Below are 57,881 nucleotides of genomic sequence, written 5' to 3' on the forward strand. Positions count from 1 at the left end.
TTCATAAGGGAATGCAGAGTCATAAGAAAAAGCTTCGAAGTTGTTCCTAAGGGGATGCAGAGCTCAAATGAAATCACCTAGTAAAGGAGAAAAAGACTTCGAAGTTGTTTCTAAGGGAATGCAGAGCAGCAGAGTCATAGGAAAAAACTTCGAAGTCGTTCCTGAAAGAGAAATGCGCCCTTGGGCCATTTGTATATTGTTTTGGTGATTAAATGCACAACACATTATGTTTAGAGTAACATGACAAATGAGCAAAGGTACATGAAGCAAATTGAGCTTGGAAGAGGACATAGTACAAATCTATATGGATCAAGTAAAATGATAAGCTTTGGACACTTAGTCAATTGTTTTGTGTGCTAATCATATTTGTCTGCCAGGGACTTTATGAAACCAAGTCAAAAGGAGCAAAAGAGAACAAGAAAGAAAAAGGAAAAAGTGTGCTGGACTGCATAGCACCGGACAGTCTAGTGCACGGTCCGGCCAACTGCCTGCTCTCAAAAATTCTAGCTGCCACATCGGCCGAGGGCCAACAGTCAACTGGAGCATCGGATAGTCTGGTGCCCCCACCGGACGGTCCGGTGCCCCCCATAACAGGAAACCAGCCAATCACACGATTCTCTGTCCGCACACTGTTCACTGTCTGGTGCTCCCACGGACAGAAGGCAACTAAAGCCTACCAAATGGAGCTCCAACAGCTCCTAGGTTACTTGGGGCTATAAAAGGGACCCCAGGCGTATGGAGCACTACACCAAGCACCGATTGAACATCCTACAACGCAGAGACTTCTCAATCACGCCATTGTTTCATTGAGATAGAGATTTGAGCGCTTCTTTGAGTTGTGACTCCGTTGTGTTGTTTTCGTGTGCTCTTTTCTTGACTTGTGTGTGTGTTGTTGCTGCAACTTCTGTTCTTGTGTGTGTTTCTACTCTCACATACTCTTGTGTTCATTCAAGATTAATTGTGTAAGGCGTGAGAGACTCCAAAGTATGGAGATTCCTCACAACGGGATATTATTGAGATAAAGAGAGAACCGTGGTATTCAAGTTGATCTTTGGATCACTTGAAAGGGATTGAGTGCAACCCTCGTCCATTGGGGCGCCACAACGTGGAGTAGGCAAGTATATTATACTTGACCCAACCACGGGATAAAAATCAACGTGTCACTTGTCTCTATTTTATTGTGATTCCTCTATATCACTTCACTTATATAATTGCTATAAGTTCAATACTCACCTTGTGAAAGCAATTAAGTGAAGAAGTCTTTTCCTCGCACTCCCTTTATTCGGACTTGGCTCTTGATATATCTAGTCCAATATTAGACCAAGTTTGTTTTGTTGAGCTATTTTTTACAGGATCACTTATTCACCCTCCCCCCTCTAGGTGCTCTCAATTCCTAAGGGATGCAGAGCTCAAGTGAATACACTGAAGTAAAGGTAAAAAAGACTCCAAAGTTGTTCCTAAGGGGATGCAGAGCTCAAGTGAATACACCGAAGTAAAGGTGTAAAAGACTCTGAAGTTGTTCCTAAGGGAATACAGAGTCCGTGATTTTATGCACCAAAGTAAAGGTGTAAAAGACTTTGAAGTTGTTCCTAAGGGAATGTAGAATCAAAAATTTTATAGGCCTTTGTCACGTGTGAAAAGAAGGGAAGGTGTTTTTCGCCTTCAGCTCAAAAACACGTGAGATTTAGATTCTACACATCGCAAATGAAAAAATAGCAAACCAAGTGAAGTGCTTTATATTACATCCCAAATGTCATAATAAAAAAGTTTGAAGCATTCACTTCCCTGGCATTACTTCATCATAAATATCGTTACACATTTTTACAACAATGTCATGTGCAATTTTCTCTGTCGTTTCAATAGCAACTACTTTGGGGCAGCTTCAGGCTGCTTAGCTTCGATCATGGCCTAAGAAAGCGAAGCTTCCCAATAAAAAGTCAAACAAAGAAAACAAGAACCACCAATACACACATGAAAGTGGATCAAAGGGCAACGAAACAAATTTACACACCTCCGTGCTCCTTTGGTTGTAGAGCTTTTCTGATGGTCATGGCCTTCTCAACTGTCTTTTGTGCTCGCAACAGTTGATCTTCTAACATTTTCTACAGACAATTTTAAGTTGGGGGGTCCAAACAGGCCTTCATGTGGTCTCAACCAAATCTCAGAAGTGTCGAAGCTGCGCTTCGAGCACCTATCTAAGCACAATAATCTTCCCGAGTTGAGAGGACACCTTTAAAGTCCCCCACTTCTCCATAGATCTATCTCATTATACCAACTATGTCACCATCGATAGAGTTTTTCTCCCGGGACCTTGCTCCAACTGAAGAGAAGGTCCTCTCCAATTCTTCACAATACCTTGTAGCCACGCAAAAGCAATCATCATTCAAGCTCCGAAAGTTTCCAACAAGCTTATCTAAGTGATCTTTCTCAGCTATAGCATCTTCCTTTTAAAATTTTCAAGTTCAAAGTTGACCGTCACTTTAGTAGCTACCCTTCTTAGTTTGTCGGTTTCAGCTTCATGGCTCTCCTTTACCTATTTCATCTCAGCTTCAAGTGCAGCAAGGCACTTGTCTTGTTGTGAGTTCAGTGCTTCAAGCTCTGAGATCTTATCACTCATTGTTCCTTTAGGCTTTATATCTTCTTTCTTTTCCTCAGTCAACTTCTGGACTTCGCTTCGACTCTCAGTAAAGTCTTTCTCTATAATGTTGAGTGTTTTTTTCTTTTTTGTCACAATCAAACCAAAGCCTAGATACATCAGACCGAAGCTTCATAATTTCCTTTTGGGCAGCTTCCCCCTCGATATTCTTCTGGTTCTTTACTGCCTTGCTCAAGATTAGCCCCTGCGAAGTAAAAATAGAGTTGAGTCATAGAACAATCTAACAATCTGAAGCAGTAAGAATATCACAAGTTATACATTCAGATGTGTAAGGGCAAGGCAATATGAAAATCTACGAAGGGCATTGATGACAGTATGGCTTCGAGCTTTCGAAATCCTATGTGGTTCGCCATGTGGCGGCACACATCGATCTCTTGGCTATCTAGACAATAGTACAAGTAATCGTCTACCCCCTTTGAAGATTGTTGATCCCGAAGGATACCCTAGTTGCTCAACAAAATCAAGAGCTTCGACCATCTGTTTGACGCCGATGGCTTTCCTGGCTGAGTGATAAACTCTGTAACGCCAACCACCAAACTCTTGGTCAAAAGGACATTCTCCCATAGACATGTCACCCTCTATAGATTCCTCTTCGATTTCTGCTGCCCCTTTGCCCTTTTCATCTACAAGTGCAGGCCCTGCAGATTCAACCTTTGTCTTAGCCACCTCGGCTAGCGATTGTATCACTATTGGGGGCGCCATGGGGACCTTCATAGTGTCGTTTGCCACCACAGCTACGGGAGACAACACATTATCCTTCTCTGTCGTGGCTGTTGTGGCAGTAGCCTCGGCCTTGTCCTCGTTGTCGTCATCTTCATCATCAACAAAGAACACACTCATCACTGGAGTTAAGCGTTCATCCTCCTTTACACTGCTCAGAAAAAACTCCGAAGTGAGAGATTCCTTCGTATCATAGGCAATGCTTGCCAGGGGAGTTTCCTCAAGAATGGGTAGCTCAACAACTTCGTCATCCCCGGAGTTAGTGTGCAAAAGATAAGGAAGACTAAACAAATGAAGTTTACTAATCAAAAAACAGATTAAAGAAATATGTATCATACCCTTGGCTCCTCTGATGAGGACAACCTCCACTATTACACATTGGCAAAGACGTGATTACCCAATTGTAGTCAAATGGCGACCGTTGGAGCCTCAGAATTATCCATCTCTCTTAACTTGGGAGGAGGAAGCCACCTTAAAAGGGAGACCACCCTTTCACCATCGGATTAGTCTTTTGGGGTGATTGGGCCTTTCCCTAAGTTGGGTGTGCTTAATGAACTGTTGGGCTTCAGGCAATCCTAATTTGTTGGGCCTCGACCAATCCCACTCGGGCTGGATGTATCATCCGGTATCAGAGCTAGGGCCCATTTTAAGAAGGTGGGAATGATGAGGACATTCTCCACTATTTATCATTGGCAAAGACGCAATTGCCCGATTGGCCCAATTGTAGTCGGACGACGACCATGTGGGCCTCGGAATTATCCCACCTCTCTTAACTTGGAGGAGGAAGCCACCTTAAAAGGGAGAGCCACATTTCCCATCAGACTAGTCTTTTCGGGCGATTGGGCCTTTCTGAGTTGGGTGTGCTTAATAAATTGTTGCGCTTCGGGCAACCCTAATTTGTTAGCCCTCGGCCAACCCAACCTAGGCTAAGTGTACCATCTAGTATTAGAGCTTGGGCTCATTTTAAGAAGGTGGGAATGATGAGGACATCCTCCACTATTACTCGTTGGCAAAGAACGCAATTGCCTAATTGGCCCAATTGTAGTCGGACGACAACTGTGTGAGCCTAAGAATTATTCCACATCGCTTAACTTGGGAGGAGGAAGCCACCTTAAGAGGGAGATCCACCCTTCCCCATCGGACTAGTCTTTTTGGGCGATTGGGCCTTTCCCTGAGTTGGGTGTGCTTAATGAACTGTTGGGCTCCAGGCAACCCTAATTTGTTGGACCTCGGCTAACCCCACCTAGCTGGGTGTATCATCTAGTATTAGAGCTAGGGCCCATTTTAAGAAGGTGGAAATGATGAGGACATCCTCCTCTATTACCCGTTAGCAAAGTCACAATTGCCCAATTGTAGTCGGACAACGATCGTGTGAGCCTCAGAATTATCCCACCTGACTTAACTAGGAAGGAGGAAGCCACCCTTCTCCCATCGGACTAGTCTTTTGGGACGATTAGGCCTTTCTCTGTGTTGGGTGTGCTTAATGAACTGGTGGGCTCCTGGCAATCCTAATTTGTTGGGCCTCGGCCAACCCCACCTAGGCTAGGTGTATCATCTTCCGAAGCTAGAGTAGTCCTTGCCTCGAGTTTATTTTTCGAAACACAAACTTTGCGATAGGTTACTTTGGCATGCTTTTGCTTCCTCTTCTTCTTCATCTACTGAATCACACGGGGGTAGTCAATATAAAATAATCAAATAGGGTCAAATACACGATGTAACCTATGTTTTCCCACGTTGTAAAGATTTAGTGCTTTGGCCTCTTTTTTGTTATAATACCGAGAACTTTGTTGCACTTATCTTCAATAGCATCTAGCTATTCATCGTAAGGTTCTCGAAACTAAGATTGAAGCTTATACTTGTAATGAAGCCTAATTAAACTAGGCTCTGCTTTCGAAGCGTCCTTAGTCATCTCAGGCATATCACACTCGGCCCTTAGCGGTCATGTGTTGAACGCTAAATGTTCTTGGACAAGGTCCCCCATCTCAATATGGGCGCACACGACATTAAAAGCAATAATAGAATATTGAGCTTTAAAATTTATGTAACAAGTTGGCCTTTTATACCCAAAGCTAGGGTGGATTGGATTCTAGATTATTTCTTTAACATCTTCTCTCTCTTTCAAATCATTCTTCATATAAAACCATTCTTTCACACATGCATTCGGCCACTTTCTACGATATGCATGGGCTGGAAAAATTGCCTCTTTTTGATAAGCGAAATTATAGCACTCGAACTTGTTGTGAAGGCCTCCAGTTGCCTTCGTCTTATAATGCAACTCATGAATTTGAGAAAATGCCTTTGCGTTGCGCTCAACACCCTTGTTTCGTACATCCCAAATAAAAATCCCTAACCTCACTATGGCATTCGGGGTAAGTTGATGAAGGTATATGTTAAATCTTTTCAGAACGAACACTATCATCTTGTGCAAGGGAAATCTAAGCCCGGCTCGCAAAAAGTTTGAAAAACAACAACTTCGTCTTGGTTAGGCTTCAGCACTAAATCTTCGCCCCCAGCCAAACCCAATCAACATTGTCAATGTAATGAAACTTAGTAAGTACCTCAATATGTCACCCTTTGATTGTGGATTTGCCAAAGTCCACGCGACCTGTCTTCGATGATGGTGTTGTCTTCTTCAATATCAATGTCCTCGATGTCATCATCTGAATCTTCAGTTGGGACCATAGCAGCATCTTCAGCTTGCGGTTCCGAGGGGCAGGCGGGGGCAGGCAGCGGGGGCTGTCACGAGGGGGCATGATGTCGCCTGAGGTGCCCACACTACGTTCTTAACACACTACGTTCTTAATAGAGTAGTATATATAGATGTGTTGGTCTATGAAGAGTGCAACATGTTTAGACGCCTCTAGTTTTTTTAACAAAGAGATAAAAAATAAATTATTATCTTTAATATTAACAGGGAGAAGATGAAAAAATATATTTATTATTAAACTATATGTATAGAAATTGCACGACATGACATGCATACAGAGAGACATATTTGGACCCAAAGCTGTGGCCCCAACCGCAACCCAAATCTGTTTGTAACAAGTTCTTATATGGGCCAACTAGCCCTCACAAGTCATAACCCAACCACACAGCCCTTCATGTAGTTAGTAATACGCTTGTGAAGATAACGAATGGGCCTGGCCCGGCTTTAAAAGTAAAGGAGCAAAAGAATAAGCTTGTTGCTGATGTCATCTGCATGGTGCTTCCTTAAATAAATGGATTTATGTCAGTGATGTGTGCTCACACTAGGAAGGATCCATCCCTGGTCGTGTTTATCAGCAATTTCTCTGTTACTTCGGTCTGCTAGCTGTTATTACAAGCATTATTAGCTTGTCTAGTTGAGCAAGGACCGGTATGTTTTATTAGTCAGAAAATATCTAAGCTGCATTATTTGATGATATTATACAAAAAAAATTCAGATAAGTTGTTCTTGTGATTGTAACAACTTTGACAATTTCAGACGCATTGCAATTACTTTCACAACTATTACCTAGAGAATTAATTATCATCATATCCTCTACTCCATTAAGGGCATGTACAAGACCAATTAATAACTTGTGTCTTAAGTCGTGTCTATGGGGGCTAATTGTATATAGCTCGTACTAACACTACAATTTTGATTCTGGGAAAGGGAGGAGTCTGCACCGGCGCGAGTAAATAGTGTACCACTTCTAGGTACTCAATCATTTTTTATATGGACACCACCTATATGACAAATGGATCGACACCACTTGTATGAACTCATCATGGGTGAGGGTGCTTTCTTTAACACGTACTCCCTCCGGTATTAAAATACAAGTCGTTTAGAAAGCGACACGATCTTCAAAATATAGTTTTATATGTTTGACTTAAACCTTGTCCAAAACGACTTCTTTTTTAGACGAGAGGGAGCATGGATTTTTTACTAACAAAATGATATCCACCAAAAACCGAATAATGTGGTTTATATCAAGGAAACATGTGTGGATAAGTAATAGGAGACTCTAACTCACGATCAATAGGATTATGGCCAGCATTTTTGGCCGAAAACAACTAAAGGGTGAGTTTTCGGTAATATCGGAGGCTAACACCAATGAATTTTTTATCGATAAATGGTCTCTACCAAAAACCAAATAATATGGTTTATGTCAAGTAAACATGTGTGGGGTAAGTAATAGGAGACACTAACTCAAGATCAATAGGCATATGACCAGCATTTATGGCCGAAAATGGCCAAAGAGTGAGTTTTCATTTAAATTGGAGTTTAACACATGGATTTTTGACCGCCAAAATCGCCTCCACCAAAAACCTAATAATTTAGTTTATGTCAAGCAAACATGTGTGAGGTAAGTAATAGGAGACTGTAACTCATGATCAATAGACATATGGCCAACATTTTTGGCTGAAAACGACAAAGGGTGAGTTTTCGTTAATATTGAAGGCTAACACCTACGAATTTTGACCGATAAATTGTCTCCTCTAAAAATCAAATAATCTAGTTTATGTTAAGAAAACATGTGTGGGTTAAGTAATAGGAGACTATCACTCACGATCAATGGGCATATGGCAAGCATTTTTGTCCAAAACAGCCAAAGAGTGAGTTTTCGTTAATATTGAAGGCTAACACCTATGAATTTTTACTGATAAATGGTCTCCACTAAAAACCAAATAATGTAGTTTATGTCAAGAAAACATGTGTGGGGTAAGTAATAGGAGAATATAACTCACAATCAATGGACATATGACCAACATTTATGGTCGAAAACGGCCAAAGCGTGAGTTTCGTTATTATCGAAGGTCAACATCTATGAATTTTTTACTCACAAAATGGTCTCCACAAAAAATCTAATAATGTGGTTTATGTCAAGTAAACATGTGTGGGGTAAGTAATAGGAGACTCTAACACATGAACAATAGGCATATGGCCACCATTTTTGGTCGAAAACGACCAAAGGGTGAGTTTCCGTTTATATCGAAGACTAACACCTACAGATTTTTCACCAATAAATGGTCTCCACAAAAAACAAATAATCTGGTTTATGTCAAGAAAACATGTGTGGTCAAGTAATAGGTGACTATCACTCATGATTAATGGCATATGGCCAGCATTTTTGACCAAAAACGACCAAAGCGTGAGTTTTCGTTAATATCGAAGGCTAACACTTATGTATTTTTGAACGTTAAATGGCCTCCACTAAAAACCAAATAATGTGGTTTATGCCAAGTAAACATGTGTGGGGTAAGTAATAGGAGACTCACTCACGATCAATGGCTATATGGGCAACATTTTTGGCCGAAAACTACCAAAGCGTGAGTTTTCGTTAATATCAATGGGTAATACATATGATTTTTATCGATAAATGATCTTCACCAAAAACCAAATAATGTGGTTTATGTCAATGAATCATGTGTGGGGTAAGTATTAGGAGCCTCTCACTCATGATCAATGGGCATATGTCTAGCATTTTTGGCCAAAAACTGCCAAAGCATGATTTTTTGTTAATATCGAAGGTTAACACCTATAGATTTTGGACAGGCAAACCTTCTCTACCAAAACAAAAATAATGTGGTTTATGTCGAGAGAAACTTGCGTGGGTAAGTAATTTGGCACTCTAACTCCCGATCAATAAGCATATGACTAGCATTTTTTGCCGAAAACGACCTAAGGGTGAGGTTTTGTTAATATTGAAAGCTAACATCTACATATTTTTATCGATAAATAGTCTCCACCAAAAACCAAGTAATGTGGTTTATGTCAAGTAAACATCTATGTGGTAAGTAATAGGAGACTCTCACTCACGATCAATGGGCATATGGCTAGCATTTTAGCCGAAAACGTACAAAGCGTGAGTTTTCGTTAATATCGAAGGTTAACACATGAATTTTTGATCGATAAATGGTCTCCACCAAAAACCAAATAATGTGGTTTATGTCAAGTAATCATGTGTGGGGGTAAGTATTAGTAGCATCTCACTCACGATCAATGGGCATATGGCCAGCATTTTTAGCCGAAAACGGTCAAAGCTTAAGTTTCCTCTAATATAGAAGGACAACACCTATGGGTTTTGACAAACAAACCGTGTCCACCAAAAACCCAAATAATGTGATTTATTGCCAGAAAACATGTGGGGGCAATTAATAGGAGCCTCTCACTCACGATCAATGGACATATGGTCAGTATTTTTTGGTCAAAAACAACCAAAACTTGAGTTTTTGTTAATATTGACAATCAACACTTATCGATGTTTTTACCGATAAATGGTCTCCATAAAAAACCAAATAATGTGGTTTATGTCAAGGAAACATTTGTGGATTAATTAGTAGGAGACTCTAACTCACAATTAATGAGCATATGGCCAACATGTTTGGTCGAAAACAGCCAAAGCGTGAGTTTTGTTAATATGGATGGCTAACACTTATGGATTTTGACCGATAAATGGTCGTCACCAAAAACCAAATAATGTGGTTTATGTCTAGAAAACATGTGTGGGGTAACTAATATGATCCCCTCACTCAAGATCAATAGGCATATGGCTAGCATTTTTTGCCGAAACGACCAAAGCGTGAGTTTTTGATAATATCGAAGGCTAATACCTATGGATTTGGTACGAACAAACGGTATCTACCAAAAACCAAATTATGTGATTTATGGCAAGAAAGCATGTGTGTGGTAGTTAATAGGAGCCTCTCACTCATGATCAGTGGGCATATGGCTAGCATTTTTGGCCGAAAACAGCCAACACATGAGTTCTCGTTAATATGAAAGACTAACACCTATAGATTTTTTATAGACAAAAAGTTCTCCACCAAAAACCAAATAATATGGTTTATGTCAAGGAAACATGTCTGGGTTAAGTAATGGTATACTCTTACTCACGACAATAGGCATATGTCAAAGAAACATGTGTGGGTGTTAAGCATACGGATTCTTTCACTCAAGATTAGTGGGCATATGACAAGCATTTTTGGTCAAAACGGCCAAAGCGTGATTTTTGTTAATATTGAAGGCTACAACTATGGGTTTTTGGTAGACAAATGGTCTCCACCAAATACTAAATAATGCTATTTATGTTAAGGAAACATGTGTGGGTTAATTAATAGGAGGCTATCACTCACGATAAATGGGCATATGACCAGCATTTGTAGTCGAAAACAGCCAAAACATGGGTTTTCGTTAATACGGATTGCTAAAACGTATGGATTTTTTACCAACAAAATAGTCTCCACATAAAACCTAATAATGTGGTTTATGTCAAGCAAACATGTGTGGGGTAATTAATAGGAAACTCTAATTCACGATCAATAGAAATATGGCCGGTATTTTTGGACGAAAATGACCAAAGAGTGAGTTTTCGTTAATATCGAAGGCACGTACTCGTTTTTTGACTGATAAATGGTCTCCACCAAAAAACAAATAATATGGTTTATGTCAAGGAAACATGTGTGAATTATGTAATATGAGACTATCACACACGATCAATGGGCATATAGCCAACATTTTTGGCCAAAACGGCTAAAGCGCGAGTTTTTGTTAATATCGAAGGCTAACACCTATGGATTTTGACCGATAAATAGTCTCCACCAAAAACCAAATAATATGGTTTATGTCAAGGAAACATGTGTCGGATAAGTAATAGGAGCATCTCACTCATGATCAATGGGTATATGGCTAGCATGTTTGGCTGAAACAGCCAAAGCGTGGGTTTTTTTGTTAATATTGAAGGCCACCACTTATGGATATTACACAGACAAATTGTCTCCACCAAAAACCAAATAATGTGGTATATTTCAAGGAAACATGTGTGGGGTAAGTAATATGAGACTCTAACTCATGATCAATAGACATATGGCCAGCATCTTTGGCCAAAAACGACCAAAGGGTGAGTTTTCGTTTTTCGTTAATATCGAAGGCTAACACCTACATATTTTTTATCGATAAATGGACTCCCTAAAAAACAAAATAATCTGGTTTATATCAAGAAAACATGTGTGAGTTAAGTAATAAGAGACTATTATTCATGATCAATGGGTATATGGCCAGCATTTTTGGCCAAAAAGAGCAAAAGTGTGAGTTTTCGTTAATATTGCACCTATAGATTTTTGACCAGTAAACGGTCTCCACCAAAACCAAATAATGTCATTTATGTTAAGTAAACATGTGTGAAGTGAATAATATGATACTCTCACTCACGATCAATGGGCATATGGCTAGTATTTTTGGCCAAAAACTGCCAAAGCATGAGTTTTCGTTAATATCGAAGGCTAACACATGATTTTTTTGTCCGATAAATGGTCTCCACCAAAAATCAAATAATGTGGTTTATTTCAAGGAATCATGTGTGGGGTAAGTATTAGGAGCCTCTCACTCACGATCAATCGGCATATGGCTAGCATTTTTGGCTGAAAACAGCCAAAGCGCGATTTTTTGTTAATATCGAAGGCTAACACCTATGGGTTTTTAACATACAAATTGTCTACACAAAACTCAAATAATGTGATTTATGTCAATGAAACATGTGTGGGCTAAGTAATATGAGACTCTGACTCTTGATCAATGGCATATGGCCAGCATTTTTAGCTGAAGCGGCCAAAGCGTGAGTTTTCTTTAATATTGAAGGCTAACAAAAATATCGATTAATGTGATTTATGTCAAGAAAACATGTGGGTGTAATTAATAGGAGTCTCTTTCTCATGATCAATGGGCATAAGGCCAGTATTTTTTTGCCAAAAACACCCAAAACGTGACTTTATGTTAATACTGACCGTTAACACCTATCAATTTTGATTGATAAATGGTCTCCACCAAAAACCAAATAATGTGGTTTATGTCAAGAAAACATTTGTGGCATAAGTAATATTAGACTCTAACTCACAATAAACCAAATAATGGGATTTATATCAACGAAACATGTGTAGGGTAAGTAATAGGAGCCTCTCACACACGATCAATGGGCATATAGCTAGCATTTGTGACCGAAACAGAGAACACATGAGTTTTCGTTAATATGGAAGGCAAACATATATGGATTTTGACCAACAATATGGTCTCCACTAAAAAGCAAATAATGTGATTTATGCCAAGGAAATATGTGTGGAGTAAGTAATAGGAGACTCAAACTCACGATCAATAGGAATATGGTCGTCATTTTTTCCCCAAAAACGACCAAAGGGCGAGTTTTTATTAATACCAAAGGAAAAGACCTATGAATTTTTCTGACCGATAAATGGTCTCCACCAAAAACCAAATAATCTTGTTTATGTCAAGGAAACATGTGTGGAGTGGTAGGATACTATCACTCACGATCAATTGGCACATGGCCAGCATTTTTTTTTTGCCAAAAAAGGGCCAAAGCATGAGCTTACGTTAATATCCAAGGCTAACCCCTATGAATTTTTTACTAATAAATGGTGTCCACCAAAACCAAAAAATATGGTTTATGTCAAATAAACATGTGTGGGGTCAATAATAGGAGACTCTAACTCATGATCAATGGGCATATGGCCAGCATTTTTGCCGAAAACAACCAAAGGGTGAGTTTTCATTAATTATGAAGGCCAACACCTATGGATTTTTGACCGACAAATGGTCTCCTCTAAAAAACCAAATAATCTAGTTTATATCAAGGAAACATGTGCAAGTTAAGTAATAGGAGACTATAACTCATGATTAATGGGCATATGACCAGCATTTTTGGCCAAAAACGACCAAAGGGTGAGTTTTCGTTATTATCAAAAGCTAACACCTACGAATTGTTCACCAAAAAATGGTCTCCACCAAAAACCAACTAATATGGTTTATGTCAAGGAAACATGTGTTGGGTAAGTAATAGGAGACTCTCACTAACGATCAATGGGCATATGGCCATTGTTTTTTTTTGCTTAAACCTGCCAAAGCATGAGTTTTCGTTAATATCGAAGGATAGCACATATGAATTTTTTACTGATAAATGGTCTGCACCAAAAACCAAATAATGTGGACTATGTCAAGTAATCATGTGTGTGGTAAGTATTAGGAGTCTCTCGGTCACGATCATCGGGCATATGGCCAGCATTTTTGGCCGAAGACGTCCAAAATGTGGTTTTTTGTTAATATTGAAGGCTAACACCTATGAGTTTTTGACAAATAAATGGTCTCTAAAACCAAATAATGTGATTTATGTCAATAAAACATGTGTGTGTTACGTAATATGTCAGTCTAACTCATGATCAATGGGCTTATGGCCAACATTTTTAGCCGAAAACAACCAAAGCGCGAGTTTTCTTTAATATCGAAGGCCGACACCTATAGGTTTTTGGTAGATAAACATTTTCCACCAATAACCAAATAATGTTATTTATGTTAAGAAAGCATGTGGGGGTAATTAATAGGAGCCTCTCACTCAATATCAATGGGCACATGGCCCGTATTTTTGGCCAAAAACAGTCAAAATGCGAGTTTTCATTAATACTGACGACTAACACATACTGATTTTTGACCAATAAATGGTATCCACCAAAAACCAAAAAATTGGTTTATGTCAAGGAAATATTTGTGGGGTAAGTAACAGGAGACTCTAACTCACGATCAATGAGCATATGGCCAGCATTTTTAGCCGAAAACGACCAAAGTGTGAGTTTTCTTTAATATCAAAGGCTAATATCTATGGGTTTTTGACAGACCAACTGTCTCCACAAAAAACCAAGTAATGTGATTTATATCAAGAAAACATGTGGGGTAATTAATAGGAGGCTTTAACTCACAATCAATGGGCATGTGGCCAGTATTTTTGGCCAAAAACGACTAAAACATGAGTTTTCGTTAATATTGACGCCTAATAGCTATCAATTTTGACCAATAAAGGGTTTCCATAAAAAATAATGTGGTTTATTTCAAGGAAACCTTTGTGGGATAAGTAATAGGAGACTCTAACTCATGGTCAATGGACATATGGCCAACATTTTTGGCGGAAAACGGCCAAAGCGTGAGGTTATGTTAATGTCCAAGGCTAAATCTATGGATTTTGACCGATAAATAGTCTCCACCAAAAACCAAATAATATGGTGCAGGGGCCTTCTTCCTACGAAGGTTCTCAAAACATTTACCCTGTGACAGTTTTTTATCTTGTTTCATGTGTTGCAGAACTAATGCCGAAGGTGGCCCTGAGGCAGAGTTGTTAATGTGCATATTCCCGAAGGAGAAAGCTTCAAGCAGATACCTCATCTTCATAAATGATGAAGCAAGGAAGCACCATAGAGCGCCATCGGAACTTGATTTACGAGTTGAAAAAGGAAAAGACAACTTCACCCTTAGCATGTAAAGTAGACTGAATGTATAGGCCTAGGGTCACAATTGTATTTTCGCCAAAGTTGTACCCCGTGACTATAAATAGATGAACAATGCCCTTTACAAATTCACCTTTCGGAGGACCAAAAGTTTCATTTCGCTTGACTTTCAAGATGCCTTCGAGCTATCTTATGCAGAGAAGACAAATGTATATTTTTTATCCTATGTAATACGAAAGAAGACAATATATAATGCTAAAGCTCACAAGATGAGTTCCATATTTTGTTTCTCACCATTATTATCAATGGTGCTTTATTTGCATTTCCTTTTGAAGACCTTCGTACTCAAGCTAACACTTCAATGAAGTGATAACTTAAGGACGAAAGTCCAAATGTTTTAACATTATGTTGCCTTGTTTTTTATGTCATATAACAATTGAAAACAAGATCACAATATTAGCGCCCACCTCTGGTGAACTCACTTTCACGACCACTGCAAGCTTCGTCATTTCATTAAATGAAAACCATGGCAAGTGTCGACGCTTCATCAACAAGTTTGAAAAAGATTGTCCTCCCGATCACGGGATGCTCAAGTTTTGAACCAGCTAACAAAATGCATAAGAAAGAAGCTCAACGAAGGGTACAACATGTGGGGGGTTCAAGGACACTTCATCAAATCTAACTGGTCCCATATTCTGATTACCTTCTCTCAAGAGGACCTTCAGCTGATGAATTACCCACATAATGATGCAATGGTTATATCGTGTATCATTAAAGGATTCTTAGTCCACAATGTGCTAGTGGATACCGGAAGTGCAATAGATATTATTTTTTCTAAAGCCTTCGAAGAAATGCAATAACCAGATGACGAGATACAAGATGCAGTACTTCCTCTGTGTGGCTTTGGAGGAAAGCATATAACAGCATTCGGTAAAATACTAATGGCAATTACATTCAGCCATATTCATAACACAAGAACTGAGGAAGTTGTGTTCGACATAGTTGGCATGGAGTATCCCGATAATGCAACTGTTGGAAGAGGGACAATGAATGCCTTTAAAGTCGTGCTACATTCAACATACCTTTACAGGATAATCCATCCAATCAAGGCCCAATTTCCATATTTGGAAGTCAAGAATCTACAGGAAAAGTCGAAGGAAACTTGACAGACTCCAAGGTCATTCACAACATAGATGAAGCCGAAGCCCAAAATCAACAGAAGCACATAAGGGACAAGGCAACTTCGGCGGATCAGCCAAGGCTATACTTCTTTGTGAAGATATAGCCGATCAGAAATCACTCTTTGGAACACAATTATCAGAAGAGCAAGAAAAAAGCTTAAAAGTTCTTGTTCAACAATAGAGACGTATTTGCTTGCTCAACTGATGATTTACGTGGAGTAAATAGAAACATCATTGAGCACTCTCTCAACGTGGATCCTTCAACCAGACCAAGAAAGCAAAAACTGAGAAAAATGTCAAAAGACAAAGCTGAAGGAGCAAGAGCAGAAGTCAAAAGGCTTCTAAGTGTTGGGGTAATCAGGAAAGTTACTTACCTAGAATGGCTTGCCAATAATGTAATTAGATCTGATCATGGGTCACCCGACCCGACCAACCCAACCCGCTCAAAAAAAGACTTGGTCTGGCTCGATCCAACCAATGCAACAGACGGGTATGGATTATAATTTTTGACCCACAATAATTCATGGGCCATAATTTTTATCCAAAACCCGACCCAACAAAAAAAAAACTCGACCCAAAGCCAACAAATCCGACCCAACCCAAAAAAAACTTAACTCGACACGTCAAACAGGGAGGCACGGGCCAACCTGACCTAACATTAGACACGAGTGAGGTACGGGTCGTATTAAATGACCCCCCGATGTTTGCACAGGTCTACCTGTAATGGTGAAAAAAACAAATGAGAAGTGTAGAATGTGCATTTACCTCACGGATCTCGATAAAGCATGTTATTTCCTCTACTACAGATAGATTCACTTGTTGATGTCGCCTCTACTTTAGAGCTTATGAGACTACTAGACTGTTATCCAGAGTAGCATTAGACATCGATTAAAAAAAAAGATGGACAAAAAACAAGCTTCATCGCTTGATCATTTCAAGTGGTACATAATGTTATTCCAATGCCTGAGTGTCTGAAGAATGCTGGGGAAGCCGGAGCCTGACATACTGGGAAAACGGCTCGAGAGGGAGTTGGGGTGAAGGCGAACGCGGTTAGGGCCTCACCGAGGGGGTCGGGGTAGCGGAGGAGGTCGACGACGAGCGGTGGCGGCGCAATGAACTCCGGCGGGGTCGGGGTACCACGCCTAGAGGACCGTAAAGAGCTCGGAGATGATCGGGGAAGCAGCAGCGAGCTCCGGGGAGCACGATGGCACCCTTGGCGCGAACGGTGGTGCGACGGCGACAACGAGCGCTGACAGAGAGCAGCGAGGCACGGGAGGGGGCGCTGGTGCTCGGAATCGATGGCGGGGGTTCGAGTGGTACTGATAGAGGCGAGGCCGGGGCGAATCGGGCTCCAAATCGGTGGGGATCGACTCCGACCAATTTCCGTAAACGACGGAGAAAAAAAGGAAAGAAATACTCAGCGAGGGGAAGGGGAGTTGGTCGAGATCGTGGGGAAAAGAAGGGTGTCTCGGCGTGCTCCACTTGTGGCAAGGAATCAAACGAGGCAGCTCGACGTGGTGGCACGCACGGTGAGATCCTGGTGCAGGCGCGGGCGTGAAGAAGAAGAACGGAAGGGCTGTCGCGCGGGGCCCGACTATAAAAGAGAGAGGGGGAAAGGATGGGCACAATTGTCAGATAACTCCAGAAATTCCGCCGGAATTTGGTAACGGCAACTCGTCCGTTCGATCTCTCGCTGTGGTGGATACAGAATCCAAAGTTGCAGTCTAACTGCACGCAAATATGGAAGGAATCCGCCATCGTCGTCGTAATTTCCCACAAATACCCCCCCCGCTACTTCTGCTAATTACGCACCTAACCTCCCACCGCCGCCACACCGAGCCTCCTCTCCGGCCCCCGCCTTCCCAGTCCCCTCATCTCTCGTCTCTCCTCCTGCCTCCTCGTCCTCGCCTTCCCATTCCCCCGCCCCAAACCCCCAGCTCGATTCCCAGTCGTCTCGCCCCGTGATGTCGCCGGCTGCTGGTGGCCCCGCGCCCGCGCCAGCGCCAGCGCAATCAGCGGCCGCCGTTCCGCAGGCGATCGCGGTACCGCCGGAGTCCGGCCGTTCGGCGCCCGAGGCGTCCCGCAGGGATCCACCGGCCCACCCCGAGGGGGCCGATCCCACCAATGCGGCGGCAAGGAAGACAACGTGGAGCGTGCTGGCGCAGACCCCCGCCGCCGCGGCGGAGGCGACCCCAGAGGGCGGCGGCATCATCGGCGGGGACGCCTCGTGGCCGGCGCTCGTGGAGTCGACGCGCGCGTGCCCCAAGTCGGGCTCGTCCGACTCCCTCAATGCCCTCTCCGATGTTTCCGGCCCGCCTCCGCAGGTACTGAATCTCGCGATTTTTCCGATGCGCGTACATCTCTTGCGTTTCGGCGGTCCTGTTAAAATCAAAGTTTCCTATGAGTTTGATGAATCTGCTGATGCAATTAAATCAGGAGGATACAATTGCTGCTTCATCGGTACTTCCACATCCAGTTGTGGGGGCTAATCCGATTCCCACTGCCCAAAACCCTACCTCCATACCTCCTCGCACGCCTGCGGCTTCCTCTCAGCAGAACGGTGCCACAACCCAGACATTTCCAGTTCGGCGCAGTGGCAACCGTGGAAATGGTAGCAATGGTGGCGTCAGGGCTGCCAATAGTAGCGGAGGTGACGGGAGCAGCGGCAGTGGTGGTGATGGTAACTGGAATGATGGAAGCCTTGGTACTGACAGCGGTTGCAACAGCAGCAATGGCGATGGTCCCATCAATTTGGATGATAATGTCCCTGGCACTCGTTGTGCCCGTGGGAATGACAATGACAGCAGCAGAAATCCTTCTGGCAATGGCCACTGGAACCACAACATACGAGGTGGTGGTGGTGGTGGTGATGGGAACAATAGAAATAGCAGTGGTAGCAGCAACCACTGGAATAATAATCCCCGAAATAGTAGTAGTAGCAATGGCGTTGGAGGTCGTGGTGGTTACCGGGGTCGCCGTGACCATGAGAGAGGGGCTAATTTCTCCCCTAGGAACTTCCCAAGAGTTCCGGTAATGCCATATCAACAGCAGCAGCAGCCTGGCATCTACCAGCCTGGGCCCTTTCACCGACCACCACCACCGGCTGCCCATTTCATGGTGCCACAGCATTTTTATGTCCCATCATTTCCCTACCTTGGTGAGCCTGAAAACTCGGCTTGCTATTTTTTATGAATAGCATAACATCTATTTGTTGTAATGTTTGTTGTTTTGGTGATATGCAGCTGATGTGCAACCTTATCCTGTCTACCTCCCACCAGTAGAACAGTTTCAGAACATGCATCTTCTTCGGCCACCCATGCAGCCTGCTTGGGTTCCTCCTCATCAGGATCAACCAAATCTCCAAGATAGTATTAGGAATCAGATAGAGTTCTATTTTAGGTAGTGAATCTGCTTGCTTTCTCTTTGCGTGCTGTTGCTATTTCTTGACCTAACTGTTTGTTTCTACCCTCGCCTTGCTAGCACAAATAATCTATGCCATGACACATTCTTGAGGAGACATATGAACAATCAAGGATGGGTACCTATTGACCTAATCTTAGGGTTCAACCGGGTTAGTAAATTCTTATTGTTTCACTTGAGGATTTCATTTCATGAGTATGATATTATGTTTGTTATATTTTGCTATGTATGTCGAATGTTGATAGCCTGATGAACTGCTTGTGCTGGCTGGCTTTGTGTCGATATGTGTACTTTTCCATTCCCAGAACTTGACGTTTTACCTGGCCAGTACACAAGTTGGTTACTTAAATTGGTAGTTTATCGCTCTACCTTTTGTTTTTCTATGTTGGAAAAAGGCCTATCTTCCCATCGTTCATGATCCATTGCACTACCAGATTAGTGATATGGTTCTCAATGCATACCACCAAAGCTGTGCTATGCTTTGAAAAGAAATAAATGATGACATTATGATTTTGTTAGGGTGAACCATGGAAGCCATTTTTTAATAAAAGTGATAGTAGTATAGAGAGCAGAAGGACCTACACAGTTTTTGTCGAATTTGGATAAGGCTTATGACAAAATAACAAGGAATGATATGTGGTGGGCTTTGGACAAAACATAAAGTTCCAACGAAGTACATCGGACTCATTAAGGACATGTACAACAATGTTGTGACTAGTGTTCGAACAAGTGATGGGGACACATATGATTTCCCTATTAGAATAGGACTACATCAAAGGAGAGCCCTTACCTTTTTACCTTGGTGATGGATGAGGTCATAAGGGACATAAATATCCCTTGGTGTATGATTTTTTCGGACGATATAGTGGTAGTCGATGAGAGCCAGCAGGAGTAAATAGGAAACTAGAGTGTGGCAGGGAAACTAGAGTTGTGGCAGGACACTCTAGAGTCCAAAGGGTTAGCCTCAGTGGAACGAAAACCAAATACATGATATGTGACTTTGGCACTACTACACATGAGGTAGTAGACGTTAGTTTGGAAGGTCAAGTAGTATGTAGAAAGGATTCCTTACGGTATTTAGGGTCAATGCTACAGAGAGATGGGGATATTGATGAAGATGTTAGCCATACAAGCAGTGTGGAAGAAGCGGCACCAAGCATATGGCATTCTATGTGACAAGAGGGTACCACAAGCTAAAAGTCAAGTTTTTTTTTATGATGACGATTAGAACTGTTATGTTGTATAGTGTAGAATGTTGTCCTAAAAAGACGTCATGTTTAACAGATAAGTGTTGCAGAAATACATATGTTGCATTGGATTTATGGTCTTACAAGAAGGAATTGAGTTCAGAACAATGTACATGATAGGCTAGCGATACTATCAATAGAAGAAAAGATTGTTCAACACCGATTGAGATGGGTTGAAACATATCCAGCGGAGACCTCCAGACTCCAGAGGCACCAATGCATAGTGGGATCCTAAGCTACAATAGTAACAGGAAGGGAGACAGGGGAAAACCAAAGTTAACATCGGAAGAAACAATAAAAGGAGACCTGGAAGGATGGAATATACTAAAAGATTTAGCCTTGAATGGGAGCGAACAGAAAACAACTAAACCCTAAACCATGATTTGTGGCTTTTCTTGGGTTTCAACTCTAGGGTATCGCAACTTGTTTTGGACTAAAAGGATTTGTTGTTGTTGTTGTCGTTTTGATTTTGTTAGGAAGTATGGTGGCACAATTGTTTCTCTTAGATCAGAAATAGCACCTATGTTGTTTACATTTAAGTTACCACAAATATAAATTTGCAGCATGTGGCCATCTCAACTCTTGCAGTCTAATGGGTTTTGAGTTTGTGGGTCTTTGACGACAAACTTCCTGTTTACTATCCTTCTGTTAGTCACATGTTTGTTTTTGGTTATTACCTAGTTTGTGATTTGTTCCTCTCTGGCATGAGTATGCTGTTTTCTCTGTTTTTTTTATGACATAATTTTTGTCTAGCCTGTGATTTGTTCCTCTCATAGAGTGGCATGACTTGAGTAGTTGAGTTTAATGTGTTACCTCAGTTGTTTGTTGACAAATTGACATAAGGATTATAGTTGATTTATGCTACCTCCATCTGGAAAAGGACGCACTTCTAGTTCAATCTCTAGTAAAAAAAGAGTATCAACATTTATAACACAAATGGGTATTACTATGAAAATGTCTCATGAAGAATCTATTAACACTAGTTATCATAAATATTGATTAGTTTTTGTAAAAAGTTGGTCAAACTCAAAATTGTTTGACTTGGTAATATGCTAGAATCACATTCTTTCCCTAATGGAGGGAGTATGGTATGACTCAACCAACTAATCGAGTAAAAAACATTATAATGGGGATATTGGATTGCTCAGTGCAACACTGCAGCTTGAACTTGCATGGCAGCAATCATCTGTTTATATTTCAGCCTTTGTTCTACGTTTTCCTGTGTTTATTCTTCTCACTGGGTAATAAGCAGATTGCAATTTAGGCTAACTTGTCCCTTTTATTATTTTGTTATTATAATAACTTAATTTTTCCTCTGCACTTTTGCATACATTCAATACCATCTGCCCTTGCCACAGAAGTTATACTTAATATACTTTACTGGCAGTCCTTTCTTGTTTGCAAATTGTTCCACTGAACTTGTAACAGTAATTGGACTTTGATACCGTGGCTGCATGGTGTGTCATATTGCGTCCAAGCAGGGTTGCATTTTGATATGTATAATACTTGCTTGGAGTTAACAATACAATTTCCAAGTAGCAACGGATCATGGCTAGTTCAGTTATCTGGATAGTGTGAAACCATTTGAATTATATAAGCGATTAAGTGGAAATCAAAATATTGAAGAAAAAGGTTAATATCATGGAGACTTAGCTTGCATTTCATAATGAGGATGGAACAACACAAACTAGCCATGCTCTTCTTGAGCCTATATTTCTCATATGGTTGTACCAGACTACTGTCTGCCAAAGTTGAAGTTTCAGATTTTGGAAATTAATAATCTGGAATATTTGCTCAACAACCTTTGATATGCATTACTCTGATTTGGGACTAGATAATGAATCATACATACTAGTAAGATTTGTAGTAATTATGTATGATGCCCTGACGCAATTCATTTTGTTTTGGCAACCCGCAATACAGACTTTATAACGATCAGGATGTGGTCTTCTAACAGTTATATTCACCCTATCTTTATTATATTATTCTCAGATGAGGGCGTTTACAGGTTTGGTGGACACCAACTACATACTAGATGCTATCCGTGGTTCTGAGTTATTGGAAGTGCAGGTTAGGCTATAATTTCTACAGCACTTTGTTGACTACTGAGGTAATATGCTCTGACATTACCGTGTCTACACTTTTTTTTTGAACTTGTATTGCCTCAATCTATGCTACAGGGAGATAATGTCCGGAGGCGCAATGATTGGATGGAATGGCTGCTTCATTAAGGCCGTCCACTAGTAAATCAGGTTCGTTTCTTCTGTCGCACTGTCATGATGAGAAATAGCCAATTGGAAATGAAAGTGCTGGTTATAATATTTCTCAGGTTCAGATGCCAAGATGCAGCTGCATGCCATATTGGGGGAACTGAATGAATAGAAGTCTTGATCACGGCGTGATGGACTGATGTACAGCGAGCGGGTCTATTGGAATCGGGATGATTTTTGTTTGACGTGATGGCTGCACGTGAAGGCACATTATTCAAAGGGAAAATAATTTTACTTAGGGCTAGCAAATGTTTTTATGGCAGTCTGTATAGTTGTCCGAAAAGAAGTGACCACCCTGCCTTCTCATTATGGATTATTATTATTATTAGGTGTCCTGTTGAACGATTTGGTGACCGTTTGCTTTGCTTTTCTTGGATCAAAGTCACGTAACCGCAGCCCATTCAATTCAACCCACTACAATCATGGTACTACTAAAATGTGTGATTACCAGCCGAGATATCGATGCGGCCTGCCCTCCTCCTCCTCTAAATATAAAAGAAATATCTCAAATTTGGAGAATATTTACTCCTCTCGACTCAAAATACATATTGTCCATTTTATTATTGATGAATATAATTTTACTACTTATTAGTTTGTCGATAACCAAAGGAAAATAGAGTTAAAACATATTTATAATAATCTTCAATACCAAAGGGAACTACAGTATAATGAGTAATATTCAATAAAATGATATATTAAGTGAAGAAAATTAAATAGAAATGATAGGCAACACACACCTGTTTTTACTATTTTTTGTGTAATTATAAGATTATTACATAAGTAGGTAATACACATTAAAAACATATACATATATTCATATTACACACTTTAGATAATTCGGATTTTCGTACGTTCATTTCATCCCTAATCACCATCCACCGTGAGGATTGCAAGGCTACAGACTATCTCCAGCCAGGGGCGAAGCTAGGATCCAAAGACAGAGGGGACAGGCTTAGCCTCCAAGCGACCAAACCAACAAGGACATAATATAAAAATAGCAAGGGAACCAACCATAATGTATATATTGATATATAATCTTCATTAAAAAAACAGTAGAATGAAACAACATCTATTTTATCAAACAAAATAAAATTATATCTCAGTTATTTTGAATTTAGCTCTACGTGTATTAGCTAGATCATAGGTCTTGATAATATCATCAGAACAAATCATTACCGCTAATTCCCTTTCAATATAAACGACCAGATAATCCCGTAAATAGGCATCTCCCATTTTTCTTCGAAGACGTGTCTTCACAAATTTCATAGCTGAAAAAGCTCTCTGTGGTCGCAGTTGACACAGGGAGAGTTAAGAGTAATCTCAATAATTATCTACCATCGGATAAGAAGAATCTTTACCCATATTAACTAATCCACTTGGTTGGGATAAAAATTAAGGGTTTCAGACTACCAAATAATAAACTAGCAACAAGATATGGGCTATAGGATACATTATTAATCTGACTTGGTTGGGCCATTAGGGGGTGCCAGGCCCACTCCGCCCCCCCCCCCCCCCTGCTGGCTTCGCCACTGTCTCCAGCCATATTCCCTATATCCCACTTCTAAACCCATCCTGTATAGTTCCCTCTAAAGAGAATACCGTTCAAATATATATAGAAAAAACCTTCTCTAAATGCAGGCTAAGGGAGGGTTTAGTACAATCAGATAATTGCTACTTATTAACACCTTTTTTACCAAACACTAACGATCCTTAGATCGTCCTCGTAGTGAGTCCGGACCTTGGGAATGATCCCTAGGTCCTGCCCACGAGGAGTCGAGACCTTGGGAGCAAGGTAGAAGATAAGACGTAAGACAAATAACACTACCTACAATACGGTCTTGAACTTGATGATGACCACCACCTATTTGAGGCCAAACATCAACAAACCCTATGGCCTTCTCGTGATGAGCAATACCTTGGATTCGGCTCTGCGAGGTGGACGACAGCGGCAATTCACGACAGGTCGTTGAGTTGCCTGGTGCCTCCATTCGGCGATAAGGATGGTCTGCGGCCTCAGGCCGGACTATCCGCGACCTGGCGGCAGAAGCGGCTTCTTCCCTGTGTCGAGTTAGACGGTCCGCTCTCTGGGTCGGACGGTCCACGAGGACACAGGGTCGTCTTCTTCCTTACAGGTATTAAGATATCAAGATTCGATTTCTCTCTGAGGACCAGATCTTGAATGAAGTGGATCTTGCCCTTGTGGCAGGCTCTGTGTGATCGGACGGTCTGGTATTGTATCTGGATCGTCCGGTCATACAGGGCTTTGCCTGCTATCCTTGTGGCAGGCTTTGTGTGACTCTGGACTATCCGTTGTAGGGTGCCAGACGGTCCATGATCGTGCGCGGATAGTCCGGTCGTGCCTAGAGCCGATATATCGTGTAGTGAGGATGGTGAAATCATTTGCCCCGGATATGAGTTCATCTGCATACCACAATATGACTGGGACTGAGAAGCCCCATTTGTTGACGATGTGTTTGACACAACATTTTAGTGCCTAATTGAAAGTAGCCTAGAGGGGGGGGGTGAATAGGCTACACCTGAAAATTTTCACTAAAAACTTCGAAATAGGTTAAATCAAAGTTGCACAGGTGCAAACCGGTTCAGTCGATTTTAATCCCAACTGAACAAGTTTGAACCCAATCAACTTGAATTTAATAATCTATTGAACAAATTCGAAGTAGTAAAGAAAATAGCTAAAGATTTGCCCTACACAAGAACTACTTGAATGACTAATATGAACCAACCACCGAATATGAAATGCTTAACAAGAACACACAAGAACACGCGATATAACCCGAGGTTCGGCAACCACCACAAAGGTGTCCTACTCCTCGTTGAGGAACCCACAAAGGGCCGGGTCTTTTCCAACCCTAATCCTCCACAAGCCGACCACAAAGGTCAAGGCAATCTCTTCTCAAATCTGCTCAAGGAGCGGGTGATACAAACTTCTTGGGGTCGTCCACAAATTTGGAGACTCCCAAGCAACCTCTAACCGTCAAGGAACACGGGGTTCCAAGAGTAACAAATCCGCACACGGTTAAGTTTGCAACGAGCTCAAGAACAAGAGAATGGGAGAATCGAGATGAAAATGACAGCGAGTTCGATCGAGTTCACCTCACACCAAGGGTCCTTCAAATGATTGAAGGAGATGCGATTGCGGGTGTGAGAGGTGAAGTGAATGCTCTTGTTTGAGGGTTGGCTAGCCAAAGATTCGTGGGAGAGGCAGAAGTAAATGAGAGAGAGAGTGTGAGGGGGTATATAAAGGATCCCCCAAAAGCTGGCAGCCGTTGGGAGAAAGGGGGCAAAAACCGGTTGAACCGGTTTTCAAACCGGTTGAACCGATTTCTACCAGGGGGATCCCGGTCCACTGGTCTACTCAGCCGGACACTGGACCGGTTTCAAAACCGGCTGAGTAGGGTCAAAATTCGGCTCAACCGGTTTCAGAAAAATATCTGCTGCAACTTTTCTGACAGCTCTGACTGTCAGACAGGTCAGAGCAGAGGTGGCAGGATGAACAGTACCAAAACCGGTTGAACCGGTTTCAGGACCGGTTGAACCGGTTTTGGGGGCTGAAACCAAACTTTGAGAATTTTGAAGAGAACTTAGGTGGAGACTTTGTGGGAAGTGAAATTTGTTTTTCTCAAGAGCATTCATGATCTGGAAAAGATGATCTCAAAGGAGTTTTCAAAAGAATTGAACTTGGCTCGTTTCACAACTTACTTAACCGTCGCGGATCCCTCTTAATTGTACGGTGATTCCTATGACTCAAGAATTATAAACTTAGCACCGCCGTTGTTTCATAGCACTTGGAGCACGCCATTGGATGTGGAATTTTAAATCCGCTGTGCTTTATACTTTTATTATCGTAGGATCTGTGCTTCTCCTGTCTGTAAAAATACTGTGTACACACTAGGAGCAAACTTGTTAGAATCTTAGTTTGTTTTGTCATTAATCACCAAAACCCTCAATTAGGGTTGATTGCACTTACAATCTCCCCCTTTTTGGTGATTGATGCCAAAACAAACTAGAATGAAAATAATAATTAAAAGTTACAAAAACTTGTGATAAAAGTCTTTTGTGTATATGTAGCTCCCCCTAAATATGTGCATGAGTTTTGCGATATTAACATTGACTTGATATGTCAATTTGCAACATATTTAGAGAGAGAGAACAATCAACACCATACACAAAAATGATGAGATATGAAACATAAATGAATATAAAAAGTAAAAGCACATTCAAGCTCATCATTGCATAGCATATGATATGAAAAAAAGGTCTACAGCTATTACAATAGTGAGAGCTCGTCTCAACACATCATCAAAGTGTTTATGGCTTTCAAGCCATGCATGCAGCAAATAGAGTTATTACAGACCAAGAGTTCATTACAAAAATAAAGTACTGAATAGTAAACGTTCTCCCCCTTTTTGGCACCAAGAACCAAAAAGAGAGAGAGGGACGCGTCAAGCCAAGGATCACCAGTGGGGAGGAGGTTGATGAGGAGCAAAGAGATGTTGCGCCAGGTCGTAGGCAAAATGTTCCTCTCCAGACTGGGTCGGAGGAGGAGCACTGCCAGACGGGTCCTGGGGCGGAGGGTAAGAGGACGATGGACCCGGATCCCCGCGATATGGGGGTGGGTCAAACTGCTCCGGCTCATCAAAATAGGTCTCTTCTTCGACGTCATCGGCTGAAGAGAAAGGTACCCCATACGCCTGCTGGTACCACTCATTCACATCTGGAGGAGGAGGGTGAAGAGGTACATCAGGAGAGCGAGGGGCGAAGGGAGTACCCAAAGCAGAAGCTTGACGACGAAGGTTGTCGTCGGTCTCCCGTTGACGTCGAGCCACCTCATGGACATCTGCAGCAATATTACGGCACATAGAGAAGAAGGACGCAAATCCGTGGGCCAGGCGGGCACCCATCCCACGTCCACGACCTCGACCACGACCACGTGGTGTGGGAGATCCGCAGCCAGGGGAAGGGCGCGAGGCACCAGCAGCAGCAGCAGCAGCACCAGCACCGGCAGACGGACCAGCAGATGTAGGACCACGAGAACTGGAGGGAGCTTTCCTAAGACGCCCAGCTGGATTGTTGGGATCAATCCAGAAGGGAGTGTATGACTGATGTCGGGTGCCTTTCTCAAATCTGAATTGGGTCACGACCTCAATCATCTTCATAATGAATGGGGCATGAAGACACCCCTTCAAAGGAAAGCATGCTGCATGAATAATCTCCTGCCAAATCATGTCAAAGACATTAATCCTTTCTGAGCTGTTTGGTTTCATAAAAGAGAGCAAGACTTTGCTCTCCCCAAGGATGTTCATCTGATTTCCCCCTTTTGGAATGAGGGTCATCCTGCAGAGGGAGTTGATATAGCGATAATACTTGTGAATGTTGGTTGACTCCCAATATTTTCCAGACTCAGACAGATGAAGATCCTTGGCTTCATCTCTTGTGGGCTGACGGTAATCATGAATCTTAATCCTGTCTCCAGATATATCCTCGTCAGAAAAACCAAGAATGTGAGCAAATCTACGATAGCTCACCTTGTACCAACTACCTTCAATGAAGAAGTTCAGGTAGGGGTAGTTGTAGTGGCTCTCCTCATCAGCCAGCTTTATCCAGAGAGTGGAATAAAATTGTGCAATCACTTCATCATTCCAATCATATTGGAATGTCATTATGTTCTTCATTTGCTTCCTTTCACAGGCCCTCAGTGCCTGTGACATCTCTGGATCCCCAATTGCTTCGCAACCTTCCCAGTTAATATAACGTTGATGAAGGATGGGCTGATGCTTCTTGGGAAGAATAACTGAATTATAGAAATCAACATGGTGAAGAGTCCAGAAACGATTTCCATCGATCCTGGCATCGCGAATACGCAATACCGGATTTTGGAAACGCAGATCCTGGAGAAGTGCAGACCCTCCACTGGCCGTGAAGTCCGTGACTGGCTCATTGCCAGCACGCCGAGCTTCGGCCCGGTGGAGCACCAAGCCGCGAATCACCGGAGCCGACGCCGGGGGAAGATCGACTTCATCGTCCTTCCCACCGTCATCGTCACTTGCAGGCTCCCACGCCTGCGGATTCGTGGCAGGTCGAGACCTACCGGAGGGAGTCCGGGAAGTCCGACCCCGAGCACTTTGAGACCCGGAGGCCTCAGTACCCGGCATGACATTTCCACACCCGCGCCCTCGCTTGGATCGAGAGCGAGGAGGGGTATCACCATGGATCTCCTGTTCATCTGAAGAGTCGGATTCTACCACTGCTGGGTTCCTTCGTCGCACCATTCTAAAAAATAAGAGATAGAACCTAAGATGAGCAAGGATCAACCACGTTTGAGAAGAAACGCATAAGAGATTGAATCATGCACTTCAACCGTTCATATGAGCGGTTCAACTACAATGAACAATACACTACACGACGGTTCACTTACAGCGACCTACGGTTGGTTGCTAAAACGACCTTCAGCGACCTACGGTTGGTCGCTAAAAACTTTTAGCGACCCATAAGGATGGTCGCTATAAGTGCCGTCGCTAAAGGCTTTAGCGACCGACATTTTTTTAGCGACCGACCCTCCGTTGCTAATATTGTATATTTAGCGACCAACCGTGGGTTGTTGTACTATAGATTTAGCAACCAATCGTGAGTCGTTATACTATACATTTAGCAACCAACAGAAAGTTGCCCCTAATTATAGTCGTTAATAACGATAATATACCATTAATTAGCTTTCAACAACTGTTATATATACAAAAGCATCACAAATCACCAATTTTTATACACATAATCACATAGATATACAAATTTAATTAGTATTGCACAATGATAGATCCACATCACATAAACCATCAACAAGCACCACAACAAAATCATTCACAAAACCTACACATGTTATTATGTTTTGCACATATTTACAAACACTTTACAAAATCATTCACAAAAGTACTAACGCTTCAAGTGATTCGCAAAAGCCTTCATTGAGCAACTCAACAGGATTTTCCATAGATCTTTCTCTGCAGCTTTTGCCGCTTCATTGAGCAACTCAACAGGATTTTCCAGATAACTTATGTATTCAGAAGAGAGACGTGGAGAAATGTTTATATCCAGCTGCCCAAAGGAAAGATTCACTCAAACAATGCTCATACAAAATTGCAAAAAAATCACTATTTAGTGCTCGCATCAGAAAGCTTGCAAGTCAAATTGAGAAGAATTTTCAGGTTCACCTGAACATCTTTGTATGGTACTGGGACTAGGCAAAACTGATCAACCTGAAAGAGTTGAAGCAATCCTGTCAGAATTATCATGGGCAATAGCATGTCATGCAGAACTTATAGCTAGAACTTAGCTAAGAAATTACTTGATTGCTTTTATAAAGAAAAGCAATCATCCCCAATAGTTGTACTGTTGGAAATCGAAATAGCAAAATACAAATGTTCTTAACTATATTTTTAGTAATCTGAAGGACTAGCCAAACAGCTTTAACTATCCTTCGAGTACTCTGAAGATTCTAATTACAATAATGTGCACCCGTGATGAATCAAGCAAAGAATAGACTGGCTTGAAAGGAGGACATGATAAGGAGACTTGTACACGAACACGAGCAAGTAGTTCAGAATAGGAATTATCTTCTTGACCATGTAAGATGCATCTCGCAATACTGAGAAGTGGTCAACTCTACTGATGCAACCATCAGGCTCCTGTTATTCCAGATCCCTGAAAAACAAGATAGACAGCTACTAAACTTCAGACAGCTACTAAACTTCATATAGCTGTAAGAAAACAATATGTCCACGCAGATGTAACTCTAAAATAAGGGCAAATAAATAAAAAATTGGCTACACACTGAAACCACGCCTTACAGATATAACAGCGTTATAGCTCTCAATGCAGGTTATAGTCAGCTAAAACTGAAATAGCAAACTACTTGTAAAAGACACCTGAAAAGAACCATACCTGGGGCCTCCATTTCCAGAGAATTTTGGGATTATGAAACACCGCAGATGCGGCTTCGACGAAACGGAGGCGTTGGCGAGGGTTTCGATCATATGGAAATACAGAGAACGCGAAGACGCTGATATAGACTCACCATCGTTATTAGTCGTTCAGGAGAACGAATAATGATCTTCCGTCGCTATCAGCCCACGCGCCGTTTTCTTCTGCCGTCCAGAGCCGTTCTTCTCTCTTCAAGGTTCTTCTCTCTCCCGTCAAGCCTCTTCCTTCCATCTCATTTTCTTCAATCTCCATTTCCCTCCCCTGCTAGTCTCCTCCCCTGCTGCCCGGAGATCTGCTGCCCGTGGTCCCGCGCCAAAGCAGGTGGCGGCGGCGCTGCACCTCCTTCTCTCCAAACTCCGCGTCTTCTCCCTTGCTGCTCGCGGCCCCGCGCCAAAGCAGGTGGCGGCGGCGCTGCGACCACAACCCTAGTCCGCGCCAAAGCAGGTGGCTTGTCGTTGCTGCAAATGAAGTAGAAGCACCAATAGTCGAAGCTGCAAATGAAGTAGAAGCACCAATAGTCGAAGCTGCAAATGAAGATGAAGCACCAATACTTGTAGCTGGAAATGAAGATGAAGCACCAAGCCGTGAACTTGTCGTTGCTGCAAATGAAGATGAACACACGACTGCTACTACGCCACCTAGAAGTGTCAAATGGGTAGTTAAGAAAATTACCCCTAGAAAGAAACTGAAAAACCATAGATCTGAAATGTGAGCTTGTGAAACTGCTACCTGTTTTTTGCTCCCAGAAATGTGAGCTTGTGTGATAGCTTGTGAAACTGCTACCTGTGTATTGCTCCCAGAAATGTGAGCTTGTGTAATAGCTTGTCAAACTGCTACCTGTGTATTGCTCCATTGAAATGTGAGCTTGTGAACTAGCTTGTGAACTAAATTGTGGTACCTGGGAACTAAATTGTGAACTAGCTTGTGAACTGAAATGTGAGCTGCGAATTTTGTTCTGGGATGGCAGTTTATTGCTCCCAGATTTTGTTCTACCTGTTCAACCTGTTTATTGCTCCCAGATTTTGTGAACTAAATTGTGCTCCCAGATTTTGTGAACTAAATTGTGCTACCTGTTCACTGGGAAAATGAGTTTGTTCCCAGCTTTTTGTGTTCAGCGAATGGACAGTGAAATGGACAGCGAATGATATGGGAGCAATAAACTCTGGTAGCCAAAGGCAGATTTTGTTCCCAGATTTTTGTGTTCCCAGATTTTGTTCCCAGATTTTGTTCCCGGACTCTGGTAGCCAATGACAGTGAAAATGAAATGTGTTCCCAGATTTTTGTTCACTGTCCGGAATACTGCTTCACTGTCCAGAAACAACAGCAGCGAATGGCAGATTCAGCGAATGGCAGATTCAAGAACGGCGCGATTCTCTCTGTAGAAAGACTGGGTGCGTCTAGTGCGGGTAACGGATGTGAGACAGCGTCTGTTTCAGTGTAATAAACATCATCCTTCCCTGGTAATAGAGGATTCATGTCCATTTTAGAGTGTAGTATCTTCTCTGGTTTTTCATAATGTCGAATCCCTCGCCTACGCCTCCGTTTCGTCGAAGCCACGTCTGCGGTGTTTCATAATCCCAAAATTCTCCCATTTCCATGTAGCTATGTGCAAAGCAGTATTTCCCTTCTTGTCCCGCACATTGAGAATGGAAACATCAGCCATCAGTAACTCTTCCACTACATCTGTGTTCTTGCCTTTCACAGCCATGTGAAGTGCAGTTTGTCCCTTCCTATCCTTGATCGGAACAATTCCTGGATCCCTCTCTATGAGTGCCTTGACAATACGATGGTATCCAATCCTTGCAGCAGTATGTAGGGATGTCTTCCCGTTTTTTCGCACAATCCTTATGCAGCTATCATCAGTGTCCAGTATAGCATTTACCACATCCAAGTGATCCTTGACAATATACAAGTCACAACCCCTGGTACCAATTTACAAGTCACCTATAAGTTACTTTGATCAAGGATAGGGGGTAAAGAATAGACTGGCTACATTCCATACGATATTGCTCATGATACTGGAAATCCAATGCGTCATTGACTTTTGTAACTCAGGATGGATATACTACGAAGACTTAAATAATACGTTTTAGTTCCATTTTAAAATTACCAGTACAAGCCTATGCAGCACAGTTAGCATTTTATCATGGCAACAATATGTATTACTCTACTACCAGTCTATTTACCAGGAGAGAAGTGTACAGGATTCCTTGCTTAAGTGTTATGGTAGGAACCTCTTCTCGTCTTCTGTTTTGTCTGACTTGTCTTCCTTCTTCTCTTGCTGTTTAAGAAGAGAAATAAGGAAACCTTCATATTTCCACATACATATATTACTAGACTAGTCAAGATTCGTAAATACAGGATAGCAGTTCATGTGAACTGGGTTTTGTTGCTTTGGGCATATTTCATTTTCACCAAACCAGTGTATCCAGACCACAAATGGGTACACAACAATTTGACTCAATACCTGCTTTGTATAAGGTATTTGTGTGCTCTCACCAAGGAATGTTCTACTATTTCCATTCCATAAGATCAATTGTGCTTGTGGAACATAAAGAACTCCATATGCTATCCTAAACAGCAGGGGCAGAGCTCAGAAATCAGATACTTAGACACAACAACCATGGATACCTATAACTTAAAGTGACGAATAGAAATACTTTAACTAGATTTTAGAGTTACTAATCTAGATTATCGGGCATAGCACATCGACTAAATCAAGCACCACACCACTTAATTTAACAAGTAGAGCCTTATCAAATAACATAGAGTTTTGACAAGTCCACAATTTTTAAATCTAAAGACCTAAAACACTAATGGATGATACTTGCTGATTTTAAATACTAATCGACTTCCGTTGTTTAAAAAAAACTTGTTGTTTATGACAAGATTTGGTCAAACTTAAAAACTAAAACTTGTTTCGAAGACCATGCACAGTCAAATAAGTGTTTTTGAAAACTACGTACCTCATTTCTTTACTACAAGGGTAGCGAGTCCAGTAATATCAGGATTCTTGAGCTGCTCAAGCTGCTTCTTCCCTCTCCTCAACAAGTACTCTATGTGTACAAAGTTCCTACGGTCAACACTCCTTGCGTTGTCACGGAACTCTGCCAAGATAACAGACTCGATCCTGCGGCGTTCTTCAGGGGCCTTAAGGCGTGCTGTCCGAAGGAATCCCCTGTACAGCGCCAAAACCTGCTTCTGAATACCAGACAGCTTTGGGCGGGAGGCCATATCATCCTTGTACAGCAATCATCAAAGCCTGATGCAAATGTAACTACAAAATGAGCTATTTTCAGACAGTAGACATGTGTTTGGACAGCAGAACAGCAAGTCAACAACTATCTGTTTAGCTCACAATTCATAAAATATGTATCCAAAAATAGTAAACTAGGACTTTTTGGAAAGCTTATAAAGTCCTCTATAACTTTTGTATTACCATCACAACAAGATTCGACCTTTAGAAAGGTCAAACAGCGCTAAACATAAATTTTGTCCAGATTTGGACAGAATTCGACTAACTACTTCAAAAGTCCAGAACTGGAGTTTCCGAAATCCAAATCCGGTGATCCTAGACTTTTTAGAAAGTTAATAGAATTGTCTACAATTCATTTATAAACATCTCAGGTTAATTCAATACATATCAAAGTCAGTTACTACAAACAGACTTCGCTGTCCAGATTTGGACAGATTCAGACTCTATAGTTCAAACAGCTGTAACTTGATCTCTAGACCACCAAAAAGGGTGCTCCAAAATTTGTTGGAAAGCTTAAGAAAAGTACTACAATTCTTCTATAATTACTAAGGGCTGATTCTCAGTTTAGCTTAGCCAAACAATCCAATTTTCGAAACCTGTATAGAATTCGGACAGATTCTGAGACTGGACTTGGAAAAATCATAACTCCTAAACTACTACACCTATGGTCATGAAATTTTTACACAAGTAAGATAAAGAGATTATCTACAAGTTTTATATATAACGCTTCTACAGAAAACATGATCTACTTTATTGGACTAGCTGCATAACTAAAACTATACCTACAGCCCTAAACATCAATACCTTCAATTTAACTTCTATTTGGCTTGTAAAATTATCCTATGTTTGGCATTTAGAATACTCTAACACCTTATTAGCAAGATGTTAAAAGAACATTAGAACAACCTTGATATCGCACAATTCATATACAATAATTGGTTCAACTATACCTAAAAAAATACTTGTACTAAAACACTCTACACATAATCCATCTACAAACATCATGCATATCTCTAATTAGTTTCGTAATACGAGACACACATACTTGCTTCAACTCCAACTCAGGTCATACAACACATCTACTTTCCACTCGAACGGCAACCATATTATCGCACACAACTAAAACATTTCATCAAGTAGCTAAAACAACACATACACCAAGCATAATTATTACGAGTAATTTAGAGGAAAACATCCTTCCCTAAGGTCATGATGGAGTAAGACATCAGCAATAGGGAATTGGAGATCACACCGCACAACACCTGCTAATCAAAATAGCATCATCGACACATACAGCTAACAATCTCTTCAACTCAATAACTGAGTGAACTAATTAGGACACAAATTACCTTACCAACATAAAATCCCTCCGGAACCCATGAAAACGCTGAGGGTTTTGGTTTAGATTTTTCATCGAGCGATTGGCGGGGGTTGTGCTTGGACTTCGTCTTCCCCCAAATCATGGGATTTCTCCTCACAAGAACACACGAATATACACACGGTTAGCATCTACTTAATCGACGCCGAGTACTAAAACGACAGGGCGAGAACAGGACCTCGTCGGGGGTCGACGGTGTTGCAGATGGGGCTGCACACAACACAAAACTCCTCATGGTCATTTCGTCGAGCACCATAGAGATGGGTCAGCCACCAGTAGAAAGGGGCTGGACGAGTACCGTGTGCCATGGGAGGGGCTGAGTGCTTGCAGCAGCAGGGCCGAAGGGGGAGCTGTGGCTGGGGCAGGGGCGAGGTCGGCCACCAGGGAGATGGCTGGGGCGGCGGCGGCCATGGAATCTGGGTAACCTGGTGGGGAGGGAGGAGATGGAGGAGGGGCAGCCATGGTGGGACAAGCCTGGACGCCTAGTGGAGGAGGAGATCCCGGTGGAGGAGCAGCGGCAGGGGCGCTCAAGGTGTTGGGCGCCATGGATCTGGAGAAGGGGAGCTGCAGGGGCGCTGCTGTGCCGTGGGAAGGAGAGGAGTAGAAGGTGACGCACCATGGGGAGGATGAGGTCGGCGCAGGGAGCTCGGGCGAGCTGGGGCTGGGTGCCGAGCAGAGGGAGATGAGCACCCAAATGGTGGCTGGACTGGCTGCCGTGCTTGAGCAGAGGAGGAAACGATGGGATGAGAACGATCTGGAAGTTGCAGCTTCGGGGAGCAAAAAGAAAATACCTGATTGGACAAGAAGGAAGAAAGGCGGTGGAGGATAAAGAAAAATGGGATTTTCCCACTTAATTTTATTTCATTCTCGAAAATACGAAGGCAAATACATATACAAACTCGAATTGATTTGGGTGAAATATAACGGTTTGGACTAAGCGACATTTGGGATGTACATTTTTAAGTATAATCAATACTACAACAGAAAATAATAATAGTATAAATTAAGTAAATCTTGTGATTGGAAACTTCATCAGTTATAAAGTTAAGCAAGAACAGGCACAAAAAATCATGGCCAATGCCGCGGTGGCTGGCTGCCTCACTGGCTTCCTGACGGCGACCGCGGCCGAGGGGCGGGGTGGCGTCGTCGACGAGCGGCGGGATGGGGCCGTGATGGGGCAGAAGTGACGGCGGCTGCGCTTGTGGTTTGGTGCGTGAAATAGGGTTTCGTTTGTTTAGTAGGCCTATAGATGGGCTTTGGTGAGTAAATAAGAAACACAAAAATCACGTACCCCTATAGCGACCCACCATCAGTCACACACTTACCTCTATAGCGACCAACCATATGTCGTTAAATTTCTAGACTTTTAGCGACCCACAGACCGTCGCTATAAACGCATTTAGCGACCAACCGTCGGTCCATAACTTTTAGCGACCAACCGTCAGTCCCTAATAAGGGTCGCTAAAGATCAACCGTCGTGTAGTGAATATCAAATCGCTAATCTCAAACAGTGTTTGTGACAAAATGAAGATAGCCTAAGTGTTGCAATCACTTAAACCAAAATGTACCCAACGAATGATACATAAGATAATCAAGAACGCGTAGGATCGAGTACACGGAAATAACATAGAACAGTACCTCGATCCGAAGATGGGGGTCAAGATCTCCAAACGAGAAGGAGGAAGATGGTGGAAACACGTCGGGAAGAACGGATCTCCAACCACACTTCCAAACGGGTTAGAGCTCGAGAGAGTTTGGAGAGGAGAGAGGAAAAATAGAAGTGGCGGCGGCGGCTGGAAACAAGTCTGAGAAGGGAAGAGAAGAGAGGGAGAGGTATAAAAAGGAGAGGAGTCGGCCGCCAGAAAGCCGAAAACCGGTTCAACCGGTTTCAAAACCGGTTCAACCGGTTTCGGGTCAGACGGCGCAGTAAAAGCGCGCAGAAAACAGTGTTGACTGCGCGCAAAACCTGGCAGTCTGACAGCACAGACTGCAAGACTGACAGCGCAGACTGCGCGCGGACTGACGGCGCGACGGCCAAAACCGGTTCAACCGGTTTTTATACCGGTTCAACCGGTTTCCACCAGGAAGAAACCGGTTGAGTGGTCTACTCAGCCGGTTTACTCAACCAGAATTCAAATATTGCCCGGAAGGGCTGTAATATCACTTAGCAAATATGACATTTCTCAATTCATATTGCTCAAACAAACAATTTTCAATCATCAAATTTGATCAAAATTTTAGTTATTAAGTCACGTTTCGAGAATCCAAGATATTTAGCTCACTCCTAAGAAAACAAAACCTAGTCTCATCAAGGGGTTTAGTGAAGATATCGGCTAGTTGATTTTCGGTGCTCACATGAAAAAGTTCGATATCTCCTTTGGCTTCATGGTCTCTCAAGAAATGGTGTCTAATGTCAATATGTTTAGTTCTAGAGTGTTGCACTGGATTGTTTGCAAGTTTTATGGCACTCTCATTGTCACACAAAAGAGGAATTTTGTTAAACTCACAGCCAAAATCTCTAAGGGTTTGCTTCATCCATAGCAACTGTGCACAACATGCCCCAGCTGCTATGTATTCAGCTTCTGCAGTGGAGAGTGCAACACAATTCTGTTTCTTGGAACTCCATGACACTAAGGACCGCCCAAGGAATTGGCAAGTCCCAGTAGTGCTTTTTCGATCTACTTTGCAACCGGCATAATCTGAGTCAGAATAGCCAAGCAAATCGAAAAAGGAGCCTTTAGGATACCATAATCCTAGGTTTTGGGTGTGGACTAAGTATCTTAGAATTCTCTTAACGGCTACAAGATGGCAGTCTTTAGGATTTGCTTGAAAACGAGCACACATACAAACACTCAACATTATATCAGGCCTAGATGCACATAAGTAAAGCAGTGATCCTATCATTGATCTATATAATTTTTGATCTACAGGTTTACCTTCCTCATTTAGGTCGAGATGTCCATTTGATGACATTGGAGTCTTGGCGTGCTTTGCTTTTTCCATGCCAAACTTCTTGAGCATATCTTGAGTATATTTAGTTTGGCATAGAAAGGTACCTTCCTTGAGTTGTTTGACTTGAAATCCCAGGAAGTACTTAAGCTCGCCCATCATAGACATCTCAAACCTGTTCGTCATTACTTTGCTAAACTCTTCACAAAATTTTTCATTAGTACTACCAAATATAATGTCATCAACATATATTTGGCACACAAATAATTCATTATCAACTTTTCGAGTAAACAAAGTAGAGTCAGCTTTTCCTATTGTAAACCCATTTTTAATTAGAAAATCTTTAAGACAATCATACCAAGCTCTAGGGGCTTGTTTAAGCCCGTAGAGTGCCTTGTGAAGAAGATAAACATGATTTGGCTTCTTTGGGTCTTCGAAGCCCGGTGGTTGCTCCACATATACTCTTTCTTGTAGTGGTCCATTTAGAAAAGCGCTCTTGACATCCATTTGATATAGCTTGAAATCATGGTTAGTAGCATAGGCAATTAATATTCTAATTGACTCTAACCTTGCTACCGGCGCATATGTTTCACCAAAGTCAAGTCCTTCCACTTGAGTATAGCCTTGGGCAACCAACCTTGCCTTGTTTCTTGTAACAACGCCATTTTCATCTTGCTTGTTCCTAAAGACCCATTTAGTCCCAATCACATTTTGTTTGGGTCTTTGGACTAAGGACCAGACTTCATTCCTAGTGAAGTTGTTCAACTCCTCTTGCATCGCAGTTATCCAATCCGGATCACCCAATGCTTCTTCAACCTTAAGTGGCTCAAGAGAGGAAACAAACGAGTAAAATTCACAAAAATTAGCTAAACGAGATCGAGTCGTTACCCCTCTCCTGATGCTACCCAGGATGTTGTCCACCGGATGATCCCTTTGAATTGAATGATGGACTCTTGGATGAGGCACTGATGAATGTCTTTGTATTTGCTCTTCATCATCAGTTACTTGATCAAGAGGCACTTCACCATCAATATTTTCTTGTTCATCTTCTACCACTGTTGGCATCCTTTGATGATTTTCTTCGTGGTTTGGATGACTTGAGGTTGATGGGTTTGCTTGGGTGGAGACATTGTCACTCACCACCCTTGCACCCACATCAACTACCTCATTGGTCATCCACAAGGTTCCTTCTTCATCATCCCTTTCTTGAGGTCTCACCTCACCTATGGCAAGTTTCTTTATGGCCTCACAAGGTAGTTTTTCATTTCCTGCAATGTCATTAGAAATATGCCCTTGCGAGCCATTAGACTCATCAAATGTCACGTCTATCGCTATTTCAACAAGACCGGTGGAATTGTTGAAAACACGATATCCATGCGCATTTGATGCATAACCAAGCAAGAAACCCTCGTCCACTCTAGGAGCAAACTTTGAGCTCTTGACTTTCTTGTTAAGAATAAAACATTTACAACCGAATACTCTAAAATAATCAACTTTAGGTTTGTTACCAGTGAGAAGCTCATAGGCAGTCTTTTTGTAGATCTTATGAAGATAGAGGCGGTTGATTGCATGACAGGCGGTGTTGACCGCCTCTGCCCAAAAGTTGTCAGGTGTCTTGTATTCATCCAACATGGTTCTTGCAGCTTCAATTAGAGTCCGGTTCTTTCTTTCCACAACACCATTTTGTTGTGGAGTGTAAGGCACCGAGAACTCATGCTTGATTCCCTCTTCTCCTAAGAATTCTTCGACACCTGTGTTCTTGAATTCCGTCCCATTATCGCTTCTCACTTTCTTGATTTTGAGCTCAAATTCATTTTGAGCTCTCCTCATGAATTTCTTTAAGATTTCTTGAGTTTCACCTTTGTCACTCAAAAAGAAAACCCAAGTGAATCGAGAAAAATCATCAACAATAACTAAACCATACTTACTACCACCAATGCTAATGTAGGCCACAGGTCCGAAGAGGTCCATGTGAAGAAGCTCCAATGGCCTCTTTGTTGTGACCACATTCTTTGATTGATGTGGGACTCCATGTTGCTTTCCTGCTTGGCATGCGCCACAAACCCTATCTTTCTCAAATACAACATTTGTTAGTCCAATGATGTGATTATCCTTTTGAAGTTTGGCCAAATTCCTCATACCAACATGGGCTAGCCGGCGATGCCATAGCCAACCCTTGTCGGATTTTGCCACTAAACAAGTCTCAGGCGTCACTTTACTTGTTGTGAAATCAACAAGATAAAGCTTACCCTTCAAGCGACCTGTAAAGGCAACTGAGGAATCCTCCCTTCTAAGGATTTTCACATCCACATCCGAAAATAAGCAATTATAACCCATTCCACAAAGTTGTGAAACGGACAACAAATTATAGCTCAAGGAATCTACTAATAAAACATTTGAAAGTGATTGTTGGTCAGAGATAGGAATTTTACCAATACCAATCACCTTGCTCTTGCCACTATCTCCAAACACAATTTCTTGTGCTTCTTGAGTTAGTTGCAATGTATGAAACATGTCTTTCTCCCCGGTCATGTGATTTGTACATCCACTGTCAAGCACCCAACTTGACCCACCAGAGGAGTAGACCTGCAAAACAAGTTTAGGCTATACTTTTAGGTACCCAAATTGAATTGGGTCCTACAGTGTTAGTTATAGCCTTGGGTACCCACACACTTCTTTTCATGACTTTTTGTTTAGTGTAGGCACCCACATATTTGACAACTAATTTCCCTGAATCCCAAGTCAACATATAATCACAAAGATATGAGTGGGAAATGGGAGCATTAGATTTTTGTCCACTTGAGGATCCCACTTCCTTCATCTTACTCTTTGTGGAACTCAAGTTAACCTTTACCTGAGATGACTTGTCATTTGAGGAGTGGATCCTCCCCAAGGCATCATATAGAGTGGTTCCCTCTATGAACTTGGGGGATCTCCACCCCTTATGCACTGTGCTAGGGTTTTCCTTTGATGAGTTGAACCCAAGCCCCCTTCTACCCTTGTTGGGCTTAAGGGACTTGTACTTGGGTTCAACTTTCTTTAACCCATCATTGCTAGAGCATCTTTTCAAAATTTCTTTGACCTTCACCTGTGGGCTTTGCTTCCTTGCATGGTTAGTTAGACAACAAGAAGCATGATATTTTGCACAATGCTTGCAAGAATTATCATTAGAGCTAGACTTAGATTCAAATACTAAAGTGGGGGCATTGATGTTCTTGCAATTTTCAAGTTGCACTTGAAGTTCTTGATTTTGAACATTCAAGCTTAACATGCTTGATTCAAGTGCATTCTTTTCATTTGCAAGGTTATCAATAGAGTTTTTCAAGTTAATTACTTCTATATCTTTATTGTGAATCAACTCTTGAAGCTCTAGGTTTCTTTCCTTTTCAAGGATAAGCAAGTCTTCTTGAGCATCAAGAGTTGCCTTTCTTTTATCTAGCTTTTCCATTAATTTTGTGATAACATTGTATCCATTTAAGCCAAATTCTTTAATCATTTTATTTTTCATGACAATTTGATCATCATTATCATCATTTGAAAAATCATTACTAAACAAAGTTACCTTATCTCCCTTTGCCATGAGGCAAGTTGGAATGTAGGAGTCGTCTTGAAGGTTGGTGAAGAGTTGCGCGCTTGAGGTAGATTGGATGGCCACATTTGCCACCACTTCCTCTTCCTCGGAGCTAGAACTCTCATCATCGGAGTTCCATTCTTCACCAATATGAGCTTGTCCATACTTCTTCTTCTTGAAGTATCCCTTGGTCTTGCCTCCCTTTTTAAACTTATCCTTCTTGTATTCCTTCTTGGCTTCTTGTTCCTTCTTGTTAGGACAATCCGCTATGAAATGACCGGTTTGGCCACATTCATAGCATGCCCTCTTCTTTCCTTTCCTTTGGAACTTGTCATTCTTCCTTACAAATTTCTTGAAAGTTTTGATGAACATAGCTGTGTCTTCATCACTTGAGCTATCTTCATCACTTGAGGTCTCGACCACTTTCTTTGCTTTGTGGTCTTTGCTCTTCTTGGGATTGTCTTGTTCATTTGTGATCAAGGCATGAGAGTCTCTTGTCTTGATGGGGGCTTCCTCGGACTCGTGTTGTTGAATTTTTGCAAATAGTTGATGAGGCGTCATGTCCTCATAATCATCACGATCCCTTATCATCCTTGCAAGACTTTTATCCTTCTCTTTATAAGCTCTCATGAACAATCTTGTGACCTTGGAGTCACTCCAATCTTCACTTCCAAGTACTCTTATTTTGTTGACCAATACCATCAATCGATCAAAGAGTGATTGGAGCGACTCACCCTTTGTCCAATCATACCTTGCAAGCTCACTTTCCAAAGCTTCAACTCTATGTCTTTTAGCTTTGGGATCTCCTTCATGTGACATTCTAAGAATGTTCCAAATGTCACGAGCATCTTCCCTTCCTTGAACTTTCCGGTATTCTTCCGGACAAAGACTTCCTTTGATTATGCTCACTGCTTGAGCATTTCGATGAACCTCTTGCATCATTTCCAGAGTCATCTCTTCTCCTTGGGCGGGCTTATACATACCTACATTAACAATCTCCCAAAGACTAGGATGCACACCGATTAAATGCGACTTCATCTTGTCGGCCCACTCATCATAGTTCAACTCACTAAGAGTTGGTAACTTTCCAAGTGGGGCGGAAGAGAAGTTGGGAATATAATTTCTAGAGTAATCGAATTGAACTTTACTAAAGTCATTACCTTTGCTTTTGGTAGATGATCCTTCGGTGTTGAGACTTACCTTGCTCAATACCTTAGACACCAAAAGATCCACTAGATCGTCATTATAATCAAATGTTCCCTTACCTTTACCTTCTTCGGCCTTTCTTCTTGTTTCCTCTTCTTCGGCCTTTTTCCTAGCATCTTCCTCTTTCATTTTGAGGAACATTTTCTCGGCAATCTTCATGGCGAGGTCGAGGACCTTGGGGTCCACTTCCTCACCGGAAGATGTGACGGGGATTTCCTCGAGAAGAGGATCCACATGGTCCCGTTGTGTAGACATGATCGTTTCCTCACGCGGTTAAGCGTAAAACGAGGCACGAACCTCTGATACCAATTGAAAGTAGCCTAGAGGGGGGGTGAATAGGCTACACCTGAAAATTTTCACTAAAAACTTCGAAATAGGTTAAATCAAAGTTGCACAGGTGCAAACCGGTTCAGTCGATTTTAATCCCAACTGAACAAGTTTGAACCCACTCAACTTGAATTTAATAATCTATTGAACAAATTCGAAGTAGTAAAGAAAATAGCTAAAGATTTGCCCTACACAAGAACTACTTGAATGAATAATATGAACCAACCACCGAATATGAAATGCTTAACAAGAACACACAAGAACACGCGATATAACCCGAGGTTCGGCAACCACCACAAAGGTGTCCTACTCCTCGTTGAGGAACCCACAAAGGACCGGGTCTTTTCCAACCCTAATCCTCCACAAGCCGACCACAAAGGTCAAGGCAATCTCTTCTCAAATCTGCTCAAGGAGCGGGTGATACAAACTTCTTGGGGTCGTCCACAAATTTGGAGACTCCCAAGCAACCTCTAACCGTCAAGGAACACGGGGTTCCAAGAGTAACAAATCCGCACACAGTTAAGTTTGCAACGAGCTCAAGAACAAGAGAATGGGAGAATCGAGATGAAAATGACAGCGAGTTCGATCGAGTTCACCTCACACCAAGGGTCCTTCAAATGATTGAAGGAGATGCGATTGCGGGTGTGAGAGGTGAAGTGAATGCTCTTGTTTGAGGGTTGGTCAGCCAAAGATTCGTGGGAGAGGCAGAAGTAAATGAGAGAGAGAGTGTGAGGGGGTATATAAAGGATCCCCCAAAAGCTGGCAGCCGTTGGGAGAAAGGGGGCAAAAACCGGTTGAACCGGTTTTCAAACCGGTTGAACCGGTTTCTACCAGGGGGATCCCGGTCCACTGGTCTACTCAGCCGGACACTGGACCGGTTTCAAAACCGGCTGAGTAGGGTCAAAATTCGGCTCAACCGGTTTCAGAAAAATATCTGCTGCAACTTTTCTGACAGCTCTGACTGTCAGACAGGTCAGAGCAGAGGTGGCAGGATGAACAGTACCAAAACCGGTTGAACCGGTTTCAGGACCGGTTGAACCGGTTTTGGGGGCTGAAACCAAACTTTGAGAATTTTGAAGAGAACTTAGGTGGAGACTTTGTGGGAAGTGAAATTTGTTTTTCTCAAGAGCATTCATGATCTGGAAAAGATGATCTCAAAGGAGTTTTCAAAAGAATTGAACTTGGCTCGTTTCACAACTTACTTAACCGTCGCGGATCCCTCTTAATTGTACGGTGATTCCTATGACTCAAGAATTATAAACTTAGCACCGCCGTTGTTTCATAGCACTTGGAGCACGCCATTGGATGTGGAATTTTAAATCCGCTGTGCTTTATACTTTTATTATCGTAGGATCTGTGCTTCTCCTGTCTGTAAAAATACTGTGTACACACTAGGAGCAAACTTGTTAGAATCTTAGTTTGTTTTGTCATTAATCACCAAAACCCTCAATTAGGGTTGATTGCACTTACACTAATTCATGTGAGAAAAATCACGTGTATGAGTTTTTTCTAATACACACGTCATATTCTCTATATCCTTCATTTTACTTTTATTCCGATTACTGAAAGAAATTTTAATAGATTGAAAGTCGGCTAATGGCGTGGTGTTACTTACAATGGAGAGCTGATGCAGCAAGGCTGACATGAAATCGTACTTTACTTCCCTCTCCTTGATGACCTTCTGGTGCGATCTACCTTGAAGTGCGAAAGGTACCACTTTTCTGTCATCTTTCTTATCTGATCCTTTTGTCATTGGAACTCCTCGTCCAACATTTTCATGTAGTCTTCTAATTTCTCATCCTCAGCGGGCGATGAGTTAGTCAGCCTTGTATTGTTGTTTGGGGCAACATTGTTGTGATCTTTGGGATCGACCATTGTGGTCGATCTAATAGGTTTAACCTAACAGATGCATTCTAATGGATGGGGTCTGATAGATCCGATCTTTTCGTCCCCGGTGGAGTCGCCAAAAAGTGTGTTGGTGACTTTTTAGACAAACACTAACGATCTCTAGATCCGCGATCGTAGTGAGTCCAGACTTTGGGGATGATCCCTAGGTCCCACCCACGGGGAGTCGAGACCTTGGTGAGCGAGGTAGTAGATAAGATGTAAGAAAAATAACACTACATGCAATGCGGTCTTGAACTCGACCTCTATTCCTGTTTATACGACACCACCTCTATGATGGCTACCACCTATTTCGGGCCAAACAGCAACAAACCCTAGGGCCTTCTAGTGATGAGCTATAAATTGGATTCGGCTCTAAAGGTGGACGGTGGTGGCGGTCTACAACGGGTCATTGGGTCGCTTGGTAGGGTTCCCTGTGGCGACGCGAATGGTTCGTAGCCTAGGGGCAGATGGTCCGATCTGGCGGCGAAAGTGGTTTCTTCCCTGCGTCGAGCCGAACGGTCCGTGCTCTAGGCCGAACAATCCGTGATGGTGCAGGGTTGTCTTCTTCATTGAAGGAACCTAGATTTTGCCCTCTTGGGGGAGAGACCTTAGGGTGCTCTGGGTCGGTAGGTCAACTGGGGCGTCCCCAGACGACGTAGAGTCATCTAGAGAATAAGATGTCAAGATTTGATTTCACTCTAAGGATCAGATCTTGAATGAAGTGATTCTTTCCCCGGGGAGGGGTAAGATTCTAGGGTCGTCTTGGGGTTGATAGGCCACCCAAGACGGGTCTAGACAACGTAGAGTCGAATAGGGGTAGAGATGGATATGCGGAAAACTACAACTAAAGATACATTACATCTACTCCTAGGGCAGAAAAGTTAGATAAAGTAGACTGTTTCGATTGGAATATGTTCGAGGGTTTAGTCGATCATACCCCTTTATATTTAAGGGGAAGAGGTCTGGACCTATAACTTGGTGAGACCCAATAGATCCCCATGGATAATTTAGGATAACCACATATGGATAAGTAGTCTCGATGTTTTGGAAACTGGGGTCCTAACCGACTAGTAAATTTGTGCTACATGCCCCTGTCCCGAATGGGTGATGCAAGAAGACACAAGAGATTTATCATGGTCCGGGCAAGAGAAGGCCCTACTTGCAGCGGGGGAGGGAGACTTGTATTATCTTGCACCAAAGTGCTCATAGTAGGGGTTAAAAGTAGTCGAGAGAGTGAGTGTGTCCCAAGTCTCTGAGTATGATTGAGGCAGAGTGCTAATATTGGGGTGAGGTGAGTTGTGAGCTGTGAAGTGTGTGGTCGTGAAGTCCCCCCGTAGAAGGCCTCGGGTTCCTCCTTTTATAGTCGCAAGGAGGAGGCCCCAGAGTGCAAGGGTGTTTGTGCTACTTGTTGTGATCAGAGGAGGCGTGTTCGAGCCCTGTAGTGGCGTGGACGACGGGATGGCTCTCGTCCTCGTGTCCAAGCCATGTAGCGACATGGCCAGTGGGATGGTCCTTGTCCTTGCATCATCTTTTGGTCAGGAGGACGTCTGATCCCTGTAGCATGTTCTTCTGACGGGGTAGAGCCGAGGCTTGACTCAGGAGCATGGGCATGCGCCCGATCCCTAACATGTACAGGGGCGCGGGTGTCGAGTTGGAGTAGTCGATACAATGATTAGCATGGTCTTCTGCGAGATTCGCGGGAGAGTAGATGACATTTAATGCGCGTCTGCTGGGTGAGTTGGCCGAGGCCGAGCTCGGGCAAGGCGGAGATTTCTCCTGAGGTCGAGGCCTTGATCGGATGTTGCCTGTAGCCACGCTCGGAGTGGTTGAAACAATGGCAGAGTGGGGGAACAGTGCCTCGTATTCGTGCCCTATGCATCGTCGTGGGCGGTAAAGGTAGATTAGACCTTAGTCGTGTCGTCCTTTGTTGACTTTGGCACCCTCAGCGGGGGCATGTGAACGTATGGACGCACGTTCTGGAATCGGAGTGTTTGGCCGAGGCGGGTAGCTTCCGGCAGGTGAATCGGAAATATGCTTCTCGCTTGAGGTTGGCCTCGGGTGGGTCGAGACTGTGTATCCCGCCTGAGATTGGCCTTAGGAGAGTCGTGATTTTTGTCTCCTCGAGCCTCGGGCGAGTCGCGACTGCAAGCTCTCGCTTAAGGTTATCCTCGAGCGAGTTATGACTTGGGTCCCTCGGACCTTGGTAAGGTTGAGAGCGTGTCTTCTTATGTCCCCTTCTTACTCGAGCGTATAGAGACTTTAGGCTTGTGATCTAGATATCACTAAATATGGTACTCGACAAGTACTTCGCTCGTGCTTATCTGGTCGCCATGACGCGGACCATCGAGATGACAAAAATGGTGTCCAACACTACTACTACTGTAATCCGGTGCAACCAAGCAAGTAGTAGTACTATATTCTGCTGGACAAGGACGAACCTGTACGGCTTGCGGTCCGGCTCCGGCATGAACATGAACAGGAGATCCTGAGTGGCTCAGGCCACTTCCACACTGTGATAGCTCAGGATGCAACCTTTTTGAATAAAGTGATGATGACTGCTTTATAGTACGACCACCACACAAAACAAGATATTCTTTAATTTTGGCCAATAACCATGCCTGCTTTGTGTTGTCACATCTCATCTTTTTTTTTTCTAACTGCGAATCTGAGATAGGTGCATAGAAAAATTATTTCGTACTATACTTCGTTCTCGTCGCCGCCGAGAGGTCAAATGATTTCAACTTTAACTAATTATAAAAAAAATCGGTTCTTTCTAAAAGATAATTATCGTTCCCATTTTTTTTAAAAAAGTTAAGCTTTTTAAAATATTAATATTTATGGTACATGATTAGTATTGCTGGATAGATCTTCGAATCCAGTTTTATAATAAACTTATCTAGAGATATAAATATTGTTAATATTTTTATATAAATCTATAAAATTTTGATTATTACTTCAATGCCCGAATAAGGTATACCCTTAGGCGTTTAAAATACCTACGTAGGAGAGTGACTTTCGAATCCATAACAGAAGGACCACTACTCTCAAGAGTCAAGACCCCACGAGACCAGGACCAGTGGGGCTCACTTGGCCTTTAACAAATGATGAAGAGCCTCGACACTAACTTTCATTTATACAAAGATGCTCCTAATTAAAGGGATGTTTGCTTGATATTATAACATGTTTAGATTATATAATCTAACAAAAAATTTGTTGGATTATATAATCTGAATAGATTATAGTCTCAAACAAACACCTTCTAAGTTTACTAGATCGATCGGATAATATGGCATACATGAAACCATGGGCTACTCGTGTCCTGGGGCACCTTCACTGAACCGTGTAAAATTGAGGATTTGCACTATAGATGACATTATATGCAGAATAAAGTTTGAAATAGTGAATAAGATAGGGGAGCTGCTGGAGATAGCTAGGGATCCTCGCGCCATAGGGCGCTTAACAATATAAGCATCTAGTGCCCATCACACCCAGAGCACTTAAGGCTATCTCCAGCAGATCCCATATCCATCCCCTATCTTATCCCCTATTTTAAATTTCACTCTACAAACAGTGTTAATAGTATCATCTACAGTTATGCGTCCCCTATTTTACACTACCCGCTAGAGATGGTCTAACAATATAAACCTCCAGGGCTCCTCGTGCCTCGAGGTACCTAACGACCTAAGCCCTTGGGACCCCTCGCACCCTGTGGCACACTGGCACCTGTCCATATTGAAAGGGAAAATGTGCCTTGTGTCATTACTGTAAATGTTTTATTGATTAATGACCAACACAACATTGTAAACTAATAGGTTTGCTAAGTATGTGAATGCGAGTGCATAAGAAATAACTTATGATAAAAGATTAAGTTATAAAAAACAAGAAAATAAAGTTACACTACTTAGACCGGTTGGATTGTCACTAGAAATATATGTCTAAGTTATGGAAATACTCTTGGGCAAAGTTAAATTTATTTGGAGAAAAAAATCAGAAAAGAAGACAAGGTTTAGCTATCTGGGAAAATCGGACCTAAATTCTAGAGAGGTCTGGAATGAGACTTTAGCGGCTTGGCACACTGGACTAGTTCGGTGGCGCACCGGATTGAAGTTCCAGAGAGCTCTGCAAAGCGACTTTGGCTGCCCAGTCCAGTGATGCACCACACCTCGTGTCTGATGGTTCTCTTCAACCGTCAACGATCATCTCAATGACTAACTAACACATGGCCGCTCCGCCGCACCAGACCGGACCGGTGTCCCATGGGAAAGGAAGCTGGATCAGATCTCGTTGATGGCGGGCGACCGTTGGAGGTCCAGTGGTAATAATATCACTACTTTAGACTATAAAAGAGGTGGTAGAGCAACATTCAATTCAAGCGGAATTTGAGGCACAAAAGGTTGAGAACATTGGCAGGAATCCCTAACAAGATCCACCGAACGCAACCCAAGGGATTTGAAGACAATCCAGACATGCGATGATAGCAATTGTTAGGAGGTGTTTGAATACACTACAGCTAATAGTTAGCTGCTAAAATTAGCTGAAGACGTTCAAACGGTCTAGCTAATAGTTAAGCTATTAGTTGCTTTTAGCAAATTAGCAAATAGTTAGCTAGATATTTGTTAGCTGGCTAATTCCACTAGAAATTTTTTAGCCAACTAACTTGTCATGGTATCGGAAACCGGAGGACATTAGATTTGTGTTCGGTGGGGATGCAAGCGCGGACTCACTCCGAAAGGTGGATCACGAGGATCCGAGCTGGGAACTGAGACGCAGGGTTATACTGCTTTAGGCCGAGGCCCTAGTCCAGTGTAGTGCTAATCGTTGTATTGCTCATGGACATGTTACAACATGTGTGCTTGTGTGTAGGAGGAAGATTGTCCCGCCCTTTTATGGTGCGGCCTATGGCGTCGAGCAAAGGGTCTAAAAACGGAATCAGGTCATCGAGATGTCTAAACATGATTTTTTTCAGAAAAATTACTAAAATACAAAAAATCATGTCTTCTATTTCGGATTTCTCACTAGCCAAATATAGAAAACATAAATGACTTTCTAAAGTGCAAACAAGATATAGAAAGGTTGTTGGAGATTAAAAAGATATAGAAAGTGTTTTTTATGTAAATGACTCTCCAAATTATAATTTAGAGAGTAAATTTAGAAGGACTCTTGGAAATTAGTTGTGCCCATAAATTAATATATGATGAACAAAAGACATGGGGTGTTACACATTGTAGCTCGAATCTTTATAAAAATTCTTGTGTATTAGGCTCGTGCTATGCTGTCAGGACTCACTTTTTCTTGCTCTTCTAGCAATTCTTTCTCATATACACATTATGTACCCTAATATCTTTGCTACGAAAATATTATTTAGAACAAAGAGAGCATTAATATCTATAATTTATAATTATTATCTACCTAATCTACTTTTACAATAAACTTATCTAAAGATACGAAAATTTATAATTATTTTATATAAACCTAATTAAATTTAAGAAAGATTAATCGACATAAGCATTGTGTAGCGGCAGTACACACCATTAGTACAAAAAGAAAGGGAGAGTACATAGAATTGGTAACAAAAATAAAAGAAAAGAAAAAAGAGGAGAGTACATGAAGAGAGGATAGAAATGGATAGTTTTATAAAATCTAAAAGAATGTAAAAAATAACTATGGACCTGACCGAGGCGGACACACCAGGCAAGGCATCTTTCTGGTGACTGGCCAGGGTGCGTTGTGGACCGTGTTGGACCACATTTGCCACTGTTTCCATTTACCTCCTCCCTCCCCCTCCCGGGCAAAAAGATGAGTGAGGAATTCATTACTGCTGCTCAGCTCTGGTACACCAAACATCAAATATCTCCGATACACTGGTGAACAAAGTACACAAAAATATCTCCGATATAGTTTCACAGGAAATTAGGGCTTTGCCGTATACCTATCCATCACTGTTCGCTTGTGATTAAAGTCAATTATTTGAACTGTTGTACCTATACTCTATAAAGACAAAAAAAACATAACAACCATTTCTTAAAGTGCAATACATATAACGTGTATTATTAATGTTATTTTGTGTGAACTATGGAATACATAAAGTGCAAGATCACAACCATTTCTTAACATGAAAGCACTTAATTTACATACATGACCCATTAACTAGAAACCACTTGGTTCACATGACCCTCATCTTATGTGGAGCTATCATCCTCTGGAGGCTTGTATTCTTCATCTGAACTACTACCTTCCTCATCTTTACCATGTAACTCATGATCACTGCAACCAACATCCTCTTCATCATCCCCACTGACATCTCCAAACCACTCTTCATCTTCTTTTCCCTGTTTATTACCTGAATCTCCTTTCACTTCTTCTTGTTTATTTGTAAACATGCTGTCAACTTTTGGATCCTTAGAAGGAGACATGCAGATGATTCATTCGCTTGCAAATTCACTCCCTCCACATACACATCTGCTACTCCGCGCATCGGTTGTGTGATCAGACATTTTTTTACAAGACACATCATCAGTTAACAAAACCAATCCATCACCTAACTGCATCCCAGGCTTCAACCGATGCAACAGTAGTAGATCAGTAACTGGCATGTGATCCCTTAAGTAACCCTTGATCTCAAGCAAAGAAATCTTGTCCAGCTATATACGGCATTATGAAGGTTAGGGGGTTAAGCTTCCATTTTCAAAGGACATTCTATGATGTCAAACGACAGGGGATTATATATATAGACTTATTCCTAGAAAGAATGTAATCATATAATTAAGTAAGTTGAGGTTTATAGAACAAAAAAAAAACTTTGCATCTCTTAATGTATTTATTGTTAAAAAATACATTTTCAGATTAATCCAATGATACTTGTCTCGTATAATGAATATCAACATTACATATATATATATATATATATATATATATATATATGGTGAAACTTTAATGGATTGATTTATTAAAATCAGTTATTAGATCGGAGGGAGCAGGGTGCTTGGGGGGAGGCAGACTTGCAGCTCTGTTTGCGTGTCTGTGGTCCAGTGCCTCCTGCCTGGTGTAGGGAAGCAGCTGCTCTACATTGTCTAAAAAAGGAAAAATTAGATCCTCCCAATAGTCAGGATTTGTTTGCCTTCTGTTCCATCTTTCAGAAAAGCAAAGGGGTCCCAAAATTCGATCCATTTTTTGTTCCCTATCGTCGAAATTACTGGCTTTCCCCCTCGCCAAAGCTGAGCAACAAAAAGAGAATGGAGGCAAAACCAAAAAACGTCTCTTTCTGATTGTAAAATCATCGCAAACATCAGCAGGGACCAGCATGAAAACAGCAAATATTCACCAAACCAAAAGACTACTACTCGCTTTAGGAGAGCCTTTGACACGCGAATATCATGGAAGGGGCAAAAGAAGAAGAAGAAGAAAACACCTGCTGCTTCCTGGATTGTTCTTTCATCTTTCTTGCGTTGCGCCCCCAAAATGTCATTGTTCCAGGAAGCCATATTTGTACAAGCAGGCTTATCTTCTTGCAGCCTAATCCCAAGCTACACACATATGGTAGACATCCTACATCCTACTTATATAAAGCTAAATAAAGGAGGCCGCCATGGCAGGTGCACGCCCCCCCAGCTAGACGAAATTAATAAAAACATGGGATCTATGTACATTGAGGCCGCCATGGCAGGAAGGATTTGCTTGCTTGCTTCCTGGATCTATGTAGTTCTGAGTTCTACCACTACTAGTAACCAAGCACTAGGCAGCAGCCACTCACTAATCAGTCACTTACTTAATCACCTCCTCAAAAAACAAACAAAACGAGCAACCACCTGCTTCGACTCATCTCCGGTCAATGTCCTCAGAACGGCGCGGACGGCATCCTCTGCAGGGTCTTCCTCACCATCGGCACCGCCACCTCCACGGACTCCCGCAGCTGCCCAATCCACGCGCGAGCTTTGAGCAAAGCGACCATATATATGAAGGGCCGGGGGCTCTCGATGTCCCGCTTACCTCGTCGTACTTGACGCGGAGGCTCTCGTTCTCCTGCTGCAGCAGCTGCACCTTCGTCTCCAGCTCGCGGACGTACGCCTGCTTGCGCGCGCGGGACCGCGCGGCGGACTCGCGGTTCTTGATCATGCGCTTCTTCCGCCGGTCGGTGCCCCCGCCAGCCCAGGTGCCGGACGCGGCGGCGCCGACAGACATGTCGTCCTCGAGCACGCCGCGGCCGCCGTCGAAGGGCGCGACATCGGCGCCGGCGCCGGCGAGGTTGTACGGAAAGAAGGACCCCTGGGACGCCGCGGCATTGCGGAAGCCACCGCCGAGAGCCATGTGGTGGTGGCGGACACCGTCCGCGCCGTAGGCGCCGCCGCGGACCGGGGAGGACCCGCCCCCGGCCGCGGCGGAGGAGAGGAGGTGGAGGCGGGAGTTGAGGCTCAGCTGCGTGGAGATGAAGGCGCTGCAGGTGGAGACCGAGCCCGCCGCCACGGGCTGCGGTGGGGACGCGCTGGGGCTGCTGGCGGTGTTTGCCCATATGTCCTCGTCATCCTCCATGTCTATGATGCCCACCTCTATGCTTATGCTTGCTTGTTTTGGGCACGCACCGGCGCCCCACAGGGCTGGCTGGCTGGCACCCTTTAGTAGCCGCGGAGGAGGAGGCGGAAGCACAAGCACAAGCCCAGCTCAGCTCAGCTCACACTGTGACTGTGCCCTGCTTGTGTTGTGTCATTGTGTGTGCCTGAGACTGCCAACCAATGACCGAGAGATCACTGTTGACTATAGACTCAGACTGAGACCTGGCACTGGTCAAATGACACCAGAGACCGCCAATTGCCCAGACTCTCCCTTTCTCCGCTAAATCACTGCTGACTCTAAAATGAATACTAAATAAATAAACAGCCAATCACGTTAAATATGGATAGACAGTTTTAACCATAAGAAAGTTCACAAGCTACTAACACTTCCATAGGAATATTATACCCTCAGTTATAGCAAGTAAGTTTTAGATATTGTAGCTACTAGTAAAAGAAGAGTTATAGACGTGGAGGGGACATACATTAAAACTAACCGTGACCATAATTATGTCCTAACTTCTCACTATTTCATCCAACCTTAATATTTGTCCAATAGGCATAAATTTTTCATAAAAATTAGATGAACATTGTCGTTGCATGACGATATTAGTGTTTCTTAGGTACTCGAGAAATTTGTAGAGTTAAGGGGAAAGCAAGCGCGTAAGTAGAGACTCATTGGATTAGGGTGATTATAGCCTCCGAAAAATTCAAAACCATAAAATTACTTGAACTAGTCCTAAATTTAAAATGGATTTTAAAATTGTGTTTACAAATGTTTGTTTGCAAGTTCATCACAACAAATAAAATATAGTGCTATATATTCTCTCCAAAATTCTTTTCAAAATATCCTACAAATATTTTTCCAGTGACTCCATCAAATTCTTTCCAGAAATACTGCCTAAAGATTCCATTAATATTTCTCAAAATATTTTTCTCCTCAGAAATACCCTCGTAATCATTTTTAAAGTCCCTACAAATATTTTCTTAATAATTTTCCTCATGCTCATACGTATGCATACACCTCCAGTGTCATATAGTGAGATCTACAAGCTAATTTCAATTATACATGACTAATACATGTTTATCTCTCACTAATTCTCGTCTCCTCCCCTAATCCTCCACCTTGCCTATAAATAAAGGGGCAGAGGTCTCGCCTCATGCCATCCCAAGCTATTTCATGACAACTCACTTGAAAGGGAAATGTGCCCTTGGGCCATTTCTAAGTATTTTGGTGATTGAGTGCAAACACAAGGGCCTAAATGTGAAAATATGCTCATGGATGAACAAAGTGTAAATCACAAGTAAAGGTATGTTTCTAAGCCTTAGTACATTAGTTTTGTGTACTAACATCTTGTCTAAGTGTTAGAAACAGGAGAAAGAAGAAAAGAAAAGAAGTGGAGAGTGGCTGTGTACAGCCAAAGGCTGCTTCGGGCTGGGGCACCGGACTGTCCGGTGTGCACCGGACAGTGTCCGGTGCGCCAGATCAGCGCAGCGCAAACCAGCCGCTCTCGGGTTTTTCTCCGGCGACTTCGGCTAAAATTCACCGGACTGTCCGGTGTGCACCGGACTGTCCGGTGAGCCAACGGTCGGCCAGGGCCAACGGTCGGCCGCGCAATCCGCGCGGGACACGTGGCCGAGCCAACGGTCAGAAGACGGCACCGGACTGTCCGGTGTGCACCGGACATGTCCGGTGCGCCAACAGCGCCAGATCTGCCAACGGTCTGCAACGGTCGTCTTCGCCGTTTAAGGAAACAAATCGGGCACCGGACAGTGTCCGGTGTGCACCGGACTGTCCGGTGCCCCCGACGACAGAAGGCAAGGATGGCCTTCCGGATTTGCTCTCAACGGCTCCTAGCTGCCTTGGGGCTATAAAAGGAGCCCCTAGGCGCATGGAGGAGACACACAAGCAACCTTTGAGCATTCTTGATCATCCACACTAAGTCTCTGCGCATTCGTTTGTGTTTCTAAGTGATTCGAGCTCTGTTCTAAGTGAGAACTCTGAGATAGTCTTGTGAGCTCGATTCTTGGCCGTGTGTGTGCGCTTTTGCTGTGGATTTGTGTGTGTTGCTTCCTCCCTTACTCTGTGTTTCATTTGTGATCATATACTTGTAAGGGCAAGAGACTCCAATTTGTGGAGATTCCTTGCAAACGGGATAGTGAAAGGAAAACAAAACACCGTGGTATTCAAGTGGGTCTTTGGACCGCTTGAGAGGGGTTGATTGCAACCCTCGTCCGTTGGGACGCCACAACGTGGAGTAGGCAAGCGTTGGTCTTGGCCGAACCACGGGATAAAACCACTGTGTCACTCTGTGCTTGATTGGATTCTTGTGGTTATTGTGTTTTGACTCCTCTCTAGCCACTTGGCATAAACTGTGCTAACACCTAATCAAGTTTTGTGGCTATAAGTTTGAAGTTTTTACAGGATCACCTATTCACCCCCCCCCTCTAGGTGCTCTCAATTGGTATCAAAGCCGTTCTCTTCAAGAAAGGGACTAACCGCCCGAAGAGATGGATCCTAAGGGGAAGGGAATTGTGATCAACGACAAGGAGAAGGAGTCCTTCGTCAACGAGCCAAGGGATGACAAGTCCAATGACTCGGGCTCGGGCCACAAGCGAAGAGATGGGAAGAAGAAGAAGACAAGACGCATCAAGGAGATCGTCTACTACGACAGCGATGAGTCCTCTTCTTCCCAAAAGGACGACGACTACGACAAACAAAGGAAACCGGTTAATTCTAACTTTTCTTTTGACTACTCTCGTATTCCGCATAGTTCAAATTCACATTTGCTTTCCATTCCACTCGGCAAGCCCCCACACTTTGATGGGGAGGACTACGGATTTTGGAGTCACAAAATGCGTAGTCATTTATTCTCTCTCCATCCAAGCATATGGGAGATTGTAGAGAATGGAATGAAATTTGATAGCTCGGATAGCCCTATGTTTATCAATGAACAAATTCATAAAAATGCACAAGCTACTACTGTTCTCTTAGCATCTTTGTGCAGGGAAGAGTACAATAAGGTGAGCGGCTTGGACAATGCCAAGCAGATATGGGACACCCTCAAAATCTCTCACGAGGGGAACGACATCACCATACTCACCAAGATGGAGTTGGTGGAGGGCGAGCTTGGACGATTCGCCATGATAAGGGGAGAAGAGCCAACTCAAACTTACAACCGGCTCAAGACCCTTATCAACAAGATAAGGAGCTACGGAAGCACGCGTTGGACGGATCACGACGTCGTCCGACTAATGCTCAGGTCCTTTACCGTTCTTGATCCTCATTTGGTGAATAATATTCGTGAGAATCCCAGGTACACCAAAATGTCGCCCGAAGAAGTTCTAGGAAAATTCGTCAGCGGGCGAATGATGATCAAGGAGGCAAGGTATGTGGACGACGCCTTGAATGGACCGATCAACGAGCCGCAACCTTTTGCTCTCAAAGCCACAGGGAACAAGGAGGCGCTACCCAGCAAGGTGGCGCAAATTGAGGCGGCCGGTCTTAATGAAGAAGAAATGGCCCTCATTATCAAGAGATTCAAGACGGTGCTAAAGGGTCGCAATGGACAGCCGAGCAAGACTAAGACCAAGGGGAAGCGATCATGCTTCAAATGCGGTAAGCTTGGTCATTTTATTGCTAACTGTCCCGATAATGATAGTGACCAGGAAAAGGGAAACAAGAGGGAAAAGAAGAAGCATTACAAGAAGGCAAAGGGCGAGGCGCATCTAGGCAAGGAGTGGGACTCGGATTGCTCCTCGTCCGACTCCGACAATGAAGGACTCGCCGCCACCGCCTTCAACAAATCAACCCTCTTCCCCAACGAGCGTCACACATGCCTCATGGCAAGGGAGAAGAAGGTATGTACTCGCAACTCTACCTATGCTTCTTCAAGTGAGGACGAATCTAGTGATGAGGATGAAGTAGATTATTCATGTTTGTTCAAGGGCTTAGATAGATCTAAGATAGACAAAATTAATGAATTAATTGATGCCTTGAATGAAAAGAATATACTTTTAGAAAAGCAAGA

General features: G+C 42.6%; 3 protein-coding genes, 1 long non-coding RNA gene and 1 pseudogene across 7 annotated transcripts; 1 reads left to right on the plus strand and 4 right to left on the minus strand.

Moving 5' to 3' along the window:
* Nucleotides 1-15,940: 15,940 nt before the first annotated feature.
* On the minus strand, nucleotides 15,941-17,376 carry LOC103633619 (uncharacterized). Its single transcript, XR_556595.3, has 2 exons — nucleotides 16,864-17,376; nucleotides 15,941-16,519 (listed from the first exon to the last, which is right to left on the minus strand). It is a non-coding gene; the product is annotated as an uncharacterized lncRNA (long non-coding RNA).
* A 90-nt stretch (nucleotides 17,377-17,466) lies between these two features.
* Nucleotides 17,467-23,148, plus strand: LOC103633620 (la-related protein 1B). 2 transcript variants are annotated; one of them, XM_020541135.3, is made up of 7 exons: nucleotides 17,467-18,125; nucleotides 18,238-18,958; nucleotides 19,044-19,200; nucleotides 19,282-19,372; nucleotides 22,461-22,538; nucleotides 22,649-22,720; nucleotides 22,798-23,148. In XM_020541135.3, the coding sequence occupies exons 1-6, from the start codon at nucleotides 17,766-17,768 to the stop codon at nucleotides 22,697-22,699; spliced, it is 1,458 nt and encodes a 485-aa protein (XP_020396724.1). In that variant the 5' UTR covers nucleotides 17,467-17,765; the 3' UTR covers nucleotides 22,700-22,720; nucleotides 22,798-23,148. The 2 variants fall into 2 exon arrangements, 1 of the variants encoding a protein (XP_020396724.1); XR_004851640.1 differs by having other exon boundaries at nucleotides 17,472-18,125; nucleotides 22,477-22,538; nucleotides 22,798-23,143.
* Nucleotides 23,149-29,537: 6,389 nt separating this feature from the next.
* Nucleotides 29,538-32,967, minus strand: LOC100273001 (ankyrin repeat pseudogene; annotated as a pseudogene). 2 transcript variants are annotated; one of them, NR_158592.1, is made up of 7 exons: nucleotides 32,920-32,967; nucleotides 31,463-32,655; nucleotides 31,285-31,371; nucleotides 30,828-31,191; nucleotides 30,338-30,454; nucleotides 29,965-30,009; nucleotides 29,559-29,848 (listed from the first exon to the last, which is right to left on the minus strand). The product of NR_158592.1 is annotated as an ankyrin repeat pseudogene, transcript variant 1 (transcript). The 2 variants fall into 2 exon arrangements; NR_158593.1 differs by lacking the exons at nucleotides 31,285-31,371; nucleotides 31,463-32,655; nucleotides 32,920-32,967 and having other exon boundaries at nucleotides 29,538-29,848; nucleotides 30,376-30,454; nucleotides 30,828-31,152.
* On the minus strand, nucleotides 32,853-35,470 carry LOC113174990 (uncharacterized). Its single transcript, NM_001365729.1, has 3 exons — nucleotides 35,344-35,470; nucleotides 33,700-33,995; nucleotides 32,853-33,014 (listed from the first exon to the last, which is right to left on the minus strand). Exon 2 carries the CDS (start codon nucleotides 33,965-33,967, stop codon nucleotides 33,701-33,703), a length of 267 nt encoding a protein of 88 aa, NP_001352658.1. The 5' UTR covers nucleotides 33,968-33,995; nucleotides 35,344-35,470; the 3' UTR covers nucleotides 32,853-33,014; nucleotide 33,700.
* A 17,162-nt stretch (nucleotides 35,471-52,632) lies between these two features.
* LOC100037791 (uncharacterized) lies at nucleotides 52,633-54,027 on the minus strand. Its single transcript, NM_001112492.1, is given in 2 exon segments — nucleotides 52,633-53,216; nucleotides 53,294-54,027. Coding segments are annotated over 2 exon segments (615 nt in total). The 5' UTR covers nucleotides 53,834-54,027; the 3' UTR covers nucleotides 52,633-53,141.
* Nucleotides 54,028-57,881: the final 3,854 nt, after the last annotated feature.

The sequence above is a fragment of the Zea mays genome, chromosome 7, assembly GCF_902167145.1.
Source record: "Zea mays cultivar B73 chromosome 7, Zm-B73-REFERENCE-NAM-5.0, whole genome shotgun sequence".
Taxonomy (NCBI): domain Eukaryota; kingdom Viridiplantae; phylum Streptophyta; class Magnoliopsida; order Poales; family Poaceae; genus Zea; species Zea mays.

Bases quoted from the DNA above. Each gene is read 5' to 3' on its own strand.
- LOC113174990 (NM_001365729.1), bottom strand. From the start codon at position 33,967: ATGGCCTCCCGCCCAAAGCTGTCTGGTATTCAGAAGCAGGTTTTGGCG.
- LOC103633620 (XM_020541135.3), top strand. From the start codon at position 17,766: ATGTCGCCGGCTGCTGGTGGCCCCGCGCCCGCGCCAGCGCCAGCGCAA. The intron at 18,126-18,237 runs GTACTGAATCTC...CAATTAAATCAG, and splicing joins TTTCCGGCCCGCCTCCGCAG to GAGGATACAATTGCTGCTTC. The intron at 18,959-19,043 runs GTGAGCCTGAAA...GGTGATATGCAG, and splicing joins CCCATCATTTCCCTACCTTG to CTGATGTGCAACCTTATCCT.